We start from the raw sequence: 72089 nt of genomic DNA, 5'->3' as shown, positions 1-72089 counted from the left end.
GTACCACTGGTCACCACGCCAACTATATGCCCCGGTAGCGTGGGCCAGCTGCTCATTTTTGAGACGCACCGGCGGTGTAGGCTAGAGTTATTGTCGCAGAACACATGTCACGATGAGTGTCGACGTTAATGCGATTGGCAATGAAGCAGTGTAGCAATACACCGTATAGACACCGCAGAGATGCGTCATGTCTGAAGCATGTATGCAGCCTGGCTCCTCTCTCGCGCTTCGCTCTGGACACACTGCTCCATCTAGCGCCACCACAACGAATTTCTCGTGTGACGCACGTGGGCATTAAAATTGAGACAATATGTTCTAAATACTAGACACGAGTTTGACTCCACCCAAAAGTCAAATTTGTGACTTTTGTCGTTGAATGACAGCGTATATACGCAGTGGCATGGCAAATACTCAGTGAATCAAGTTGGCGTCACAGAAGTTCATTGAAGGTCGGCATATACCCAGTTACACATAGCTAGTGACCCAAGTCGGCGTAAAATACGTTCATTGAAGAGCGGAACGTACTCAGTAACCCAAGTTGGCCGTGAAAAACGGTTATTGAATAGCGACACATACCTTTTGGCGCATTCAGTGATATGCACCCAATTACCAAGTTTGCGGTTAAGAGGTTCATTGAACAGCGGCATGTACCCACTTGCACACACCCAATTACCCAAATTGCCATGAATGATGTTCACTGATGTGGGGCACATGGCTAGTTTCACGACCCCTGTAATCCAAGTTGAGGTGAACAAGGTTCATTGAAGAGCTGCACTTAAGTAGTAGCACATCCCCAATAACACAAATTGGCTGAAGCGGGCTAACTCATGAGCGGCAGATATAAAATCTCACATACCCATGACCCAAGTTGGCCCGCCTATTGCTTTCGAACGCGGTTCCCTCACCACAACGGCGCGATGCTCTAACCAGTAGACCATGAACTACCCAGTGACCCAATATGGCGGGAAAACGGTTAGATACGCAGTCACACAGGCAGCCAGATGTACAGACCGACAGATATCCCCGGCAAAATGCGTGAAATATCTTAATAATGCTGACCGCATTTAAAACCGCAGAACCCACCTCGCGATGACTATTGACGGTAATGGTTTCAGCATTGAATCAATACAGCAAAACAACATATTGCCACCGTCGTAACGAGTGGCACATACCAAGCTTACACAAGTTGGCTTCAAATACCGTTCATTGATGAGCGGCACGCACTTACTGGCACATACCTAGTGCTCTATGTTGGCGCCAAAGAGTTTCATTGAAAAGCAGTTCATACCCAGTCCCGCATCTACAGTGACCCATGTCGGCTGTAAAGCGGTTCATTGAAGAGCGGCGCATACATATATACAAGATTCCCACATGCTCATTGAGTCAAGTTTGTCAGACAGTTGGTTTAGAAACCAGTTCCCTAAGCATATCAGCCCGATGCTCTAATCATTCGGCCATGGATTACACAGTGACCCAGGTGTGCGAGAAAACCGTTAGATACAAACATACAAAGATACTTCTTGGTGTTCTAGCGCAGAACTTGCAAAGCAGCAGACAGAGACACGAACGGAACAGGCTGTTATGAGATGCACCAAGCTCCCATGGGCAGCATGACACGAAGGTCAAAGGTATGGGCAGAAGGAGATGCTGACAGTGAGGAGGCAAGAGGTAGGTCAAGGAATAATGCGTTTACTTCTTAACGAGGACGAAGTACGATGACGAAAAGGCACGGAACGCCAGAGGCGCCGGCCTTTTATGTACACCGGAGGAGGAGGTTGCAGCTCTGCACTACCGGGCGCGTGCAGTGTGTCCAAGAAGGGTGCCATCAAGGGAGAGAGCACTGCGCGTTCCGACATGGCCGCAGCTCGGCGGCGAAGCACCTTCTCAGGAAGCGGTGTTTGGAGTCTAGCGGTGAAGCATCACCGTGGAAGCCTTTGCGGCTGAGGGCCCCCGCGCGTTTACGACAAGGCACTAACTTCCAACTAACGCTTAATGCCAGATGTTCTGAATATATACTGAAAAATATACAAAAAAGAAAAGAACATAACGAATCAATTGATCATACCAACGCGTGTGCATTACTAAGCGCTTGTTACCAGCTGCCTTCAATAAAGGTTTATTTCGCAAATAACGAAAGAAGCGATGAGCTGACGCACTACTAATCCTCATTATTCATTACCGTAGCTTCAACATTCACGCGCGTGCAACCATCTTTTTCTCTGAACAAGACTGCAGTGTTGTCAAAAGACGGAGCACACCCACAATCACGGGAGTGTAACACCAATTTTCCTTGTCCTCCCTTTGTCGTGTTCCTGCCGTGCTCCTTTGATATTTTCCCAATCCGCCGTGGTTGCTCAGTAGCTATGGTGTTGGGCTGCTGAGCACGAGTTGGCGGGATGGAATTCCGGCCACGGCGGCCGCATTTCGATGGGGGCGAAATGCGAAAACACCGGTGTACTTATATTTAGCTCATCAACATCAGCATGGTTACGCCCACTGCAGGGCAAAGGCCTCTCCCACACTTCTTTAACTACCCCGGTCATGTACTAATTGTGGCCATGTTGTCCCTGCAAACGTCTTAATGTCATCCGCCCACCTAACTTTCTGCCGCCCCCTGCTACGCTTCCCTTCCCTTAGAATCCAGTCCGCAACCCTTAATGACCATCGGTTATCTTCCCTCCTCATTACATGTCCGGCCCATGCGCATTTCTTCAGTTCAGTTCAGTTTTATTCCTTAAAGGCCCCCATTTCAGGGGGTGTTACATAAGGGGTGGGATTACATTTGTAGTGAGGAAAACAAAACAGCGATGGTGATTTAACATTGAAGGTGATCTGTTACGCGTTCTTGAAAAGCAGGTGTTGAAGCGATGGCGACGATGTCATGGGGTAGGCCGTTCCAGTCCGTGGCTGCTCGAAGAAATAACGAAGCTGAAAACGTAGTAGTACGTGATAGTGGGCGGGCAACTTGAAGGGGATGACTGGTGCGATGAGATATGCGTGATGCGGCGGTGATATACGGTACTTGATTGAGAGGAGAATAAAAGAATTTGTGATAAAGGGTGAGGCTAGCAATGCGACGACGAAAAGAGAGGGGTGACAGTCCGGATGTAGCTTTCAAGGATGAAACACTGACGTCATATGAGTATGAGGAATGAATGAATCGGGCAGCACGATTCTGTACAGCTTCCAACGCGGTGATTAGATATGCTTGATGTGGGCTCCAGATGGGGGATGCATATTCTAATTTGGGTCTTATAAGTGATTTATACGCGAGCAATTTAACACGTGGTGGGGCAAGACGAAGGTGACGTTTTAGAAAACCGAGTGTTTTGTTTGATGCTGAAATGATGTTACCGATATGAACCTGCCATGATAGATTAGAAGAGAGGGTGACTCCTAGATATTTATATGATTGTACTTGCTCAATCTGTGTGTTAGAAATTAAATAATGAAAGAGATATGGATTGTGACGACGAGTGAAGGACATGAGTTTACATTTACTAGGATTGAGGGACATTAGCCAGTTATTACACCAATTTAGTACGTTGTTAAGCTCTGTCTGAAGAGTGTATTGATCGTGACAGTTATTAATGGCACGGTAAATAACACAATCATCTGCGAAAATTCGAATATTACAGGAAACATGCAGGGGCAAGTCGTTAATATATATTAAGAATAGGAGGGGACCCAGGACAGAACCTTGTGGGACGCCTGAAGTAACCGGGAGAGATGTAGACAGATGGCCGTTAAGATAGACTGACTGAGAACGGTTAGTTAGGAATTCTTCAATCCATTTGAGAATATTAGGGGGTAAGTTCAGCTTTGAGAGTTTTAGTAATAGCCGGCGGTGGGGAACCTTGTCAAAAGCTTTAGCGAAATCAAGAAAGATGGCGTCGGTCTGCATATTACGGTCTAGATTAGTGTGCAAGTCGTGAAGGAAAAGCGCTAGTTGGGTTTCGCAAGAGAGGCCCTTACGAAACCCATGTTGTGAAGGGTGAAAAAAATGGTTTTGGTCCAAGAAGTTTACGATTTGTGAGTTGATGACATGTTCCATGATTTTACAAGGCACACTAGTCAATGAAATGGGGCGGTAATTCAAGGGCGAGTCTCTGTTACCTGATTTGTAGACTGGAACGACCTTCCCCGTTTTCCAATCAAGAGGCAAAATTCCTGTGGAGAGTGGCTGTGAGAACATGAGACATAAATATGATGCACAAATTGATTCCACATTTTTCAATAGTTTTGAATTAATCAGGTCCATACCAGCTGATGATGAAAGTTTCATATTGTGAATTATGGATGAAATGCCTTCTTCGACGAATGTGACTGCCGGCATGGGGGTTTCTAAGTTAAAGGGTGGTAATTGTGAAGGTGCGTCGAGTTCGGTAGTGAACACAGATGTGAATGCATGGTTAAATATTTCTGCGCATTCATGGTCAGTCATCGCTTCATTTGAATGATTCGTCAGTTTAATATCGGGAGGATGTGATGGGTGTAAAACTTGCCAGAATTGCTTGGGGTTTCTTATAAGTAAGTTTGGTAAGTCATTGTGATAAAATGAGTATTTGGCGTTACGAACAGAAAGTAGGTATGATTTTTCGGCCTCGAAGTATTTTCCCCATGCGGCAGGCGTGTCGTTTCGTTTGGCGGTACGAAACAATCGTTTCTTTTTGTTTTCGAGTCGTTTTAAGTGCTGGGTAAACCATGGTTTATTGCGATTAGTATGAAAGGTAATCCTTGGTACGAACATATTAGTGAGATGATTTAATTTGTTCTTGAATATCAGCCAGTTTTCATGAATTGAGCGAGTGTGAAATGCGGATACGTATCCAGGAAAAAAGGTGTTAAGTTCTTCAGTTATTGCATTATAGTTACCCTTTTCGTAGAGTTGTATCTTTTTATCGGATGTCTGTTTTTGAGTCGAGGTAAATGAGAATAAAGCATGCATGACTTTGTGATCGCTGATTTCAGGAAGGTAATTGATGGATGATACATTCTCGGGGCTGCTTGTTAGTATCAGGTCGAGCGTGTTTGCTGATTCTCGTGAGACACGGGTTGGTTGGGAAATTAATTGAGTGAGGTTAAAATTTAAACAGACATCGATGAAGTTCTTCGCCTCTGCATGACACGTTATTGTGGAACTAGCTATGTTCTGCCAATCAATATCCGGGTAATTAAAATCACCAAAAAGAAGAATACGGGCATTTGGATATGTGAAAACAAGTTTATGAAGGATGTTGTTCAGATGACGTGGGAAGTCTGGATTAGTCTGGGGGGGCCTGTAGCAAACGCCAAGCAGAACTGTTACGGGGGGAGCGCGACAGATGAGCCATATGGCTTCAATGTCGGATGCGACGTCAACAACAGAGCATGATATGCCTCGATGAATGGCAACGAGAACACCGCCCCCCCGTTTGCCTTTTCGATCGTTTCGATACACTTCGAAGTTGGGTAAATCGGCCAAAACTTCCGTATCCGTTACATCACTATTTAGCCAAGTTTCTGTTAGTATTAGTATGTTGCTCCCGGATGACGACATGATGTTTGATATGAGTTCGCGCTTTGGAAGAAGACTACGGATGTTAGTGAATATTATCGAAAACGAGAGAACATTGTGCGGTGGAGCGGGTCGACGATTTGTTAAAGTTTTGTGACGGGGCAATTGCTATGCTATTTCCTTAACGGCTTGGGATGATGCGTCAAATACATAGCGTTTTGAGCCGATGTGCAGGGTTTTGAAGCGCAAGGAGTACTTGTTGGAATTGGCTTTGGCAAACACTAGTAACTGTTTACGCGCGTGCCGAACGGTGCGGGAGAAGTCCTCTCCAATACTGTAGTTTGTGTCTTTCAATTTACGGCCATTTGATAACAGTGCGTCTTTGGTTTTATGAGATAGGAATTTTACGATTACGGGACGAATTCGGTCGGCTGAATGATTTCCGAGGCGATGCGCTCTTTCAATGTCGTTAGGTTCCAAGGTTATATCAAGATTTTTGCGGCAAACATCAATGATTAGTTTTTCTGACTCAGCCCACGTTTCAGCGCTAGCAGGGTCAGCGATGCCATAGAAAATAAGGTTATTCCGACGTGATTGGTTTTCCGCGTCATCCAGGCGTGTTTCTAGTTCTTTAATCTTTTTAGCTTGGTCGATTGTGGTTGACTGCATTATTTCAATATCGTTTCTGAGGTGAAGAAGTGTTTGGTAATGCGTTTCGAGATCGGCCATTCGTTTGTCTAGGCTTGCTATAGTTTGGTCTGTTGTGTTCAGCTGTGTTTTGAGGCCCTGTATTTCTGTAATCAACAGGGTCTGTCCCGCGTTTAGCTTCTGTAGTTCAGCGAGTACAGCAGCGTTGCCCTCAGGACCAGGGTTAGTCTCAACGTCTCCTGATAGCATGAGCAAGGAATGAATTACGTGAGCACACTCAACGGCAATGGCAACACAGCAGTGCGGGCTCGGAAACTGCACCAAAATATAATTACTGGATTTTTTAGCGAAGAGGGCATATGATGTACTGACCTGCATCGCAAAGGTAAGCGGATTAGGCGGCTGCGCTGTGGTGCAGTCACCGAGCCCACGAAGTGGTGTCAGCGGGTGAAGCTCTTTTATACATGTTGGCATTGTTGCTGATGTCGATGTGGCCATCCATGGTACTGTGATTTCCGGTGTGTGCAGCTCCTCTGGCGGCACATCCAGTAGGGACGAGCACTCGCCGGGCGGTGGATGGCAGGAGCCAGGGTCATCTCCAGTGTACGGCAGTGCGCACACCGATGACGCCCCCGTAGACAGGCCTGCCAGGGACGGCAGCAGCAGGCTGGCAAATGCGAGGACGGTCGTCTGCATCGCAAAGGTAAGCGGATTAGGCGGCTGCGCTGTGGTGCAGTCACCGAGCCCACGAAGCGGTGTCAGCGGGTGAAGCTCTTTTATACATGTTGGCATTGTTGCTGATGTCGATGTGGCCATCCATGGTACTGTGATTTCCGGTGTGTGCAGCTTTTCTTGATTTCAACTAAGATGTCATTTACCCCTGTTTGTTCCCTCAACCAATCTGCTCTTTTCTTATCCCTTAACGTTACACCCATCATTCTCCTTTCCATAGCTCGTTGCGTCGTCCTCAATTTCAGCAGAATCCTTTTCGTAAGCCTCCAGGTTTCTGCCCCATACGTGAGTACTGGTACGACAAAGCTGCTATACACTTTTCTCTTCAGGGATAGCGGCAACCTGCTGTTCATGATTTGAGAATGCCTGCCAAATGCACCCCAGCCCATTTTGAGTCTTCTGGTTATTTCAGTCTCATAATCCGGATCCGTGCTCACTACCTGCCCTAAGTAGATGTATTCCCTTACCACTTCCAGTGCCTCGCTACCTATTGTAAACTGCTGTTCTCTTCCGAGACAGTTAAACATTACTTTAGTTTACTGCAGATTAATTTTCAGACCCACCCTTCTGCTTTGACTCTCCAGGTCAGTGAGCATGCATTGCAATCGGTCTCCTGAGTTACTAAGCAAGCCAATATCATCAGCGAATCTCAAGTTGCTAAGGTATTCTCCATCAACTTTTATCCCCAATTCTCCCCACTCAAGGTCTCTAAATACCTCCTGTAAACATGCTGTTAATAGCATTGGAGAGATCGTATCTCCCTGTCTGACGCCTTTCTTTATTGGGATTTTGTTGCTTTCTTTATGGAGGACAACGGTGGCTGTGGAGCCGCTATAGATATCTTCCAGTATTTTTACATATGGCTCATCTACGCCATGATTCCGTAATGCCTCCATGACTGCTGATGTTTCGACTGAATCAAACGCTTTTTCGTAATCAATGAAAGCTATATATAACGGTTGGTTATATTCCGCACATTTCTCTATCACCTGATTCATAGTGTGAATATGGTCTATTGTTGAGCAGCCTTTACGGAATCCTGCCTGGTCCTTTGGTTGACAGAAGTTGCTACTGATTCTATTTGCGATTACCTTAGTAAATACTTTGTAGGCAACGGACAGTGAGCTGATCGGTCTATAATTTTTCAAGTCTTTGGCGTCCCCTTTCTTATGGATTAGGATTATGTTAGCGTTCTTCCAAGATTCCGGTACGTTTGAGGTCATGAGGCATTGTGTATATAGGGTGGCCAGTCTTTCTTGGACAATGTTCCCACCATCCTTCAACAAATCTGCTGTTACCTGATCCTCCCAGCTGCCTTCCCCCTTTCCATAGCTCCCAAGGCGTTCTTTACTTCTTCCGGCGTTACTTGTGGGGTTTCAAGTTCCTCTAGACTATTCTCTCTCACATTATCGTCGTGGGTGTTACTGGTACTGTATAAATCTCTATAGAACTCCTCAGCCACTTGAACTATCTCATCCATATTAGTAACGATATTGCCGGCTTTATCTCTTAACGCATACATCTGATTCGTGCCTATTCCTAGTTTCTTGTTCCCTACTTTTAGGCTTCCTCCGTTCCTGAGAGCGTGTTCAATTCTATCCATATTATACTTTCTGATGTCAGCTGTCTTACGCTTGTTGATTAACTTAGAAAGTTCTGCCAGTTCTATTCTAGCTGTAGGGTTAGAGGTATCATACATTGGCGTTTCTTGATCAGATCTTTCGTCTCCTGCGATAGCTTACTGGTCTCCTGTCTAACGGAGTTACCACCGACTTCTATTGCGCACTCCTTAATGATGCCCATAAGATTGCCGTTCATTGCTTCAACACTAAGGTCCTCCTCCTTAGTTAAAGCCGAATACCTGTTCTGTATCTTGATCCGGAATTCCTCTAGTTTCCCTCTTACCAATAACTCATTGATTGGCTTATGTACCAGTTTCTTCTGTTCTCTCCTCAAGTCTAGGCTAATTCGAGTTCTTACCATCATATGGTCACTACAGCGCACCTTGCCGAGCACGTCTACATCTTGTATGATGCCAGGGTTAGCGCAGAGTATGAAATCGATTTCATTTCTAGTCTCACCATTCGGGCTCCTCCACGTCCACTTTAGGCTAACCGGCTTGCGGAAAAATGTATTCATTATGCGCATATTATTCTGTTCTGCAAACTCTACTAATAACTCTCCCCTGCTATTCCTAGAGCCTATGCCATATTCCCGCACTGCAGACTTGTCTCCAGCCTGCTTCTTGCCTACCCTGGCATGGAAGTCGCCCATCAGTATAGTGTATTTTGTTTTGACTTTACCCATCGTTGATTCCACGTCTTCATAAAAGCTTTCGACTTCCTGGTCATCATGACTGGATGTAGGGGCGTAGACCTGTACTACCTTCGATTTGTACCTCTTATTAAGTTTCACAACAAGACCTGCCACCCTCTCTATAATGCTGCAGAATTCCTGTATGTTATTAGCTATATCCTTATTAATCAGGAATCTGACTCCCAGTTCTCGTCTCTCCGCTAAGCCCCGGTAGCACAGTATGTGCCCGCTTTTTAGCACTGTATAAGCTTCTTTTGTCCTCCTAACCTCACGGAGCCCTATTATATCCCATTTACTACCCTCTAATTCCTCCAATAACACTGCTAGACTCGCCTCACTAGACAACGTTCTAACGTCAAACGTTGCCAGGTTCAGATTCCAATGGCGGCCTGTGCATGTTAAGGAACCCCAGGTGGTCCAACTTTCCGGAGTCCTCCACTATGGCGTGCCTCATAATCAGCAAGTGGTTTTGGCACGTAAAACACCACAATTTATTTTAAATATTTTCCCACATTTGTTATTTATTTCTTAAAACAGAAACTGCAGCGGCAATCGACCCAGTGAAATCTACCTCTTCAAATTTGTGTGCGTTTAGTATCTTCAAAATAACTGAGAACTTCACCATGCTTCGCATACACTCAAGGGCTAACTGGTTGAACCGGACCGGGTTTTCCCGGCCGGACAGGGCCTGAATATATTGGGCCCGGTAGAGATCCTAAAGGACGCTTCGCGCAGTACTCTTCGTTGCGATACAAGCAAGGTTTATATGCTTTCTGAATAAAATCCACCATTTTACAAAATCTTTCATTATTCTGACGAAATTCTGATTATAGTGAAGCAAAGTACAATATAATCTTACACGGTTGCACATGTCATGCGTCCAGCTAGCTCATTCTGTTCCTTTGAAGACTAACACGAAGCAAAAGGCGAAACGCATTGATATGTATTGCGGGATGATCTATTTTTTTTTTGTTCAAAGCCACTGGAGCGTTTACGAACACCATTTTTTTCAGCACGCCTCTCTACCTCTTCTCGCGTCTTCTCAGTAATAGACAGTGATTGAAAAAAAAACATCGTGTGCTTTCCGAATCAACGTAGACTTGCGCAGGGTGTGACCGTTTGTTTTTAGCCTCAATCCTTGAGTCGTACAGGTCAAGCTGTTGTCTTTCAATGCAGTTCAAGATTGGAATGCAGAAATTCTCCCGGGTCTTCAAAAGCGTAGACTACCGTGTTCCCTATAATTACCGTGGCAGAGGTAGTCACCTGTAGGTGAATACTAAAAGAGCCGATATTGAGTAAAAATTAAGAACTGTAATGAATTTAACAAGTCTACTCTAGTCTAATTGGCAAGTTTTCCGGTCTTGTAGACTCATTTAAAATAGACACTGCCTTTCAAGGACTACGTGCCCATTCCATTCAAACTACAGTGCGCAATCTCGGGCTCCCATTCCACTGCCATGCCACCTTGCCGACTGGTCCATCATTTCGCTTACATTCCATACCGATTGTTGGAAAATGTGTGGAATATTTCCAGAATCATTCCAACTCCGGCGTTCCACTTCCCCATGGCCTGGTGGTTGCCGAATCATGGAGTGAAGGGAGTTAGTTTATTCTACTACTTTTTGGGAGCTCATGCGTCGCGGAGCACGGAAGCCTGAAACCACGTCATTTTTTCACATTTTTGTTGCTACAGGGAAAGTGCTGCAAAAAATAATTACACAGGACATATCGGGCTGAAAAAGATTCAGTGAGAGCTGTGAATGACTTAACCAAAGCTTCCTCGTCGAAAGACATATTCTTAATTTAAAAATTATTATCTTCTTTATCTAACCTTCTCTGGCCCGCTAAGTAATTACATAACAATACTGACCCGGTGGCTCAAGAAGACTGAATACCGAACTCTGTGGGAGCTCATATTCTATACTGTAAACTCTGTTTTTAACAATTTGGCTAACGTTAGTTGGAACACCATGTATAGCATGGAAATTCGACTAACAAAGTATTACCATTAAACGCACTATTATTGTGTGTAAATAAAGAATAAATAATGTATATTACCTTCACATATCATTCTACTTATAGGTATCACAAATATCACTTAATGGAATAGTGCGGGAGATTTAGTGGCTTCTGTGAATTTCTTGTATTTGTCACACATGGCCTATCCTGTTTAGGGGCACTGGTTAAGTACCACTCTGACACAGAGACGTCAAAGCCCTTGGTGTATCTACACATGCCTATTAGATTTCTCTGCGTACACTTCTCCTTGCTCCTATTCCTTGAACAAACATCTAAAATCGCCTTGGTCCTCCTGACATCGTTGCGAATCATTTCGGGCAAAACTTCGATAATCTTCTAACGTCATGTGACTGCAGTTAGGCCTTCTTGCCTAGAAGAGACAGATAAATGTACAGTTCATTCTTCAAACTAAAGAATTTGAAATAACTATGGTTTCCTCTGCAGCATAATACGTTATGCGTACAGAAACACCCTTATTAGCCGCTTCAGACCCGCCCGAATACTCGAATAGTCCTACACGGTCCGATGGGGCTTTCAATCTGCTATACAAAATATTTTATTTCCTGCGTGTGCCGAATGTTACACATTTCATTTCATTTCATCTATTTATCCTTAAAGGCCTGAACGCATTACATAAGGGGGCATAAGGGCATAAAGATCATGTGAACTTCAATGATGTGAACAAAAATGCAAGAGTACACGCCAGAAATACAGTCAGTGAAGTGAAAAATACAATTGACAATACGTTGAGTAAATGAAGGTAAACAGTAGAAAAATATGAGAGCTGGTGCGTATCTATTAAGACGTGTTAAGTTTATTAGGATATTTATTAAGAGTTATTGATTCTCTTCGTGGCTCAGTCGCACAGAATCGCACAATTTCCTCTTCTTCCGGCAGGTTGCCCTGGCCCAGGGTTGCCGGCCGTAGAGCGGTTTAGGCTTGGGACGCAGCGCGATGTCGACCGGAGGCGCCCGTCAGCTGGTGCAGCATCGCGCTTGTGCCGGCCGTCATCTCGGCAGCACCGCGTCCCAGCTGTCCCTGCGGAACAGCAGCAGGTCCTCCGGGCGCTCGTGCTGCCTCCCATCCTGTATCGTCGGTAGCCGAGGAGCTGACGGTGCGCTCGCTGCTGTCACCGTGGCGGGCAACACCCGTCTCTTCACTGGACGCGTGGAGGCGGGTTGTACACCCCGCCACGCTGAGCTGCTGGTCTCGTCGGCCGAGGCTTGTCGAGCACGCTCGCGGCTACCGCTGCGAGCTAGTCTCGGCGCCGCCGAACTCGGGTCGATCGTGCAGCGAGGCGGGGGCGCCGCTCTCTTTCAGCGCCTGTGTTTCTTGTTTGTATATTTTTGGATTTTCGCAATTTATTCGTGTGAATGTTTTATTGTTCTGTGTGCTTGAAATAAACCTTATTGTAATTGAAGTGGCGTTCCTGCGAAATATTCCGCGATCCCGCTTTTAATGCGCGACGCTACGGGGCAAGAAAAAAAGGGGGGAAAATGTCACTTCCTTCTTACTGTTCCTCTCATTTTCAATACTATTCCTGGGAACACCAGCAACGAGAGCGCAATCATTTCAGAGGCTATAACGTGATGTGGACAACACCACGTAATCACATGCGTGCCAGGCCAGACGAAAGGTATGGTAAAACCATTCGGCTCTGGCCTACTCAAATGAAATCTTGTTCACACTAGGATAAAGTTCACTTGGAATTGCACTAAGGCCCATTGCACTTCTCGCTAAGAAGTCGTGTCAACCTTTCTTTCGGAAATTCTTTGGAATAAGTGCAGCAGGACACGGACACATCTTCGTATGCAGACAAGTGTGTTCACCTCTGCCATAGATGTAAGAGGCACCTGTGGTCTGCTCGTTATGGCGGGAACCTAGAATATTGACCGATTAGGGCCTGAATGTTATCTCAACAAAAAAGATCGAGTGCAGGTATGCACTGTAGTGTTCCTGGTCGCTGGCGCCGTTTTCTGTCACCCTACCATTACGGAGTGAACGAGGAGCAGTCAAGTGGTTTTTACTCAGTGGGAGCTGTTCTTGACACTTCTCGCGAATTTCACAGCCATGATTATGGTGCTCGCAGTAATTCCGCCATTATCGCCACAGTGTTTTGATAAGGAGAGGCATCGCAATGAGTCATTACGTGTATATGCCTCAAAACTTCCATCACCCGGCCCCGTAAGTATGGTCTACCACTCTGGAAACTTCCAGACCAATCAACTGGGCAATGCTAAGAACAACAATACCTTGCGATCAAAGCTGCCGCTTCGGAACGCGGCGAACGAGGGAGGCATAAGCCATCACTCAGAGCCAAGGAAGTTCAGCTAAACCGTTGCCATAAATGAAACTTTATCGTTGCTTTATACATACTGTCGTCAAACGTAGCTAGGTACAAAATAGGAGCGGTAATACGCAAACCAAACAATATCAAGTAATACACTTGGTGCAATACCAGTACAGTACAACGCCATAATACAGTGCTAGAAAATAATGGAATGCAGTACTAAAACAATCTAGTAGGATGGAAGACAGCTCCTCATGGTTTTTCTATATCCACAACGTTTGCTGGTAGCCTAGCTGTTACAGCTTTGTGCTTCATTTAAGGAAAACGATTACTGAAACCAGTTTGTGAACCATTTTTGCTCTACATGTGTATTATGTTTGTTTCGTGTAACACACAGTGTTGTCTCGCGCATGTACTGAATTTTTTTCATTTAACACATGGTCGCCCACTTTACTGTGAAAGAGAGTAACCCTGTTGTTATTTATTTTTGAATAAAGAACAACTGGGTTTGACTTTCGTGGTCGTAGCATTCCGGCTGCGGCGGAATGCTACGACCACGAAAGTCAAACCTGGGCCGTCCAGCAGGTCTCGGCGGCTCTTGAAAGACAAAGGCCGAGCGAAACCGACGGAACGTTGCCCCTCAGGACGACCGACCGCGGGAGTAACACGCGCTGGAGTTGAGTAGAGACCACCCGCTGAGAAGACGTCAGGGCCCGCGTCACGGCGCCATTTAGTCATGGTGTCGTTCTGCAGGCGACTACATGAAGTTTCTCTCTCTCTCTCTCTCTCTCTATTATTGAATCAGGAAAGGATAACTCTGGTAGCTGATAAAGTGAACATACTGAGTATTTTCTACTGTAAGAAGAGGAAATAAAACGCGCGCCGTTGAGCCTGTTCCAGTTGTGCGATAAACGTCTGTGTGTGTAGGTCCCAGGCCTCGCATGGGCATTCAGCTATCGCTCTTACCAATTCGTAGCATGCCAGCTTCATTTCTGGCGTAGTGTACTTAAGCATTCGTCTAATGTAGCCTAGTCTTTTGTTAGCTTTACGAACTATATGTATTGTCCAAACTGAATTTGGCGTTATGTGGACCCGAAGTGTTAGTATTCTGTTACTTTCTGCAGTTACTAAGGACGTTCCGAAAGTAGGTTTCGTCATTTTTTTTTGTAGGAGAAGATGGTACACCAGGTGAAACAAACAATCGTCATAAGAATTGATCCACGCCCGTCGCTGGTTCAACGACGGAAGGAGCTACAGCGGAGGAGGAATGACGCATGTGCAGAGCGCCGAAAAAGAGAAAGTAGCAGCAGACCGTCGTGCCCGGGGATGTTCGAGCATAGAGTTTCCTACAATATATCAGAGGGAACTCTAGCGCTGCAATCAATGAGCCACCATGGGAATGACGCGAAGTACATGGCTTTGTCTGATCTTCGTGCTTGTGGATTCAGACGTTCTTGTTGATTCGTTTTTCCGCTTTGTATGCCTTCATTGTAAATTTCACAGCAATCTAAACTTTTCTAAGTGCCAAAGTCGCCGCCAACAAGCAAAACCGCTGTTAATTGCAACGGTTAAGCTTGTCGAGGTGGCCAAATTGAAACGCGCCAAGCGTCTAAAGGCACTGGCTTCCCCGCGATCAATTCATAAGGGATTTATATGTTGTTTGACGATACATGCCTCCGTGGCGTAATGCTTTCAATATCGGGAGTCTGTGCTAGAGGTCCTGTGTTCGAATTCTGCCGCCGGATAATTTTAATAATGTGTACCTAATTATTTATTACCCAGCACTTTGTTGAAAACGACGAGTTTGCAAACTCACGAAGCCGTTTGAAGCCAGAAGGACGAAGCTTAGGCAAATCCATGTTCTTCCCATAATTCCTATGCTGGCTCAACCACTCCCATTGCAGCTCCCGAAGACACTAGCGCCAGAGTTCCCCTTCGTTATTATTCTATGAAACTGTATGTGTTCTAGTACACATCACGATGGCAGACAGACGTTTGCTGACAACGCGGTCGCCAGTGGGAATGCGTATTGTTAGCTGGTATGAATGGACACGTTGGACCAGTGTGTCCGTCATCCATGAACGCCTACAGATCGTGTATGGTGAAGAGGTCAGGTCTCAGGCCTTGCATCGCAGGGCACCAAGCTTTGCCAGAGTGTTTACTTCAAACTGATTGCACGCTACGACAAATGTCTATATGTCGATGTCAACTATATGCAAAAATAATGCAAGGTGCACGGTCCATGATTCCATGGCGTATTTTCTTTTGCCAAAAAAGATTACGCCTGAAAATTAATGACGAAACTTACTTTCGTAACGTCCCTCGTATGTCGAAGGATATCGTCATCGGCCTAAACCATAAAGTCCGCTTGTGGGCTACGTTTGAAAAATCATGGCACAAGGTGTTGGCGTGGATTACAGAGCATTATAGGGAATGAAGCGAAGGGAAACACTAAAGCTTGTGTCAATGTCCCCACTATTTGGTGCATGACGATGTTTCATGAAGGCTGCGGTGATAGGTAAACCAGCCATGACATGGCGATCGCAGTGTTCTCAGTTTATATTGTAACTAAGATTATATGGCCCAATATGATTATACAAAAAAAAACTGTTTTTTCAGGGCACACTTCAACTCGAAATTTCAACTTTAGGTCACTGCGTCTAAACGCCTCCTACTGACAGAGACACTCATCTCGCCATTGCTGTAAACGTCAGGAAATGAGAGGCGACAGTTGGGTCGTCTGCTTTGAAACAGTTCGAGACCACATCGGAGGTCTTGGTCCCCACGCTCTGGCGTCCAATGGCCCTGCAAAGAGGTCGCCGTCGAATTGTGCCCGCGATTCGATGCGCCGAAGTCACATGCCTTAGAGGAAGCTGATGGTGCACCCCGGTATATAACACTTTCTTGTAAAAAAAAAAAGTTATTGACGCAGGACATAGCTCTATGAAAGCGACTGAATGTGTTGTTTTAGGTTGTGGGGATTTGGGGAATTCGACGCACCATTGCGCAGGCGCATTTCGCCTGTTCTGCAATCCCTACGCCTCACTTCTTCACTCGCTCCGAACCAGTTTTCAGCGGTGGCGCTCCACTAGCGATGGTTCGCGGTGAGGGCGGAGCATGGGGTGGAGCTTCAACGTCACGAAACGGCCGCTGGCGGCTACTCTCGTGGCGTTAGCGTGCCTGTTCTCCCTCGGGACTGTACCGGGTACGTACATGCTTCCTCTCGTCCGCCGACACCTTTGTGACTAGGTCTGAGCTCACGCACGGTGCCTTTGCCCGTGCGGGGAGCGCGTACCTCGTGTTCATCCTGTCCGGACGCTAAGCCGAAGAACGGGTGCCTAGTGCTCGCGCGAGGTAGTACCACGCCGAGCCGCACTCATCGGAGGCCCAACTCGAAGGAGATTGCCTGAGTTCTCGCGAATTGGCCCATTGGTTATCGCGAGAGCAAGTAGCATAGCCGCCGGGACTTCTTCTAGCGCAGTGTCCCGGCTTCAGCCTGTGCTCCCGCAGCGACGTGCTATCGGCGTCCCTGGCTGCATCATCCGCCCTTGGTGCGGGACCCCTTTGGTTCCCCGCCGCCTTGAGACCGGGCGTTTGTGCAGTGTCTGGTGGCGCCAGATACAATAAACTGTATCAGTTAACTCAGGGCAATACCGTGTTCTTGCGTGCGTCGCCCGGTAGCCCTTGCGGCCTGAGCTCGCGCGCAGCGGCGCTCGAGGCGACGACTGACGCGGCCCTGTGGCTCGCTAAGCTCGAACCCGCGGGGGTCAGCACTCCTGTGAGACCCTAAGACCCCACAAGGTTTCCAGTGTGAAGCCAGGCACAGAATTCAAAAGGTAAAAACTTGTGTAAATTATCTTCTCTCTTTAGCCGGATATTTAGCCCAGAATAATTGCAGCTGGTAGAGGACCAATGATCGGACACTCTAAGGTCAAATAATTGTGCGTATTTTAAACCACTTAAAGGCTCAATTAAAGATCAATTCCACCGGTCTACCACACGTAATCTAGAACAAAAGAAACTCAACGAATGTCGTACTGATTACGTTGAAACGAGTGATACGTTTAGAATTCCAGTCTTGTTATACGAGTGACATAAATTTAGAATGTACCTCCCAGCAGCCGCGGTATTAAGCAAATATTGCCAGTAACTGAGTATAAGCTTTATCAATAGTTCTGTTCCTAGTAATTTCTATTCCTCATATGTCCTCACAGTACTTCTGCAACACATCGACCCTTTATTTTCCTTATTGATATGTCGCGAAGAGCGAATTTCATACTTGTATAATTAGATGTGTTTATAAGATGTGCCTAGTTGTGTATATGTTACATGTAAATTTACTCTAATGCAGGAGGTTATTTGTTAACCAAAGTGCTCTCTGTACGCTTATCAACTTGCTGCCACTGTATGCCAGTTTTCTCCGTGCCTGAATACCTTGGTAAGATTTTATAGTTAGACAAATTGATTGATTGATTGATATTTCTTAAAACTTGGCTAACGAAACCCCGGACACCGCATTTACGAATGCAAAAACAACGAGTAGATGGTGATAATCCTTAATTTTCTACAGTAAGTCCAAAGGAAATAATTATTCTTATGTCACAATTACCGTAATCACATTGATGTTAGCAGTTTGTTGGCAATTCGCGCCTGGTTCTTGTTTTCTTTTTTCTTCTTTTTTTTACGGAGGTACGTCACGCATTCGTGCAGTGGGCGATTGTCCACTAATTCAGAGCTTATGTGAATTGAATAAAGAAAAGTTAAGGGTAAAGAGAAAAAAAAGGATAAAGGCGATTTGGAAGTTGACACTTACGGCAAAAAATGTCATGCTGTGAAAAATGGAATTAAAAAGAAAGAATACAAAAATTTATAGAGAGATAATTAAGAAAACAAAATTTAGCAAGGTGAGATTATCCTGAATTGCTGCTAACTGTTTGATCTGCCTGGAAATCCCATTATCCCACATTTGGTCCGAATCGGAGCCGTAATACAACGGACTTCACGGTAAATAAAAGTGTTTATTGTCTCTATCTCTCTCTGCCTGGGATATCTTATTTTCCAGAGTCATTGCCATCGTCGAAGTGTTTTAAAGTGAGGACCGATGAGATATTGGAGACCAGTCGAAACACAAACCTCAAGATGGAGTAAAGGAAAAAGAAGAACGACACCGAGGTCGTGCCCTCGTGCGCTGGCGCGAGAGGCTCGTGTGGCACAGGAAAAGCCTGCTCGCACTTTCGAACGCGCCGGGGGCCGTGGTGGACGCATATCCGAGCATCTCTCCGAAGAACGGGCCTGGCTTAGCGTCAGCCATGGGAATCGATGTACCCAGCGGCATCCGAACTTATCGTCTCCTCCACGGCGGCGCATCCGCCTTCTCAGAAGCGCCGTCACCCCAGAAGATGCCTTCGTCCATATTGCACGACCTACTTCCAGAGAAAGCCAAGGCCGACGCGTCCTACACGTTCGGCTACTTGGCCATGGAGGACGTTCTCCCGAGGAGCTGCGACCCTGTGGTCAAGACTGTGAACATGGCTGAGGAGGAGGCTTGCAGCAGCAGCGCCGCACATCGGCGGAGACTGGTTCCGAGGGCCGAGTGCGACCGGTTCGTTGAGATGGACGTCAAGGACAACCTGTCTGAGTACAACTCCATGCAAGGACCGTGCACCGTGCAAGGAGCTGGTCACCAGGTGGAGGACGTATCGCAGGGCACCGGGCACCGAATGATATACAGGTAAAGATAATTGGGTCTTTTTTGCGCCATATCCAAGGGCCGTTACGAATATCCTCAGTTTGTGAAATGACATTTACTGTTTGCTATGTCCTGCTAACAAAACGTAATTGAGGTTATTTATTACTGTGCCCTATAAGGGAAGTATAGCTGTAGTAAGGTGTATCAGCCAGGGTGCATAAAATATATTGATTTGCGTATAGTAATGTGATTTATTGTCGTGCTTATACACCTCGCATTGCGCAAAGCCAGCAACAGTATTTCGTGTTGTTGCAATAAGTACGCTGTTGTCGCAGAGCGATGATAACGTAGTCACAGAAGTGAAACAAAAAGAAAACTCTAAATGCCCTCGCCGACCGTACACAATGCACCGTTTCGTTCACATTTTAGCACAGCCTGATCTTGAGACACCTGCGTGGTAGTTAGGTTCCTTCTTGATATGCCCCTTTAAACAGTCGCACGCATGATTAGCTGGCGCATCCTTGTTGGTGCTTTTACCATGCTCTGGCCTTGATGTGCGCTTGGGCGTCGACACTTTTCCGTTGGTCGCTTCACATTAGGCGGTGAAGGCAGATGAAGTCCTCAACCACTTTCGGGAGGATGTACAGCTGCCTCACGCTGCCTCACAAAGGCGTAACATCGCAATGGTGTAAACTGCACATTTCGAAACATATAACAAGAATAAAAGGGATCTATTATACACTGCGCTACATATACCACTAATGTGTGAGTAAGAAGCTTGAACAACCCTTGCAAATATTGCTTCAATTTCATGTTACCTTTGAACTCGCGTGTCACATTTGCCCGAAAGAGATGCTCTTACAGGCTTACAGAACAACGGTACTTTTTTTTTGTTGCAGAGTTAAGAATATTCATGCTTAATGCTTATATATATTTTTAACGTACCAATTTCTGCAAAACTAGTAAAAGCTCATACGCCCTAAACCGAAATTCTGCTTGCGTCGATCGGAATTTAGGCGCACATAAAAGAATCAACTTTCATGCAAATCGGTTGAGCTCTGTTGTCTAATCACCACATTTCTGCGTTTAGAGAAATAGGAGTTGGTACTGAGCTAAACCCTCCTCTTTAGTCGCCGAGCTCAAATTGCGGTACCGCACGGCGTTCCTTAAAGGGACCCTGAAACGCTTTTGACGATTTTCTACAAACGTACTGAGTCGTTAGAGTAGGTCCTTCTGATCATTAATTGACACATCTAAGTGCTCTGCGTAAAACGTGTAATTTATTATAAGGTTTTAAAAATGCACATCGCTGCCGATCGCAGCGCACTGCTCGGCGGAATTTTAAGCCGCCCCTACCCATATGACCGAAATCACCCATACGACGTCAGTGGGGCGAGCTATCCGATTGGCTGACCAGGGCGCGTGATCGATAATTTTTCCAACTTTATGGTAAACAAATGATCTTCGTAATAGTTGGAATGTTAGTTAATTTGTTTTTATGAAAAGAAAGTAGCATAAAGAGAATGCACAAGAACAATTTTTCAGTACACTTAAGCACTTCCGGCACACAGCAAGTGTCGTCTGCTTGTGTTACAACGTACTCCATTTTGACGAGAGCTCCGCGGTCACAGTTGGTCTCAGTCTTTTCGCGAGCACTATGATTCGACTTTGTTGCCTTGTGGACTGCAGACGTAGCGACTGGCAATATGTCAAGCTGCGACATCGTGTCCCTCTCCAAGGCAGCGTACGAGCGAACTGGCTGCTGCGCATCGGACTACCGCTATCCGATCGGCGCCAGGATTTGTGCGTTTGTGGCCGTCACTTTACACCGGCAGATTACTAACGCAACAGCGTTTCGCGAGTCCCGTATTAGGGCAAACGTAAGCTAAAGGGGACAGGGTCTGGCCGCTTGACTGTGCCGTAACGGGATGAGCCGAGATGAGCAGAAGGGCAAATGTGAATGGTCTGCACGGTGCAGCCACCTGGTGGCATAGAGCGCAACCATACACAGTAGCAGCAACGAAGCGTATTCTTCTTTGCTGCTGGTGCGTATTTTTCGCAGGAATGTAATCATCGACACGTTGTTTTTATAAATGTTTAAAATGTTTTACACTTGGTTAGAGCAATATATTAGCGCTTTCTTTGGCTGGTTAAGCGCTGCGCCAACAAGTGTCTGGACCGTGTAGACCGATCACGCCGCTCACGTACGTCTACGCCAAAGTTCCTTCATCAGCTTGAGTTTATGCCTCCATTGATTTGCCGAAATGACCAGCTTGCCTGTGGTTAACGGAATACCAGACACGTTCGGCGCTACGACAGAATGCTCGCAACGCACGCTGCTTCGATAGCTCTCGCTTGGGGTCGACAGCCAAGCGGCTAGCGGAGAGGTCTCGCGCGGGCGGGGGCGGGCTCCAAAACAACCGGAAGTGGACGATGTGACGTCGCATCGTGACGCAGGACCAGTGAAGGCGGTGCGTAGCCCCGCTCGCTCGGCGAACGAGTTGAGGAGGAAAAGCGTGGACGGGGAGGAGGGTAACTTCTAATCGCTTGTAGCTCCATTAATACGTAACGCTTCACTTAAATTGTGGTGCGAATGTTCTACTTAAGCTGTACCCTACGCGTCTACAAAATTTGTCCGAACCATTTCAGGGGCCCTTTAAGCCTTGCGCACGACGTCATTTTCTTTGCGGATGCAAATACGTTTCGCGAGAAATGTATACATTTTTCAGAGAAGTCAGAGGACAACAACTCCTGTTTCTTTTGTTTCTTTCATCTTGCAAGTAGTGCCACTTGCTTCGCTAGTTTTTCACTTTCGCGGTCAATCTCCTGCACCGGTCTCATGCGCCAAATGCACCCGGGACGTCGGCGCTATATTGCGGGCTTTTCACTTTAAGAGACGTAGATGGGGGATGACCTGAAGGCACAAACCTTTCGGTAGTCATAATCGGAGGAGATATTCTCGTGCGACCACTATCAGAGATAGTGTCACTTTCGCGAGATTTCGTGAGACTCAGTCCACGCGTGCCAACAAGGGATCCTTTCTCGCGTTTGGCCTGCCCACTATACCGCCGCCGCAAGTGATCGCCCGAGAATACATCTCCAGAACTGGGTTTGACAAAGGCTTCAGAGTCCACTTTTATTTTATTTATATATTTACACAAACGGTCAATCCCTCATGGCAGTAAAAGTTCTTCACAACTGACTGTAGTATTTTCCATAAATAGACGGGCAACAAATCAGACTGTATCGTGTAATGAAATTTCTTTTTACGGAAGCTACGAAAGAACGGAGCATTGAAGTCAGTACAATCGATCGAGCGGTAGAAACGCAAGGTGTGTGTATGCGGCACTGCAAGAAGTCTACATAGAAGGACAGGGCTGCAGTTCGCTCACAATGCAAGTAGCGCTCATCGGACGCACTAGTGAGATGACATGTCGCGTCTTGCGTACCGCCGACGACGCGCCCGCCGCTAATCACCGATTCTGGCGATCCACCTTGTCTGCGCGGAGGCACCATGGAGACACCCACATCAGTGGTAATGCACGCTCGTTTCTCGTGGGGAGCGCCGCGACCTGCGCTATATATGCACGAGAAATTTCGTAGAAAGAACAACCACGGGTCAGAAGAATCACGCGCTTGTCGAGCACGATTTATCCGCCCTCGAGTTGGGTACCTAGAAAGACGTCGTCGATCGGTTTACGCGAACACAGCGAGTATTGCGTACTTTCGTCATTCACTCTTTACTTGGCATTTACTTAGCAGACGAATATGAATGCACCCTTCAACTGCCAAAAGAGGGTTGCACAAAACTTCATCGGCGCGGTGTCACAAGAGAATGCTCTAGAAGCGAAGACGGGATATTGTTGTGGTGGAAAGAGATTCCATTCAGGCTCCTTCAATGATCGAGGCGCGCTTAACATTTTAACAAACGAAAAATCATGTGCGATATTGACGACTCCACTCGTATACACTTTGCAAAGCGAGAGAGAATTCCTGCAGATGCCGCCTAATGAATTCTAAACGCAGCCCGGCGAAAAAAGAGCAGCTCAGCTCCCCTCCACTGAATCTTGGAAGAAAGGCCGTAGCAGAAACAATTTCCTTTTCTTTTCCTTTCGAAAAAGCAAAATTTTGCATCCTATGACTCAAGAAGAAACTGTCCAGTGAACTGGCGGTATTCACATCGACCAGGAGTAATTTAAGAATAGGGCGAACAGTAGCTATTTGTCTTTCAGTGCTCTGGTAGACTTGGGTAAGCACTGGCAGCACAGCTCATCCGAAAACGCCATAACTATACAAAAAATGAAACGTTTTATTGAAACAGCTGCAGTCTTTGGCAAGTGCGTTTCAAACGCTGTGTTCAGTTACGGCCTGTGTTGACCACGCAGTTCGGAGAAGCCGATTACGCTTGGAGTGGAAGCTGCCGTGAGTGGCAATCACCCCGACAAGGATTGGAGCACAGTTGCTTGGCCCGATTACAGGTTCGAGGTCTTGGGCTGCAGACCACACATGCACCTGCGCGACACGCTGCCGCTTCGGTTGACGACGCTGAGCTCCTGCAAGGGCGAGTGCAACAGCGACATGGCCGGGATGGCTACGCCAAGCAGCAGCTGCCTTTGGAGGCTACCCACGAGGTGAGGCTAACTGGGGCCGTATCCTGAAACGATCCACTTCGGCGATACTATCGGCTCGGCCACGCCTTCACCATCTGCGCGCACTGATTGATTGTTTTAGCAAAAAAATTACCGACGATTACGTTACTTCCTAATGCGAAGTTTGAGCGCAGCAAATAAGCTGTTTCACCTTTTCGATAGATTGAGGCAAAGAAATCGAGCAACACATGTATGCGCTATCACAGAATTTTTTTTTTATTTTTCACACGTATTCCTTTAACAAAGACTCCACTAACAGTTCTTGACAGTCATGAAGGAAGCTTTGTGGTCGGAGAAATAGACTGATATATGTTCGACTTGGTACACCAATGCTTGATTCTCAAAGACGAGATGTATACAAGTGCCTCGCGAGGTTGTCACAGCCGTGGGACGCGTTACGAGCGAGAGGAACGGGATGTTCTCCCGCATAAGTGTTAGGAAATTGCTGTTTGTCTTTATGTCAAGCCGCCACCGATCTGGCTCTCTGATTGCCACCGCACAGGGCGAACGGCAGCGGCAATTTCGGCTCGGGCGGTGCACATATACAGATCCGCCGCCACCGATCTGGCGTTCTGATTGCCACCGCACAGGGGTTGCATTGGAGGAGGAGCGAAGAAAGGAATTAAGTTCGAGCCGGCGCTTTGACAACCGGAGACTCGCAGGAAGAGGGGGGAGGGGGGCGGCGTGTACACCCAGCGGCAAACGATGGGGGCAGAAGCGCGCGCAGCAAGCGGACAACACGATAAAGGGAGGAGGGAAGAGATAGCAGCGAGTGACTGATGCCGCTGACGCCGATAGTGAGTCAACCCCAGCTGCGGAGTTGGTTTCAGGGACAACGAATAACCGGCGCGTCGGCAACTGAAGAGCACCCTATCCGCCACACAAGAAAAGGGGGGGGGGACCCTTTCCTCCTCTTTCTGCATGGCGGCGACGGTGTTCTATGCAGTCACGTTATCTTGACTCTCTAGCGGCGTCAGCGGCATCCAGCGATATCAGTCGGTCGCTGCTAGCGCGGGGGGGATGAAAGGGGGGCGGAGCTGGTTACGAGGCCGATGACGACGACGACGACGACGCGAAACCCAGGAACGGACGCCAAAGAGCTGCGCTCTAAAACGTATCAGCTGCCTAATGCGATTTTGCTCAACCAGCCAATTAGCGCATACCTTACGGCAATACAATCGCCGAGGCGATAGTATCGATCATTATATTACGTTTTTTTATTAGTGAATCGTCGATTTATCCGCCCTCGAGTTGGGTACCTAGAAAGAAGTCGTCGATCGGTTTACGCGAACACAGCGAGTATTGCGTACTTTCGTCATTCACTCTTTACTTGGCATTTACTTAGCAGACGAATATGAATGCACCCTTCAACTGCCAAAAGAGGGTTGCACAAAACTTAGTCGGCGCGGTGTCACAAGAGAATGCTCTAGAAGCGAAGACGGGATATTGTTGTGGTGGAAAGAGATTCCATTCAGGCTCCTTCAATGATCGAGGCGCGCTTAACATTTTAACAAACGAAAAATCATGTGCGATATTGACGACTCCACTCGTATACACTTTGCAAAGCGAGAGAGAATTCCTGCAGATGCCGCCTAATGAATTCTAAACGCAGCCCGGCGAAAAATGAACAGCTCAGCTCCCCTCCACTGAATCTTGGAAGAAAGGCCGCAGCAGAAACAATTTCCTTTTCTTTTCCTTGCGAAAAAGCAAAATTTTGCATCCTATGACTCAAGAAGAAACTGTCCAGTGAACTGGCGGTATTCACATCGACCAGGAGTAATTTAAGAATAGGGCGAACAGTAGCTATTTGTCTTTCAGTGCTCTGGTAGACTTGGGTAAGCACTGGCAGCACAGCTCATCCGAAAACGCCATAACTATACAAAAAATGAAACGTTTTATTGAAACAGCTGCAGTCTTTGGCAAGTGCGTTTCAAACGCTGTGTTCAGTTACGGCCCGTGTTGACCACGCAGTTCTCCTTGCTCCTATTCCTGGAACAAACATCTACAATCACCTTGGTCCTCGTGACATCGTTGCGCATAATTTCAGGCAAAACTTCGATAATGTTCTAACGTCATGTGACTGCGGTTAGGCCTTCTTGCCTAGAAGAGACAGATAAATGTTCAGTTCATTCTTCAAACTAAAGAATTTGAAATAACTATGGTTTCCTCTGCAGCATAATAAATTATCCGTACAGAAACCCCCTTATTAGCCGCTTCAGACACGCCCGAATACTCGAATAGTCCTACACGGTCGGATGGGGCTTTCAATCTGCTATACAAAATATTTTATTTCCTGCGTGTGCCGAATGTTACACATTTCATTTCATTTCATCTATTTATCCTTAAAGGCCTGAACGCATTACATAAGGGGGCATAAGGGCATAAAGATCATGTGAACTTCAATGATCTGAACAAAAGTGCAAGAGTATAGGCCAGAAATACAGTCAGTGAAGTGAAAAATACAATTGACTATACGTTGAGTAAATAAAGGTAAACAGTAGAAAAATATGAGAGCTGGTGCGTATCTATTAAGATGTGTTAAGTTTATTAGGATATTTATTAAGAGTTATTGATCCTCTTCGTGGCTCAGTCGCACAGAATCGCACAATTTCCTCTTCTTCCGGCAGGTTGCCCTGGCCCAGGGTTGCCGGCCGCACGGTGGTGTAGGCGCGGGACGCAGCGCGATGTCGACCGGAGGCGCCCGTCTGTTGGTGCAGCATCGCGCTTGTGCCGGCCGTCATCTCGGCAGCGCCGCGTCCCAGCTGTCCCTGCGGAACAGCAGCAGGTCCTCCGGGCGCTCGTGCTGCCTCCCATCCTGTATCGCCAGCAGCCGAGGAGCAGACGGTGCGCTCGCTGCTGTCACCGTGGCGGGCAACACCCGTCTCTTTCCTAGACGCGTGGAGGCGGGTTCTACACCCCGCCACGCTGAGCTGCTGGTCTCGTCGGCCGAGGCTTGTCGAGCACGCTCGCGGCTACCGCTGCGAGCTGGTCTCGGCGCCGCCGAACTCGGGACGATGGTGCAGCGAAGCGGGGGCGCCGCTCTCTTTCAGCGCCTTTGTTTATCGTTTGATTTTTTTTTTATTTTCGCAATTTATTCGTGTGAATGTTTTATTGTTCTGTGTGCTTGAAATAAACGTTATTGTAATTGAAGTGGCGTTCCTAAGAAAGATTCCGCGATCCCGCTTTTAAAGCGCGACGCTACGGGGCAAGAAAAAAGGGGAGAAAATGTCACTTACTGTTCCTCTCATTTTCAATACTATTCCTGGGAACACCAGCAACGAGAGCGCAATCATTTCAGAGGCTACAACGTGATGTGGACAGCACCACGTAATCACTTGCGTGCCAGGCCAGACGAAAGGTATTGTAAAACCATTCGGCTCTGGCCTACTCGAATGAAATCTTGTTCACACTAGGATAAAGTTCACTTGGCATTGCACTAAGGACTATTGCACTTCTCGCTAAGAAGTCCTGTCAACCTTTATTTCGGAAATTCTTTGGAATAAGTGCAGCAGGACACGGACACATCTTCGTATGCGGAGAAGTGTGTTCACCTCTGCCATAGATATAAGAGGGACCTGTGGTCTGCTCGTCATGGCGGGAACCTAGAATATTGACCGATTAGGGCCTGAATGTTATCTCAACAAAAAAGATCGAGTGCAGGTATGCACTGTAGTGTTCCTGGTCGCTGGTGCCGTTTTCTGTCAGCCTACCATTACGGAGTGAACGAGGAGCAGTCAAGTGGTTTTTACTCAGTGGGAGCTGTTCTTGACACTTCTCGCGAATTTCACAGCCACGATTATGGTGCTCGCAGTAATTCCGCCATTATCGTCAGTGTTTTGATAAGGAGAGGCATCGCAATAAGTTATTACGTGTATATGCCTCAAAAGTTCCATCACCCGGCCCCGTAAGTACACTCTAAGAAAAAAGAGAGTAAAAAGTGAGTCACGGCAACTTGACTCTCTTTTTTCTTACGAAGACCCATTTTCGCGCGGGTAGAGTCACAAAACAAGAGTCAACATTTGTGTGTGGGTCGTTTGACTCTTAATAGCACGCGAAGAGTCGTCGTGCAAGATCGCGACTCCTCTGATATTCGAGATGAGTCTGGCGAGAGAAAGATTAAAATGCAGGAGAAGAAATACCGGATAACGTCTTATGTTTTAGGCAGGCCCTCGGTTTCCTGTCCTGGTTGTAATGCGGTGTATCATTCTTTCGTCAAGCTTGTCATGTTCTGCAATTACATCGAACTCTAAATATCGATTTTCCTTGAACATGTTTGTTAATATCTCACACGCTGGCATCCTATGCTAAGGAATACCCAGATTTGTCAAACTGGATTCTGACCATAAGTAAATCTAAAAAATATAGCATTGGCTACTACAGAGAGCACAGCAACGAGATAACAAGTTCAGTATAGGCGCACTCAACAGTGTCGATTGTAAATGTAATTGCACTACGTAAAGTTAAATTTTGAGGATTTAGGTTCCAAAATCAAGATCTTGTTTTGAGGCGCACGGTAATGGAAAACTGCAGATTTATTTTCAGCAGCTCGGGTTATTTAACGCGCACGGAATGCACAATATACGCGCGTTTTCGCATTCTGCCCTCATTGGAACGCGACTGCTGCGGGTGTGATTGTTCCCGTTACCTCGAGCTCAGCAGCGCAACACCAAAGCCACTGGGCTACCGGAGTGCGTTGCGTTCCGCGACCAGAAACAAACATTAACGAACGCAGCACTGCTTTTGAACCCCCTAGAAATTTAAAAAGAAAAATGTAGCAGTTTCCCCCCAATGCTGCATGAACCACTGCACGAACAACTGCACGAACCAAGGTTCGTAGTTTCATCACCTGAATAAACTGCAGTAAACAATCGCTTACTCCGTAAATTAGCAAGCACGGGGTCACACGCGCACGTGCAAACATGAACAGATTTCACTCAATGACCGCGAACACTCGCTGTCACAGCCTCGGCGTGATGAAGGGCGCGAACAGAGCGGACAGAACACTGCTGCTGCCTCATCCTTCGAAGCGCCTCCGAAACTTGAAATGGCGCAATAAAAGCGCCCTTCCCCTCACCCCCCCTCCCCTCGCCGCTTTGCACCCATCGGAAATTATCTCCAAGACAGAGCGAGAGTGGCGCCAGACCGGGCTAGAGCAACGGCCAGAGGAGAAGCGTGCTAAATAAGCGCCTCCTTTCCCCGGCTTGCGCGCGTTTTATCACGTGACCACCTATAGATACTTGGGGCACCCATCCAGACACTATACATCTCGGCTCGCCCTCGTACACTTCTTTTAACGCGCACAGCTAACGGCGCAGGATAGGATGTTATCGCACTTGACTTTATGCGTAAGGTCACGGCAACACCGACAGATATATTTCGACGGTTGTGTGCATATAATTGCTATCGCAAAATTCGCAATAAATAGAAAATTTCACTAAGGACCAACCCCGCTGCTTCTCCATGTCGTGATATAGCGGTGAACGATAGCTCTAGAAAATGTGTTGCTAAATCTCCGCCAAATGACTACGCTCCCGTTTGGTGATCGCGGCACACAGTCGCAAGAACTTGTGGAGGAAATACCGGAGTTCTGGCAGCTTCAGGTGCACTAGATCATTCAGTAACATGGGTGGCTTTGTAGTTCTACCTTACATCAGAGCAAACTGCACTCGACAGAAATCAAGGGCAGCCGCACCATTATAGCTAAGCAAATTAAGGACAATTACGCCGCGTCTTCACACTTCGAGCACGCTCCGACAGCCCAGCGATAGATATTTCAAACACAACCACACTCGGACGAGCAAATTTTGCTTCTGCCAAGTGAACGTAGCGGGTATTTCAAGACGCGTGTTAAATTCATGGCTGTTTCATTCGTGAACATTACTTAAGTAACGTAAAATTATCAGTGAGCAAAACAGTTTTTATTTCAACGCAAGGAAACAAAACCGAAACTAGCGCAACTGTTGTGCCCAGTTGTGCAGACACAAAATGATCCAAAGCCGAAGCCGTCAGTAGCATGACGCCATTTTACAGTTGCGCTGCATCACGCGCGGGTACGTTGTCGTTGAGTGGTTCTGAAATCGCCGCGTTAGGGGCGACTGCAACCAGGCGTTGCGGCAAGTAACGGTGGGAGCTTCTGTCCGTGCTGTGTGATTGCGACGAGGGGGACCGCCGCCAGTAGCAGCGTGTCGCCTATTTCGTCTTTGCCGACATCGCGCAAGTGCAGCTCGCCGGACCGTCACAAGCGCCCGAAGTGCTGCGGTTTGCACAGCATCTTTTATTGTGATATGGGAGATCGCAACGGACAGAGACGACCAGATGCATACGAACGACTACCAGCGGGGAGTGACCTGTGCCATATTTCTCTTAACGTCTCAGGTAAGCATATCAGCTTTTGTTCCGAGTTTACAAACGGCGCGTACTCGGCCCTTCCGGTATGGCTACATTTTTCGCCACGTTTCTCTTGGCAGTTCACAGACGTTTCTTAGGCATGCGTGCGCGTATGTATGCGAAAATACTACTGACCGACGGAAGCCTCAGGAGAGCATCTGAAATTATTGCAAAGCTGTACTGCCAGGAGAAACACCGTTCTTAAGGACTTTAGTGACGAGTGGCCTGTCGCATCGAAAAATACGTAGAATATCAAGTACTGCGTAACTTGAAGTGTAGATACAATACTAGCGCCAGTGTGACTTTCGCATGGCGAAGACAGGTAGTCGAAAAGGCAGCTTGTGTATTCTGAAGATTTACTAGCGCTTTAGGTATATTACCGCGAATAATAAAAGCGCTACAACGCTGTACGGCAGTGTCAGGCGATGTGGCAGCACAAAAATTTTAAGAGCGGTAAAGCGGCTGCATGCACAAGCGAACAGACACAGCGCTTTAAAAGCGCTGAAAGAGAACAAATTTTTTGTGCATTTGGCTGTAAGTAGAAAACACATTAGCTCACAATCTAAGCCTATATATAATGTATTATTTTTACTTACTCTTTCTTTTCACGGTTGTAAATATTTGAAAGCATGAATATGCTGCTACATTTATATAGTAAATCCTACTAGGCTTACAAAACCTGGCTGTGTTATGTGGTGAAATTGTAATATTGCTACTGGATTTTCTATTTTGAGTCCGGTGTTTTATGAAAAAGAGGGTCTTTTTATTTGTAGTCTTATGTTAGTGCAGATATTTGGCAAGCAGAAATGAGTTGATTGCAAAGTTGTATCTCCCGGTGAGCTGCATATGAACCCAAATTTATCCTGTCTTGGCTATTGCAATGTGCATATAACCAATTTTAAGTATATACAGCCGTAGTTGGCTTAGTCGCTGTAGCGTATTTTGTAAAAGTAGAAGGCTATGATTATTTTACTATTTTCATGCAGAAATACCTTTTTTTCTTGTACCAAGAAACGCTCACAGCATTGAATGAGATGAGGTGTGGTGTATTTTTCTACTAATTTAATAAAGGAAATTTCGTCTGCGGTGTATCAGAGATTAGTTTACTTTCTTTTACTAAACAATGCGTTGTCTCTTCTGCTACTGCTGTTGTTCTGTGTATTTTTGTAATTTTGAAATGTACTTTACTTTAGGTATTCAAGAAATGCCAACATCCAGAAGAAGACGCCATCTTATCCAGCACGTTATGGGTGAGACAGATCGTAGCAGGCACTTTTGCATATCTCATTAGCATATGATGCCATTTGTTGTAATTTTTGTGTCCACTTTCCTGTCTTTATGCATTTTACTATTATTGTGCAAAGGGTAACAGTTTTACATTTAGACAGAGTAATCGCCCAAAGGGGAGACATGGCTGGAAGAGACAACACACACAAGCCTCCTTTGTCCGTATCTCTACGTTGCGCAGTTACTCTGTTGTTATCTACCAACAAGCCCAAGTTCCTCATCAGCTACATTTACTAATGATCCGTTATTACAGTTTTATTGACATAACATTGAAAGTACAGAGGTGCACAGGAAGACAGAGACATGAACTGATGAAGAGCCGTTGAACAAGAATCGCTGGAGCCAATATTTCGACAGAGAAGATTTTTCTTCTCAAAACGTTGGCTCCAATAAATTTTCTTGTTCTATCACTATTTACAGTTAAAAGAAAGCATCATTGCTCTTGCTGAAGTATTATGCATTATGGCATAAAAATTAGCAGGGTGAAATATCAGGAATGTCAAAATTCTTGTATATTCCAGTGCTAGAGCGAAAACCAGGAAAACAAGATGTAGAGAATCACATTGTTATTTTTCACTGCCCAGTTTGGCCAGCTTCATTCCGAGCTTGCACTTTGTTGCATTAACGACCACTGGAATTCGTTAATTGAATTACCTTGGTGATTTACTTATATTAAAAGATTTTGAACTTGTATTAATGAAGCTTAACATAATGCATGTAAAAGAATTTACAATGACATTTTAAGGTGGCAGGCTTACAGTTGACTAGCAGGTCACTTGATGGTATGAGCTCAGGTTTAAACCGAGCTTCCATGCACAAACCAGTTACACATTTTTGTTTCATTGTTTGGATTTTCATAAACATAAGTACTGTTTCTTTTTGTCGGGCTTCTAGTTGTGTCGTAGGACCTAACTGTTTATCTTTATTTGTATTGGTAGCCATGTTACACAGACAGCTCAATTTTTATTGTAAATCGTGACATGGTAGGACTAAGAACATTTGTGCAAATTTGTTGCAGGTGCACTCTGGCGGCTCCTACCCCTGCGTCCTGCCACCACCCTGTCCTGACTACGTCCACTAGGTAGTTGGGAGCCTTTGGCGGCTTCTGTTACTGCATCCTGCCGCCACCATGTCCCGACTATGTCCACTAGGGAGTTGGCAGCCTTAGTGATGATGCCAGCAGGCTGACAGCCGACAGAAAAATTCAGGTAAATACCTGTAATTAAGGGGAGACACGGCTCTTTGGGACCGAAAATCGGTCAAAAAGCCCGATTTTCAATCTTTTCATTTTTGGATTCATGGCATAATTCTGCACCTTTGAGCAAATTTCCATTTAAATCTTATGCGTAATTGCGCCGTAATGTCGATTTAAAATAGTGTAGTTTCTAAAAGCGCCCTTTAAATTGTGGACAAACAGCGCTAGTTACGACCGCGCGCCGCGCAAAAACGAAAAGCCGCACCTATGCCATCTTGGTCTTGTTTGAAAGCTCGCGCGTCTGGCTTCCCTTCCTCTCTCGGCCAGCCACCATGTGCCAGCCGCAGTAAAATAAAACAAGCGCAAAGTTTTCTTCAACGCGCGTTCTTATTGGTCGGAAAAAGCACGTGACCCGAATGGCACCATCTGATAGGCTTACGCCGGTTGCCCTGGCATGAGCACTGCACATGCCGCCATTTTGAGCGAGTCCTCGGTACTGCACGGAACTATGCCAGGGGGACCGAAGAAGCACCATTCGGTGTATATGTTCGGCCGGAGACGAAGGAAAACGAAGAAGAAAGTAGGGGAATCGTCTTCTTTTCCGTCTGAAGCCAGCGACCGACGAGGAGCAAGTGCCGACGAGCAGCCGCATGATAGCCGCGGAGAAGCAAACAATGCATCGCTGGACGACGCATCGCTGAACCGTGCACCCATCACTTCTGCGGATCGTCAGCCGCCCGATTGTCGTGGAGAAGCAGAAAATGCTTCGCTGGACGATGCTTCGCTGGACAGTGCAGCCAACACGCCTGCGGACGCCAGACTCGCCGACCGACGCACGGACGGGCAACCGCCCTGCCGCGGAGAACCAAACAATGCCTCGCTGGAAGTTGCATCGGTGGACAGCGCACCCGACGCGTCTGAAGTGTCCGCCCGAGTGAGAATTGACTCTAAAACTGTCACCGACAGCGACGTAAGGGAGGCAAGCGCTCGTGAAAAGGCTACGCTCGAGCGGCTTGCGTTGACGGCAGCAACGACGCGAAAGATGGAGCCATTCACGGACCTCGGCGGCGCGGCAGCGTCGGTAACAGACGAACGTAAGGCAGCGTTTACTGCCGTCGACATGCGTGCGATAAACTCCCTCCTTGGCTTATTGCGCTGCCAGACTTGTCAAGGACGCGCGGAGATGGTGACAGGAGATCGCGAGTACGGCCTCGCAGTGAAACTGATGCTGATCTGCGAGAGGTGCGGTGAGGTAGCGACTGAGTGGAGTTCGCGACGGGTACAGGGTGAAAAGAAATGCAACCCGTTTGAAATTAATATCCTTGCCGGGCGTGCGATGCTCGCAACAGGTAACGGCCAGACAGCCATGAATGACATTTTCGCAACGATGGGCCTGTCTGGCCGAGGTCTCCACAACAAGACGTTTCAGCAGCATTTGAAAAAAACTCTGAACCCCGGTGCGACGCGTGCAGCTGAGGCTGTTATGGTGCAGTGCGCAGAAAAAGCGGTTGCACTTTACGAAAACTTGTGTTTTGGACACAAAGGCAACATTGCTGTGTGCTTTGATGGCACCTGGATGACGCGGGGCCATTCTTCGCATATAGGAGTAGGCGCAGTGGCGGAGCTATTTACCGGCTACATCCTGGACTACGTCGTGCTTTCAAACTTTTGTTTGGGCTGTGAAATTGGACCCACACCTGACTCTGAAGAGTATGCTGGGTGGAGGAAATCCCATCAGTGCCAGAAGAACACCGATTGTAAATCTGGCCAAATGGAAGTTGAGGCTGGATTAATCTTGTTCCAGCGTTCTTTAGAACGCAACAAAGTAAAGTACACAACCATGCTGTGCGACGGAGACAGCCGCACTTTTAATGCTATCAAGGATGCAAAGGTGTACGGCTTTGTAGATGTTCAGAAAGAAGACTGCATCAATCATGTACAAAAACGTATGGGTGCAGCGCTTCGAAACCTGCTCCAGAAGCACAAAAGTGAAGGCATGCGGGGACTTGGTGGCAAGGGGAGGCTCACAGCAGACCTCATCAACAGGCTGAGTGCCTATTATGGTCGAGCACTCAAGTCTCATTGTGGTGATGTTGACGCCATGCAGAGAGCGGTAATGGCAACGTACCACCATGTCACGTCAACTGACAGCTGCTCTAACCACAGCCTGTGCCCAAGTGGCAAGGATTCTTGGTGCCGTCATAATGCGGCAACAGCAAAAGGTGAGCCACAACCAAGGCACAAGTATAACTTGCCAGCGGACGTGGCAAAGGCCCTTTTGCCTGTGTATGAGCGCTTGGCAGATGTAAAGCTGCTGAATAGGTGCAAGCGAGGGAGAACCCAAAACTCCAATGAATCGTTCCACTCAGTCATCTGGAGTATGATTTCCAAAGAGCAGCATTTCTCCCTTTTTGCTGTGGAGGCAGCCGTTGCAGAAGCAGTGCTACGCTTCAATACTGGAAATGAATATGCAGCAACAGCCATTCTTCAAGAAATGAATATGAATGTGACAGACTCCGGCTCAAAAAGAGCCAAAGAAAAAGACTTGCGTCGCACCACTGCTTCCAGCAAAAAACGAGCATTGTCACTAGGCCTCCAGACGATGGCAAAAAAGAAGCACCAATCTAGGATGCACCCAGATTATTCCCCAGGTGCATTTTCGTAATTTGAGGTGCTTTCGTTCTCATAAAGGTGCTTGAAACCGTTTTTCTTCATTTTCTCAAAACTACAATTTTGACACACTAGCAGTTTTGGAGTGAACATATTTCTGTTTGTATTTGTGCTAGCACAGTAATTTTTTTTTCCCTGAAAACAGAAACTCTTACTCTCTGTAGTAAGGCTAATTTCACTGCGCATATTGGTCAGTAACATATTTTTTAAAGTTACTTTGTATAAAGCAGGTGAGGGAACTTTTACTGCAATGGGTTTGGCAACCCCTAGCGTTAGACCTAATTGGCCTAGGAGACTCATTCTTGTTTTACTACATTCCTTAGATGTTAAACATTAATTTGGTATGCTAAATTTTATCACTGCATCAATTGTTTGGGAAATTATCAAACTCCAAATGAAAAACATAATATTGTAAATATTTTGAAAACTGTTTGTTGTATGGAAAAAATAAATGCAGATTTAGAATCAGTGCATAAAACTTAATGAAACATGCAAGTTTCATTGCAATCAATCCACAAATAAAAAAAATTTTTCAAAGAGGGGTGTGCCCCCTTAAGCGGCGTCTTTTTGAGTGAAATGGCTTGTAGTCACTCAGCAATAACAGAAGTAACTTCGAAGCAGTTTAGACTCCCTGCTATCCGTGCAGGGATGCTCAAGTCCATGCATTTTGTCTTAGCCGCCAAGAGGCTATGTGTATTAGGCGAAATGCGATGCAAATTTTGAAACTACAAGAGACCACTTGTACAATTTTTTTCTTGCTTAACACAAAAACTACTTTGATAAAGCTTTACCAATTTAAAAACAATACAATGTACTCTCATACATGGTATTTGGCATAAATTTACTAGGGCTGCCTCAATGGTAAGTAGGCCGATAAACGTACGCCAAAACTGACTTCTTTTCCAAGTTCATCCTCCTCTCTCTGCACTGCTGCATAATGTATCTTTCTGATACCATTCTTGCACACAGGCCAAGTCCTAAACACATAGATTGCATAAATTTGCAGCTTTTGCTGTAGGTCACTTCTATGAAAATAAAGTTAATAAGCCATTTTGTCCATTTTTAATCAGCCATAATAAACTGAGTCGTGGCTAATAAGCAGTTAAGTTTTTGGTGTAAGGCCTCTCTTCATTGTCGTTAAAGATTCGGCCCTCTTAATGAAGGAACCATATTTTTGGCTATGCCATTTTATGATGCATTCTTTGGTGCGTTACAGAAAATTTGACATAATGTTTATGCCAGTAAAAATTTTTTTTGCTTTAAGTATTGCGTGAAATTGAGATTTGTTCTATATTGAAGGGCCCTCAGTGTTCGAAATAAAATTCCAAGTGGTCGTGTGCCAGGTTGGAACAGCTGGCATGGAATAGCCTACCTACACAAATAGGGAGGGTCATGTACACTTTATGTTAATATACTATTATTGATCCACAAAAGACAAAATGAAGGATTCCATCCTATAAGCAGCTCTTTGCATTCATTTCCACTTTTGCACATTTATATACCTTGAGTCTGGTGACTTGTGTCTGTTTTCGTCATCTGCTATGTGCAGAGGGTAAACTTCAGATTTGCCCTATGGTACAGAATATTTTGGGGCTAAATATATGGATCTGTGTTTTTCAGGTTGCCTCGAAATTTTACCCAAGCCATGCCGCACACTCGGGCCAGGCCTCGTGCAAACGACGTATAACCAGGTTCAACGCATCAGGGTCGAGGGAGTCCGGAGATCAAGGCAACCAGCGTGCAACCTTTGGTGACCCCTCTACATGTGCTACCTATTTGACAGCTGTGCCTCACTTTCATCTATCCAAACAGCATCACCGACTGTGATCACTTATCGAACCATGGATGAGTGTTGGGGTGGAGTGATTTGAACAGACATTCTATTTGTCTCTTCGAATTCTTTGCAAATATTTCTGTTATTATAATTCATATGTGTCTTTAGTATCTAGTTTTTAATAGTTCCTTTCTCTTAGAATTCTCACCATCAGCTCCTGCTATTCTAATGTATACCTGCCTTTAAGCCCCGTTTCTCGTAGTTCTTTTGTACTTGTGGATGTAATTGATAGGTTCTTAATTCTTGTTGTACAGAAGGCTAAAATGCGAACTTACTGCATTTTTTCTTCCTTTGATAATCTACAGCACTGCAATGTGTTCAAGAAATGTAACATAACACAGGCTCTGGTGCAGGATAAATTTGAGAGCAATATGGAGCACTTATTTCAAGCACCCTTTATTTTTGAAAAACTCAAGGATATAGGAGCACAAGAAAGAATATATTGAACTAGAGAAACATAAATTCCCCTCATGAGTCTGGTAATAATGTGACTTCCTTTCACTGCAAAGATACTGGTACTCGCATACAAGGTTTGAAACATGAAAGCTATGATACCCTTGGCATTTCTCAGTGCTTATTTGCCACACTGACGAATGTCAAAGGCAGCTGCATAGGTTTCATGCACACATTGGTTGTATTACACCTTTTGAGTATTGCATTTCTCAAAAACATGGGTTTGCAACAGTGCTTTAAATAGCAGATATATTTCCTAATTTTCAGAATTTGTTAGTGCAAGAGTAACGCTACAGATCATGTAAAAATAATTTTACAGACTATATTTCCATGGATGCATGCTTCTTCTGATGACGTAGCAGTGCCATGTGGTCGGGGAATGAATGTCTATTTCAGATTTAAATATTGGCTTCCAGGCCTGGGTTAGTCTCCTACACTTAGTATTCTAGGTCAGAGCCCAGTTAATATAGGAAAGTGAATTAAACTAGGAATTATAAACATCAAAAGATCTTGTTCGAGACACTAATGTAACAAACGGCAAGGTTCTTCGTGCATTCATTTCCACATTTGCGAGATTATATTTTGACTGGTTTCATTAATGCGAGAACAAATGTTTCTTTATTCTCATGCTAGAGTTGGCTGCCCCCATTCGCATACAACCCCTTTACAGCCTAAAGATTCAGTGTGTTAATAGGCTGTTTTATTGGGGTTTGCGCCGTCAGTGTTAAGGGATGCAAACGGTGACATACAACAGAACGCAGAAAAATGTCTGAGGAATGCAAGCAGGGCATGGGGCTTTTTAGGCAGATGCGTGTGTGTGCTATATATAAAACTCCCTATGGTATGCCTCAAGGTATTTTGTAACCCTTTGGTAGAAACACTGACACCCACTTAAGGGGAAATGCTCCTCGAAACAACTTTTTAAATTATTTGTGCTAGAAATTTGAATGTACGGCCATTCATAGGGAGTTTTATGTAGATTTGAATTGTCATTGGTTTTTGTGTAGCTGGTGTTCTTTAGTTATGTCCTACATAGTGGCAATATATTTTTATGGGCACTTGTTTATAAAAGTTTCACAAATAGTTTCATGCTGTATCTTATTTAGCTAGTTGTATACCGCAAAGTGGCGATACCTATCCAAACAGCTTGTACAATTTCTGGAACTATGCAAAAAATATTAGGCCACTTTAAATAATTTTTGCAGATTGCAATTTCAATTAGATATTGGTGTTCTGCTTATCTTGAAGAGTATGTACGCGAAATTTAATTTGTGTAGGACAATTATAAGTGCACAAGCTCATTCTCATGCTATTGTGTGAAAAAATTATTGAAGTATTCTCAATAATTTTTTTTCAGAGTACATGAGAGGTATGCAAGATTAGTATGCAGGCCTGCCTGCCTACTAATCTTGCATACTTCTAGTAACTTTACGTGCTGTTTGAATAGATATCGGCACCTTGCAGTCTACAGGGAGTTGAGTTAACTGCAGCACACTGCTTTTTGTGAAAATTTAATACACAAGAAAGTGCCTGCAAATATGACTATATTTTGCTGTTGTGTAGGACATAACTCAAGAAGCAGCTAAACAGAAGCTAATGGAATATATGAAATCTGCATGAAGCACTCTACAATTGGGTCTCTTTTCAAACCTCTAGTACAAATAATAAAAATATTTCGAGTAATATTCAATCAGCAAAACGTTCCCGTTGCTACAGTGACCTACAACATAGCGATGCAAAGCTTAAGGCAAGTCCTCTTGTCGAAGTGATTCTGGGCTGTCTTCCCAAGGGCTTCTGTTAAAGACGGTGAATTTTCCTGCATTTACCAGAAGTGCAATACTAAAATGTTTGTGAATGTGCGATTGGTATCGGCACACTAACAGAAAAAAAGACAGCTCTGTGAAATGTAGACTTGAGACGTGACCTTGTTGGACATTTATATTTTGACTCCATGTATTTATGTTGTGTTTTGTACTGAGTGTTTCAGCGGTGACTGCCACTAATTATTGAACATAGCTGCTTCATGAAAGTGCGACAATTTTCACTACCAGAAATTTATAGCAGTGGCAGGCATTAAAATTACAGTACTCCATAACGTCTACTTTGTAAGAACTCGGACTAGCACCAGTTCTGAGATACATATACCCAAAAAGTAATGATCAAATAGATTTCTCTTCCACACAGAATTGTCACACAAGGCTTACAGAAGGCTTTTTGGCAAAGTAATATCTGAAAGAGCAAAGCATGTTCCACCAAGTATGGTGACAAATATTTCAGAGCTGCCAGTCTGAGGACTCCTACAAGCTAACAATACCTTCAGCACTGACTAGCTTCAATAATGGGATGTCAGCGTTTTGCTGAAGTTAATGAAACTTCAAATATTGTGATCTTGTTTAAGAAGACATTTGAAATTAACGTGCAGTTCTAATCCCTGTCGCTCTTGTAAATATTTGCCAATTATTTTTTCAGGCTAGAATTTTTGATAATAATGGTATTCATTGCAGAAAGAGCTATTACATGGCATTTAATAAAAAAGGTACTGGTCGTTGTAGATTTTTGGTCTTCAGCATTTGTTCTGTTCCACAGCTGTTTCTTGAAATCTGAAATGATGTACCCATCTCTTTGTTAGCGATAAACAGGGAAATCTGTCAGTATGTCTTGTTTAAAATGGAGCTGATCAACCCAATAGTTAGGCTATTCGCTAATTATAAATTACAACGATAATAGTACAGGTCCATAAAAACAGACTGATGCTGAATAACAGCTGTGCCCAGCTACATCCATGCAGCTGTGCCACACAATGTGCATGTGTTCAGAAGAGCGAAATTCCCCAGAGAGAAAGCAGCAGTAACTCATTTTTCGTCATCTTGTACAAGCAGATTATGCGCTAGATGTAATTTATGCTCAGTAAATACATAAGTCAGTCATGTGAAGTGTCTCACTTTAGGTTGCAAGTTGGAACTTCTTGCAATCTTGCTTGTTTTTATTTTGTTTCCTTTGTGAGCATGAGTGACTTAGTTGCCTTGGCACATATTGTCAAAAGTGTTTCTTCATCAATGGGAATTACAAAATTTCAATTACACATAATATTCCCAGTTACTGATATGGTAGACTTCGAGCTTAATTCTCTTATTTTTCATATGTTTATCTACCACGTAGTTTTATCATTCATTGAAACATATCCATGCAATGCACAGTGGCAACCCAAATTATAAATATCTGTTGCTTTCTACCTTGCTCTACAACATTATGAAGATACAAAACAAAACTAAGTTTGCAATTGTCCCCCATAACCAGAGTTTCGCTTAGAATTTGAAAAACAATATTGACATCCTGCTATGGTGTGAGAGTTGCTTTGGGCACCAAGTGAACTGCGTAGCACCTGTGCTAGAGTGCACAACAAAGCAGAAAATCGCACCAGATTGGAATGGCAGTGGTAAGTTAAGAACAGATGTTTTATTTCACGCACCATTAATGTGGCTTATCATCTGCTCCTGTTTTGTTTTGTGGGAACGCATACATTGAGAAAACAATTTTTTGCACCAATCTTACCTTAGCGGGACACCAGAGAAAGGTAGAAATCAAGAACAGGTATTCACTCTTTGTTGCCCACAGTGTATTATCTGGATGTGTTTCACTCTACAAAAGACTACTGTGGTAGATAATCATAAAGACAAAAGAATTAAAAGAGGTATGTGTCAGTCATCCTTCCATGACTTCCAGTGTTTATAGAAACACTTCTTTCTGTATATGTGCCAAGCTGTAGGGAGGCTTTATGTTACTCAGTCATGCTTTCCAAGTTAAAAATCTGAATAAGGACAATCACAAAAACATTGTATGAGTGATTTGTAAATGTGGCACCTAATGTAACTTATTTACGTGTGTGCTGAGGGTAGATTACAGCCAGTGCATAATCTGCTCTTACAGGATAGCTTGTGATGAGTAAAAGAAGCCTTCCTCACATCTTCCTCTTTCTTTTGGACATTGGTGCACCATGTGTATTGCTACAGCTGCATGCATGCAGCTGGGTATAGTTTGTTTATGTGTTCTGCTTCCTCCCTTGTCCTCATTATTCATGTGCAATCTTTGCCGTAACAAAATACAGCTACCTGTGCTACATATTTTGTCAGCGTGTTTGCAATATGGCAGGTTTTGTATTAGTGGGTATTGCAAACTGTGAAATTGTCTGTGTCAGCTATTATACTTCGTCTTGCAAAAGTATGTTTGTCAACATAAATAAACAATTAGTATAAATTTTGCTGTATTTATTTTTGTAATATCTGTTGTGAAGCTTTTATACACTGTTGCACGTTGTATGACAGAATAAAAGTGATGCACAACTTTTTAATGTGGTATTTTTCAGATCAATTTTCAACTGCCACTAACACGCACAAGTTGTGGGGGAAAAGTGCCAACAAGAGTACCATAAGGTAAGACAGCTGTTCTTACTGTTAGATTGGATTATCAATTGCCGACCAGTTGTTTTCAGCAAGCATAGTGTAACGCATAGATTATGTAATCTAAGTTGGAATATTGTTTATTGCACTTGATTATCTGGGTCTCCTTTGTACATAAGTGCGGCCTTTTTTATTTGTTATGTGTAGCTTACTTGCTTAATATGTTAAATCGTAAGTTCTAAATAAAAACACGTCTCGAAGAACAGTGAAATAGGTTTGACTTATAAATGTTTTGACATTAGAGACTTGTGCAGTGCTTAATTGAACTTCTACGTGAGTTACCTAATATTTTGGGGTCTCATTATGGTTCTGAGTTGCATTGCAGTGTCATGCATATGCACCTGCAGGCTACATATTGGATGTTTATTTAAGGCTGTTTTGCTTGGTTGGCTATTGATTCCAGTTTAATAGTAATGAGAACTGTCTTGCTTTCATGGTGATTCTGTGCTGACTAATACATTTGAATTTTCCAGAAGACAACAAAGGGTGATGAAATGTTAACTTATTGTTGCTAACCTGCCACGTCCTTTTTGGCAAGTTTGCTATGGGTTCTTATACGTTGTCTTTTCACAGTAGTCATCTTGAGAACTAGCCGTAGTCGTGTGTACTTACAGCAAAAGTTGGTGACACATTTTGAAAAGCGGCTCGACACTGCCATCCGAGAGTCAAACGACTTACATGGATTAGTTATTTTACTCTATTTGCAAGAGTCCTGCACCACACACTAAGGGTAACTTGACACACACTGCTGGAGTCGTCAGACTCATCACGACTAGTTGCCCGAATCCTTGAGCAGTGGTCATGTGACCCTTTATCTTGACTCGTCTGACTCATGCAGAATAGTTAACGGGACTCCCTCAGCAGTAGTCGTGTAACCCTTTTGAGAAGGTTAGGAGACTACTACAAGAGAGTGTGCATGACTATTGTGTGCGGAGTCACGTAACCACCTTGTATCGAGCACAGATAGTCTCGGGACTCTCTGCCGAAAGAGAGTTCGGGTGTCTCCCACAAAGTGTGTCGTATACGTGGCGAGTCCAGACTCCGAAAAGAGTAAGCGGTACTCTTTTTTTTCTTAGTGTCTATGGTCTACCACACTGGAAACTTCCAGACCAATCAACTGGGCAATGCTAAGAACAACAATACCTTGCGATCAAAGCAGCCGCTTCGGAACGCGCCGAACTGGGAGGCATAAGCCATCGCTCAGAGCCAAGGAAGTTCAGCTAAACCGTTGCCGTAAATGAAACTCTATCGTTGCTTTACACATACTGTCGTCAAATCCAGCTAGGTACAAAATAGGAGCGGTAATACGCAAATCAAACAATATCAAGTAATACACTTGGTGCAATACCAGTACAGTACAACGCCATAATGCAGTGCTCGAATATAATAGAATGCAGTACTAAAACAATCGAGTATGGTGGAAGACAGCTCCTCATGGTTTTTCTATATTCACAACGTTTACTGGTAGCCTAGCTGTTACAGCTTCGTGCTTCTTTTAAGGAAAACGATTACTGAAACCAGTTTGTGAACCATTTTTGCTCTACATGGGTATTATGTTTGTTTCGTGTAACATACAGTGTTGTCTTGCGCATGTACCGAATTTTTTTCAATTAACACATGGTCGCCCACTTTACTGTGAAAGAGTGTAACCCTGTTGTTATTTATTCTTGAATCAGGAAAGGATAAGTTTGGTAGCTGATAAAGTGAACATACTGAGAATTTTCTACTGTAAGAAGAGGACATAAAACGCTCGCCGTTGAGCCTGTTCCAGATGTGCGATAAACGTCTGTGTGTGTACGTGCCAGGCCTCGCAGGGGCATTCAGCTGTCGCTCTTAGCAATTCGTAACATGCTAGCTTCGTTTCTGGCGTAGTGTATTTAAGCATTCGTCTGATGTAGCCTAGTCTTTTGTTAGCTTTACGAACTATATGTATTGTCCAGACTGAATTCGGCGTTACGTGGACCCGAAGTGTTAGTATTCTGTTACTTTCTGCATTTACTAAGGATGTTCTGAAAGTAGGTTTCGTCATTTTTTTTTTTGAAGGAGAAGATGGTACACCAGGTGAAACAAACAATCCTCATAAGAATTGATCCACGCCCGTCGCTGGTTCAACGACGGAAGGAGTGCCAGCGGAGGAGGAATGACGCATGTGCAGAGCGCCGAAAAAGAGAGAGTAGCAGCAAACCGGCGTGCCCTAGGTTGTTCGAGCATAGAGTTTCCTACAATATATCAGAGGGAACTCTAGCGCTGCAATCAATGAGCCACCATGGGAATGACGGAAAGTACATGAATTTGTCTGATCTTCGTGCTTGTGGATTCGACGTTCTTGTTGATTCGTTTTTGCGCTTTGTATGCCTTCATTGTAAATTTCACAGCAATTTAAACTTTTCTAAGTGCAAAAGTCGCCGCCAACAAGCAAAACCGCTGCTAATTGCAACGGTTAAGCTTGTCAAGGTGGCCAAATTGAAACGTGCCAAGCGTCTCAAGGCACTGGCTTCCCCGCAATAAATTCATACGGGATTTATATCTTGTTTGACGATACATGCGTCCATGGTGTAATGCTTTCAATATCGGGAGTCTGTGCTAGAGGTCCAGTGTTCGAATTCTGCCGCCGGATAATTTTAATAATGTTTACTTAATTATTTATTACCCAGCACTTTGTTGAAAACGACGAGTTTGCAAATTCACGAAGCCGAAGCTTAGGCAAATCCATGTTCTTCCCATAATTCCTATGCAGGCTCAACCGCTCCCATTGCAGCTCCCGAAGGCACTAGCTCCAGAGTTCCCTCTCGTTATTATTCTATGAAACTGTATCTGTTCGAGTACACATCATGATGGCAGACAGACGTTTGCTGACAACGTGGTTGCCAATGGGAATGCGTATTGTTAGCTGGTATGAATGGACACGTTGGACCAGTGTGTCCGTAATGCATGAACGCCTACAGATCGTGTATGGTGAAGAGGTCAGGTCCCAGGCCTTGCATCGCAGGGCACCAAGCTTTGCCAGAGTGTTTTCTTCAAACTGATTGCACGCTATGACAAATGTCTCAATGTCGATGTCAACTATATGCAAAAATAATGCAAGTTGCACAGTCCATGATTCCATGGTGTATTTTCTTTCGCCAAAAAAGTTTACGTCTGAAAATTAATGACGAAACTTACTTTCGTAACGTCCCTCGTATGTCGAAGGATGCCGTCATCGGCCTAAACCATAAAGTCCGCTTGTGGGCTACGTTTGAAAAATCATGGCACAAGGTGCGGCTCTACGCATTTGCAAGGTGTTGGCGTGGATTACAGAGCATTATAGGGAATGAAGCGAAGGGAAACACTAAAGCTTGTGACAATGTCCCCACCATTTGGTGCATGACGATGTTTCATGAAGGCGGCGGTGATAGGTAAACCAGCCATGACATGGCGATCGCAGTGTTGTCAGTTTATATTGTAACTAAGATTATATGGCCCAATATGATTATACAAAAAACTGGTCTTTCAGTGCACACTTCAACTCGAAATTTCAACTTTAGGTCACTGCCTCTAAACGCCTCCTACATACAGAGACACTCATCTCGCCATTGCTGTATAACGTCTGGAAATGAGAGGCGACAGTTGGGTCGTCTGCTTTGAAACAGTTCGAGACCACATCGGAGGTCTTGGCCCCCACGCTCTGGCGTCCAATGGCCCTGCAAAGAGGTCGCCGTCGAATTGTGCCCGCGATTCGATGCGCCGACGTCACATGCCTTAGAGGAAGCTGATGGTGCACCCCGGCATATAACACTTTCTTGTAAAAAAAAAAGTTATTGACGCAGGACATAGCTCTATGAAAGCGACTGAATGTGTTGTTTTAGGTCGTGGGGATTTGGGGAATTCAACGCAACATTGCGCAGGCGCATTTCGCCTGTTCTGCAATCCCTACGCCTCACTTCTTCACTCGCTCCGAACCAGTTGTCAGCGGTGGCGCTCCACTAGCGATGGTTCGCGGTGAGGGCGGAGCATGGGGTGGAGCTTCGACGTCACGAAACGGTCGCTGGCAGCTACTCTCATGGCGTTATCGTGCCTGTTCTCCCTCGGGACTGTACCGGGTACGTACATGCTTCCTCTCGTCCGCCGACACCTTTGTGACTAGGTCTGAGCTCACGCACGGTGCCTTTGCCCGTGCGGGGAGCGCGTACCTCGTGTTCATCCTGTCCGGACGCTAAGCCGAAGAACGGGTGCCTAGCGCTCGCGCGAGGTCGTACCACACCAAGCCGCACTCATCGGAGGCCCAATTCGAAGGAGATTGCCTGAGTTCTCGCGAATTGGCCCATTGGTTATCGCAAAAGCAAGTAGCATAGCCGCCGGGACTTTTCCTAGCGCCGTGTCCCAGCTTCAGCCTGTGCTCTCGCAGCGACGTGCTATCGGCGTCCCTTACTGCATTTTCCGCCCTTGGTGCGGGACCCCTTTGGTTCCCCGCCGCCTTGAGACCGGGCGTTTTTGCTGTGTCTGGTTGCGCCAGATACAATAAACTGTATCAGTTAACTCAGGGCAATACTGTGTTCTTGCGTGCGTCGCCCGGTAGCCCTTGCGGCCTGAGCTCGCGCGCAGCGGCGCTCGAGGCGACGACTGACGCGGCCCTGTGGCTCGCTAAGCTCGAACCCGCGGGGGTCAGCACTCCTGTGAGACCCTAAGACCCCACAAGGTTTCCGGTGTGAAGCCAGGCACAGAATTCAAAAGGTAAAAACTTGTTTAAATTATCTTCTCTCTTTAGTCGGATATTTATCCCAGAATAATTGCAGCTGGTAGAGGACCAATGATCGGACACTCTAAGGTCAAATAATTGTGCGTATTTTAAACCACTTAAAGGCTCAATTAAAGATCAATTCCACCGGTCTACCACACGTAATCTAGAACAAAAGAAACTCAACGAATGTCGTACTGATTACGTTAAAACGAGTGATGCGTTTAGAATTCCAGTCTTGTTATACGAGTGACATAAATTTAGAATGTACCTCCCAGCAGCCGCGGTATTAAGTAAATATTGCCAGTAACTGAGTATAAGCTTTATCAACAGTTCTGTTCCTAGTAATTTGTATTCCTCATATGTCCTCACAGTACTTCTGCAGCACATCGACCCTTTATTTTCCTTATTGATATGTTGCGAAGAGCGAATTTCATACTTGTATAATTAGATGTGTTTATAATATGTGCCTAGTTGTGTATATGTTACATGTAAATTTACTCTAATGCAGGAGGTTATTTATTAACCAAAGTGCTCTCTGTACGCTTATCAACTTGCTGCCACTGTGTGCCAGTTTTCTCCGTGCCTGAATACCTTGGTAAGATTTTATAGTTAGATAAATTGATTGATTGATTGATATTTCTTAAAACGTGGCTAACGCCACCCAGGACACCCCATTTACGAATGCAAAAACAACGAGTAGATGGTGATAATCCTTAATTTTCTACAGCAAGTCCAAAGGAAATAATTATTCTTATGTCACAATTACCGTAATCACATTCATGTTAGCAGTTTGTTGGCAATTCACGCATGGTTCTTGTTTTCATTTTTCTTCTTTTTTTTACGGAGGTACGTCCACTAATTCAGAGCTTGTCCACTAATTCAGAGCTTATGTGAATTGAATAAAGAAAAGTTAAGGGTAAAGAGAAAAAAAGGATAAAGGCGATTTGGAAGTTGACACTTACGGCAAAAAATGTCATGCTGTGAAAAATGGAATTAAAAGAAAGAATACAAAAATTTACAGAGAGATAATTTAGAAAACAAAATTTAGCAAGGTGAGATTATCCTGAATTCCTGCTAACTGTTTGATCTGCCTGGAAATCCCATTATCCCACATTTGGTCCGAATCGGAGCCGTAATACAACGGACTACACGGTAAATAAAAGTGTTTATTGTCTCTATCTCTCTCTCCCTGGGATATTTTATTTTCCAGAGTCATTGCCATCGTCAAAATGTTTTAAAGTGAGGACCGATGAGATATTGGAGACCAGTCGAAACACAAACCTCAAGATGGAGTAAAGGAAAAAGAAGAACGACACCGAGGTCGTGCCCTCGTGCGCTGGCGCGAGAGGCTCGTGTGGCACAGGAAAAGCCTGCTCGCACTTTCGAACGCGCCGGGGGCTGTGGCGCGCGCATATCCGAGCATCTCTCCGAAGAACGGGCCTGGCTTAGCGTCAGCCATGGGAATCGATGTACCGAGCGGCATCCGAACTTATCGTCTCCTCCACGGCGGTGCATCCGCCTTCTCAGAAGCGCCGTCACCCCAGAAGATGCCTTCGTCCATATTGCACGACCTACTTCCAGAGAAAGCCAAGGCCGACGCGTCCTACACGTTCGGCTACTTGGCCATGGAGGACGTCCTCCCGAGGAGCTGCGACCCTGCGGTCAAGACTGGGAACATGGCTGAGGAGGAGGCTTGCAGCAGCAGTGCCGCACATCGGCGGAGACTGCTTCCGAGGGCCGAGTGCGACCGGTTCGTTGAGGCGGACGTCAAGGACAACCTGCCTGAGTACAACTCCATGCAAGCACCGTGCACCGTGCAAGGAGCTGGACTCCAGGTGGAGGACGTATCGCAGGGCACCGGGCACCGAATGATATTCAGGTAAAGATAATTGGGTCTTTTTTGCGCCATATCCAAGGGCCGTTACGTATATCCTCAGTTTGTGAAATGACATTTACTATTTGCTATGTCCTGCTAACAAAACGTAATTGAGGTTATTTATTACTGTGCCCTATAAGGCAAGTATAGCTGTAGTAAAGTGTATCAGCCAGGGTGCATAAAACATATTGATTTGCGTATAGTAATGCGATTTATTGCCGTGCTTATACACCTCGCATTGCGCTAAGCCAGCAACAGTATTTCGTGTTGTTGCAATGAGTACGCTGTTGTCGCAGAGCGATGATAATGTAGTCACAGAAGTGAAACAAAAAGAAAGCTCTAAATGCCCTCGCCGACCGTACACAATGCACCGTTTCGTTCACATTTTAGCACAGCGTGATCTTGAGACACCTGCGTGGTAGTTAGGTTCCTCCTTGATATGCCCCTTTAAACAGTCGCACGCATGATTAGCTGGCGCATCCATGTTGCTGCTTTTACCATGCTCTGACCTTGATGTGCGCTTGGGCGTCGACACTTTTCCGTTGGTCGCTTCACATTAGGCGGTGAAGGCAGATGAAGTCTTCAATCACTTTCCGGAGGATGTACAGCTGCCTCACGCTGCCTCACGCTGCCTCACGCTGCCTCACAAAGGCGTAACATCGCAATGGTGCAAACTGCACACTTAAAAACATATAACAAGAATAAAAGTGATCAATTAAACACTGCGCTAAGTATACCACTAATGTGTGAGTAAGTAGCTTAAACAACCCTTGCAAATATTGCATCAATTTCATGTAACCTTTGAACTCGCGTGTCACATTTGCCCGTAAGAGATGCTCTAACAGGTTTACAGAACAACGGTACTTTTTTTTTTTGTTGCAGAGTTAAGAATCTTCATGCTTAGTGCTTATATATATATCTTTAACGTACCAATTTCTGCAAAACTAGTAAAAGCTCATACGCCCTAAACCGAAATTCTGCTTGCGCCTATCGGAATGTAAGCGCACATAAAAGAATCAACTCTCATGCAAATCGGTTGAGCTCTGTTGTCTAATCACAACATTTCTGCGTTTAGAGAAATAGGAGTTGGTACTGAGCTAAACCCTCCTCTTTAGTCGCCGAGCTCAAATTGCGGTACCGCACGACGTCATTTTCTTTGCGGATGCAAATACGGTTCGCGAGAAATGTATACATTTTTCAGAGAAGTCAGAGGACAACCACTCCTGTTTCTTTTGTTTCTTTCATCTTGCAAGTAGTGCCACTTGCTTCGCTAGTTTTGCACTTTCGCGGTCAATCTCCTGCACCGGTCTCATGCGCCAAATGCACCCGGGACGTCGGCACTATATTGCGGGCTTTGCACTTTAAGAGATGTACATGGGCGATGACCTGCAGGCACAAACCTTTCGGTAGTCATAATCGGAGGAGATATTCTCGTGCGACCACTATCAGAGATAGTGCCACTTTCGCGAGATTTCGTGAGACTCAGTCCACGTGCGCCAACGAGGAATCCTTTCTCGCGTTTGGCCTGCCCACTATACCGCCGCCGCAAGTGATCGCCCGAGAATACATCTCCAGAACTGGGTTTGACAAAGGCTTCAGAGTCCACTTTTATTTTATTTATATATTTACACATACGGCCAATCCCTCATGGCAGTAAAACTTCTTCACAACTGACTGTAGTATTTTCCATAAATAGACGCGCAACAAATCAGACTGTATCGTGTAATGAAATTTCATTTTACGGAAGCTACGAAAGAACGGAGCATTGAAGTCAGTACAATCGATCGAGCGGTAGAAACGCAAGGTGTGTGTATGCGGCACTGCAAGAAGTCTACATAGAAGGACAGGGCTGCAGTTCGCTCACAATGCAAGTAGCGCTCATCGGACGCACTAGTGAGATGACATGTCGCGTCTTGGTTACCGCCGACGACGTGCCCGCCGCTAATCACCGATTCTGGCGATCCACCTTGTCTGCGCGGAAGCACGATGGAGGCACCCACATCAGTGGTAATGCACGCTCGTTTCTCGTGGGGAGCGCCGCGACCTGCGCCATATATGCACGAGAAATTTCGTAGAAAGAACAACCACGGGTCAGGGGAATCACGCACCTGTCGGGCACGATTTATCCGCCCTCGAGTTTGGTACCTAGAAAGAAGTCGTCGATCGGTTTACGCGAACACAGCAAGTATTGCTTACTTTCGTCATTCACTCTTTACTTGGCATCTACTTAGCAGATGAATATGAATGCACCCTTTAACTGCCAAAAGAGGGTTGCACAAAACTTAGTCGGCGCGGTGTCACAAGAGAATGCTCTAGAAGCGAAGACGGGATATTGTTCTGGTGGAAAGAGATTCCATTCAGGCTCCTTCAATGATCGAGGCGCGCTTAACATTTTAACAAACGAAAAAACTGCACTCGTATACACTTTGCAAAGCGAGAGAATTCCTGCAGATGCCGCCTAATGAATTCTAAACGCAGCTCGGCGAAAAATGAACAGCTGAGCTGCCCTCCACTGAATCTTGGAAGAAAGGCCGCAGCAGAAACAATTTCCTTTTCTTTTCCTTGGGAAAAAGCAAATTTTGCGTCCTATGCCTCAAGAAGAAACTGTCCAGTAAACTGGCGGCATTCACATCGACCAGGAGGAGACTTGGGTGAGCACTGGCAGCATAACTCATCCGAAAACGCCATAACTATACAAAAAAGGAAACGTTTTATTGAAACAGCTGCAGTCTTTGGCAAGTGCGTTTCAAACGCTGTGTTCAGTTACGGCCTGTGTTGTCAACGCATTTCGGAGAAGCAGATTACGCGTGGAGTTGAAGCTGCCGTGAGTGGGAATCACCCGGACAAGGATTGAAGCGCAGTTGCTTGGCCCGATTACAGGTTCGAGGTCTTGGGCTGCAGACCACACATGCACCTGCGCGACACGCTGCCGCTTCGGTTGTCGACGCTGAACTCCTGCAAGGCCGAGTGCAACAGCGACATGGCCGGGATGGCTACGCCAAGAAGCAGCTGCCTTTGGAGGCTACCCACGAGGTGAGGCTAACTGGGGCCGTATCCTGAAACAATCCACTTCGGCGATACTATCGGCTCGGCCACGCCTTCACCATCTGCGCGCACTGATTGATTGTTTTAGCAAAAACGTATCAGCTGCCTAATGCGATTTTGCTCAACCAGCCAATTAGCGCATACCTTACGGCAATACTATCGCCGAGGCGATAGTATCGATCATTATATTACGTTTTTTTATTAGTGAATCGTGAGCTAAGTAATTCTTTTTTACCTCGGTTGCACTTACGGTTGTAGTATGTAAACTGCTACGGTTCTATACATGTCATATGTTCTATGTATTGTCTATGTGCTGCCCCCCTTACTGAATGCCTTACTTTGAGACCTGCAAGGTATTTTTATATAAATAATAAATATATACTCCCTTAGGATCCCATGTATACTTATGGAGGGCATCGTGTCATGCGTTCAGACAGACGGACGGACGTCTGTCCCGGGGAAGCACCCATATAGTGCTTAGTCATTAATACTAGCTGGGGAACCTGGTTGCTGCTAATTGGACACGCTCAGTTTACTGTCATCTGTGTATCGGACCAAGCCAATGTCCCCTGACCTGGGCGGGCCCCGTCGCTTCACCAAGTGGGGGCCTTTGAAAATAGCAGTGTGGCACCAGTGTTTGTATCGGGATCTCATGAAGGTAGACGCCAGATGGCGTCGTACGGCAACGTGCGCAGGGCAAGGAGTTTGGTCGCTTGGTACTCCGCCCAGTTGGGGAAAACACTGTAGTTTTCGCGAGCTCTAGCCCCTACCTAGGGTACCAGTCTGCGCACTGCCTATATATTTAGGTTGTGCAGGATTTCTCGTTGGCGGCGCGTGATCGTGCGGCAGCTGACGGGCCTTCGACGCGTTTCACCCAGGTGGTGCGGTCGTCTTTGTGTTTGTAGAGCTGCGCTCGAATTGGTCCAAGGACTGGATGTAATGGCATGGTGCCGAGAGTGGGGGCGCTCGATTCTATTCCTACTCCATTCCGCAGAGTTGTGGTTTATGTGATTCCCCTCCTTTTAACTCGTCGGAATTCTGACAATTGGACCATTCCCACTCCTCGAGTGGTTGAACTAATCTATTCCAATCCTCCAATTACAGTAAGTAAAACGCTATTGGTACAATTCCTTACTACTTGCGCCACCTTCCCCCCCTCCCCCGTCTCTCTTGCGGGCCTATTAACTAACACATATTTTTGACCTGTTCACAACGTTACAAGTAATGTCACGTACTATTTTTCCCACGAGAACAAACACGCTATGGGGCCTGTTGTCCTTGCAGTGCATTGTTGCCGGTAATCTCTTTAACATATGTACACTGCTCTTAACCAGGGCTGTTTCAGCAGTAATCTTAGCCGTTCGGGCTGAAATCGCAAATAAATGACGTGATCGAAAAATATGTTCTGTTGTTGCACTTTTAATACAAATGTCTCCAAGACATGTCAAATTCGTTATAGTTGGCCGTATGACAGGCTGCAAGCCTGTGATTTGTTTGGTCATCTCTTCCGAAACACCTCCCACATAAAAAAGGCCAAAAGACAAAGCAAAGGCTTAGACACTGTCTAGGTATCTCCAAACAAAAGCTAAAAAAATATAAAATAGAAATTGTCGAAAAAATAGAATTCTATGCAGCAGTTCTACTTTTGTAGACTCTAATCTATAATATGTCTATCAGTAAATGTCTATAGGCTATCAATAGACATTTGTCTATAGACATTCCATAGACTTCAGTCTACAAAAATAGAACTCTATACAGCAGCTCTACTTTTGTAGACTCAAATCTATAAAATGTCTATAAGCAAATGTCTTTATACTATCTATAGACATCTGTCTATAGACATTACACAAACTTCAGTCTACAAAAATGGAGCTATATACAGTTTTCCTTTTGCAGACTGAAGTCCGTAACATGTCTATAAGCAAATGTCTATAGGCTATCTATAGACATTTGTCAGTAGGCATTCTATAGACTTAGCATAATAGTCTACAAAAGTAGAACTGTATAGTCCTATACACTTTTCTCTATAGACATTCTGCAGACATTTGTCTACAAACATGAATTTTCATTAATCTATAAACAGTTTATAGAGTGTCTATAGACTCGCACATTTTTTAGACTAGCTACAAAAGGGTAAGGTCATAAGTTCATAGACTGTCTGTAGAAAATTCCTGCAGATCGGTCTATAGCTAATCCATAGACTTTAGCTTTACACTATTTGTCGATTGTTGTAGATACAGGTTGTCCGAGCTAACATAAATTCAGTGAAGCTGTTCAGCGAAGAATAATGCAAAAAAAGACAGTGCAGTAAGGTCAGAATTTAGGACTTATGGTGTGCAGCCGTAAGAGACATGGCTTGTAGGTCTTTTTATGCTAGTATATCTGGCACCGGGTTCTTTTAAATATTTTATTTTCGTTGCCCAGATTGGCTAAAATAGCCGGGATCGACAACCTACGTACTAGCTATATAAATCATACATTTTGCCAACTATGTTTCGATTATATATAAACACTCGCTGCTGGGGTTGCTAATAAGCAGTTTATTGGAAATCTCTCTAAATATGTACTGCATCCAGCATGGATATGGGAACATACCCAGGGAACTGTACATAGAAAATCATGCATGCGGATGGAAGCGGTCGAAATATCTCAAAGGCATGTAGCCGTGAATCTCTATGGAAGACTGCATGAGTATTTGTGCACGAGAACATTTAAGAAATATTGCAGTTGCATGCAATGGAACCGCTTAATCGAACGATATCTGTTAGTTATCTGTTATCTACAAGTTAGTTAACATTTTCGTTTACATATGGCGCCACAAAAAAATTTTGATTGTGTATTATGTACGTTGACGTGTTGCTTCTCATCTGTACTTATGCATTAATATCGATAGCTTAATAATTCTCCTGAACCCGCTGCACTCTCATATGTTGCATAAACAGAAAAAAAATTTGCCCTGGTCCGCGACGAATTTTTCTTCAACTGCGAGGTTTTTCTTTCGAGGAACCCGTATGGGTTTCGTTTATAGCAATTGCTACGAACGGGTGGATGTTGGATTTTCCCTTTATTAATTATGTTACAGTATGAACGGTATGTTTTGTTTCAAGACAGGATCATGTGACACATAGCGTATTTATCCAAATAATAAACAAATGCGAGAATCCCAAACAATTCCTATAATAATAATTGCTGAAACAAAGATACCCGGCTGGAATGTGCACATTTTTCGGGTGTTAATGCAATATGCCCGTGCCGAACGAACATGCTGCGAATAGTGACAGCAGTTTTGAACAATGACGTCATGAATTGCATTTTATTTCCGCTTAGAACAGTCTGCATGGGCTCTTTTCTCATACTCCGAGATGAATACATTTGCCACACTTTCAGTAGAATGCTCATGAATGGGGGGGGGAGGGTATTGATAAGGTTGCTTATCTGCTAAAACATGTTGCGGTCTCTTAGGTCTGTTGATAAGGATAGAACAAGTACAATGTACGCTAAATTATTTTAATAATATGTGCCTTATCTACTAAGAAAAGTCCACCAAATGAATAATCTGGCTTGTTTTTTTTTCTTTTCTGCAGCGCATGTAGTATACAGTCTGTAGAAGACGGCACTGAACGCAACATTAATGAAAACAGGAACACTTATTACGCACGACAAGGGCTTCATACCATGCACGATTGGCGAAATGCGACTCTGCGTCAGCAGCTACCTAGTGATTAACAGCACGTCAACGGCACAACGCCGAAGCATGGAAAGGCGCTTAACGCTTTTCAAATAGCCCGAAAAATAACTTCTGCTGCTAAGCTGTTCATAAAACAGACAAAAAAAATGAAATCTTCCAACTATCGTCAAACGCGATGCCGTCAGTTTGAAACCTGTAATGGTGCTTCCCCGAGCAACTAATTTATTGTTCTCTAATTCTTCCGGATAAGTTACGGAGTAGCGAGTGACTGAGCTTATCGCAGGCTTCATGCTGTTTTCTACTTCATCTCACACCTTACCACAATCGGTATACGGGCAGTTCGCTCAAGTTAACATGGCCTTTGGTGACGTCCCACCCCATGGCCTTCATCGGCTGTGATATAGAAAACCGTGGAGAACAATTCGAATTGTAAAGAAGTATACGGGGATTTTCACTTAAGTTGAGCCAGACTTTGCAATATGGAAATGCTAGGTAGTTGGAGAGAACCAAGACAATGTGGTTTGTCGTCGCTTGGAGATTTTTTGCATTCCCACTGATTAGATAGTTAGTGTTGTTATAATTTCTCAATTACTATAATTAGATAAAATACTCAATGGGAAAATTGTAGAGCAACATGAGAAACTCCCGATACAGCTTTCTGTTGCTCAAGACGCGCTCCATAGAAGCGTTTTGCCCTATAGCATGAAGACGTCCGCGATTACAGGCAATGTCCCTCGAGCGGCGTGTGTGTGAGTGTGAGTGTGAGTGTGTGTGTGAGTGTGTGTGTGTGTGTGTGTGTGTGTGTGTGTGTGTGTGTGTGTGTGTGCGTGCGCGTGTGCGTGTGTGTGTGTGTGTGTGTGTGTGTGTGTGTGTGTGTGTGTCTGTGTGTGTGTGTGTGTGTGTGTGTGTGCGTGTGTGTGTGTAGGCTGGAATAGACAAAAAGAAATGTACACATCATCACCATCATCAGCAGCAGCAGCCTGTTTTATGTCCAGTGCACGACGAAGGCCTCTCCCTGCGATCTTGAATTAACCTTGTCCTCCGCCAACCGATTCCAACTAGCGCCCGCGAATTTCCCAATTTCATCCCTCCACCTAGCCTTCTGTCGTCCTCGATTGCGTTTCCCTAATCTTGGTACCCATTCTGTAACCCCAATGGTCCAACGGTTATCTAACCTACGCATTACATGACCTGCCTAGCTGCATTTCTTTCTCTGGATGTCAATTAGAATATCGTCTATACCTGTTAGCTCTCGGATCCAAACCACTCTCTTTCTGTCTCTTAACCTTATGCCTAGCAATCTTCGTTCCATCGCTCTTCGCGCTGTCCTTGTTCTCAAGATTCTTTGTCTGTCCCCAAGTCTGTGCCCCATATGTCAGCACTGGTAAAATGCCCTGATTGTGGACTTTCCTTTTCAATGATAATGGTCAGCTTCCAGTCAGGAGCTGGCAATGTCTGCAGTATGCGATCCAACCAATTTTTATTCTTCTGTGAATTTCCTTCTGATGATAAGGGTTCCCTGTTATTGACCTAGGTAAACGTAATCCTTCACAAACTCCAGAGGCCGACTGGCGATCCTGAACTCTTGTTCCTTTGTCCGGCTATTTATCATTATCTTTGTCCTCTGCATATTAATATTCAATCATACTCTTACACTCTCTCTGTTAAGGTACAAAATCATTTGTTGTAACTCGTCTGCATTGTTGCTGAATAGAACAATGTCATCGGCAAACCGAAGGTTGCTGAGATATTCGCCGTCGATCTTTACTCCTAAGCCTTCCCAGTTTAATAGCTTGAATGTTTCTTCCAAGCACGCAGTGAATAGCATTGGAGAGATTGTGTCTCCCTGTCTGACCCCTTTCTTTATAGGTATCTTCCTGATTTTCTTGTGTAGAATTAAGGTAGCCGTAGAACATCTGTAGATATTTTCCAAGGTATTTACGTAAGCGTTTTGTACTCCTTCATTACATAATGCCGCTATGGCTGTTTGTATCTCTGCTGAATCAAGTGCCTTTTCGTAATCCATGAAAGGCATATTTGGGGGGAGGACTTACGGAGTCGTCATCTCTCGGAAGCGCCGTCCTTGCGTAGTATGAGGGATCACGCTTCGCGCTCCTCATAGGTTTGGCTTACGGTGCTTAATAAAAACACTACGTGGCAGCTGTCCTGCACATTTCTGTAAGTACTCTCAAAACGAGGGAACCGTATTGCTGTCGTTATAATAGTCTTGGGCAAACTGAAAGCGCAGCATTATTTATAGACGCCATCTCTTTACCGAATACGTACAATGAAAACCACTGCGCGCGGTCGCCGCGATGGAGTTTCCTGAACCGGCTTGCGTGAAAGGTCGGCAGTCGCTGAGCGCAAACTATGTGAAATATGTTCTTACAGAGGGTTGTCCGTATAACCAAATGGCGCATAACAGAACGAAGCCTCAATGCATGCAGCGATCCCACGTGTTCGCAGCGACCGACTGCGCATCTGCATGCATGTCCGCGCACAATGTTTTGCTTTCGCTGTGAGCGCGTTTTCGCACCATGCCGTGAGATTTAGCCCGCAGAATATGAGCACTTGACAGTCCACAAGTAACCAATGTTGCGTGGACGTTATCAGAGCTGTTCAAAAACAATTTCGTTTTAACAAGAGACTTCGACGCCTACGGCACTTGTGATGTACCGTCGCGACGATTCAGTATTATTTTTCTTCTAATTTCTTGGACGTTTCAATATTATTTCTAAAGTTGCGTCCCACTGTATGCACTCAGCGGGCAATTTCGCGCTGCTTTTTCGTAATCCAGTGCGTTAATTCATAACACAAACATGACCATATGACATGCCTTTCTTTAATGTGTTGCTTACCACTCCCTTTCCATTTCCGTAAACTTCCCAGTGTCTAGAATCAACAAGTTCATAGGCCAAACCGCCGTGGCATTAGTCGGGCAGCGAGCGCGGGCGAACGTCTCAGTGCGCGTTTTCTGCTACTCACCGAACATCGCACTCCCGGCGCCGTAGAAGAAATATTTCTCGCGTCTGTGCTTGCTGCATACACGAGTTGTAGCTGATGGCTGTTTGCCGGTCCTAAGTTTCGCGAGCCAAGCTTCACGCAGCTTCTTGTCCTGCGGCTACGTGTGAATAAGGCTGTCACCGGGGCTCCGTTGCGCACGTCTGGCCCTGTGGCACCGAGCAGTAGCCTACCATGCTGCACGCCTCCAAAGGCAGCCACTACCTATTATAGTGATTTCAAATGTTGTCAAGGAGACACCCAATGCGTGAAAGCCTCAACGCTTAATTAGAATCGCAGCGCAAGTGGGACTTTAAACTTTCGTTTTCAGCTCGCTTCGGCGCTTCCGAAGCAGCCGACGCGGTCGCTGTTTCCACGTGATCCCTCATAAATGTCACGCTGACGGTGGCGCCTGCTTTTCCAGTGGTGGAGCCCGCCCCCAATCGAGAGGCTGATTGTACTCAGCGGATTTCTCCATTACCTGATTAATGACAGGGATGTGGTCCATTGTAGAGTATCCCTTCCTGAAGCTAGCCTGTTCCCTTGGTTGACTACAGTCCAGTGTTGGCTTTAATCTATTGGAGATTATTTTGGTAAATATTTTATATAATACTGGGAGTAAGCTAATGGGCCTATAATTTTTTCAATTCCTTAACGTCTCCCTTTTTGTGAATCAGTATAATGTTTGCATTCTTCCAGTTTTCTGGGACCCTTGCAGTCGATAGACATTTCTTATTAAGAGCCGCCAGTTTTCCAAATATTATGTCTCATCCATCTTTGAATAAATCGACCGTTATTCCACCTTCTCCTGCCGCACTTCCTCGTTTCGTGTCTTGCAAGGCCCTTCCGACTTCATCGCTAGTTATAGGAGGAATTTCTGCATCCTGTTCATTACTGTTTCTAATTGAGGTTGCCGACTGCTCTGGTTACTGCACAGGCCAGTATAGAATTCTTCTATATCTTAGAGATTGCTGATGATATTACCCTGCAATGCCGCCTCCCCACCCGGCACTCAGTCGGGAAAAGGCCGTAATCCTAAGGCAATTACAGACTGCGTCACTCCTCGCCCCCGCAATGCTGCACGTGCTTCACCCGGAGCTCAATCCGAGTGGCCTGTGCGGTGTTTGTGCAGCTGGTCCGGTGGACCAATGGCACATCATGTGGGACTGTGCCAGGTTCCCGACAGCAGCTACCTCCAGGACTTTCCCGCCCGGACTGCAAGGTGCACTGCAGTCTGCAGACAAGGACACACAACTATAGGCCGTCCAGCAGGTCCGGGGTGCGCTCGAAAAGCACAAGCCTCATGACCCACTACAAACGGGCCCAACTGGGGTAGTGCGCAGTAGGGCATAATCCCCGGTCGACGCTTGGCGAGCGTCACCACGCGTTAAACCGTCGTTTGCCGGCACTTTATTAATGTTATCCCTATCCTATTACCCTGCTTACCTTTTAGTGCATACATCTTGGTTTGTCCTATGCCAAGTTTCTTTCACACTTATTTCCGGTTGCGTCCATTTTTTACGGCTTCTTCAGCCTTTCTCACGTTATAGTTTCCAATATCGCTTATTTTCGCCTTGTTGATCAGTTTTTGCAGTTCCGCGAATTCTATCTTATCTCTTTAGTTGAACACACTCATTTTTCGTCGTTTCTTTATTAGGTCCTTTGTTACTTGGAAGAGTTTTACTACTGGTTGCCTTGGTGCCTTGCCTCCCACTTCAATTGCTGCCTCTGAAGCCAACCTAGTTACGGTTTCATTCATTAGCTCTATATCATCATCTCTCTTCTAAGGCTGCATATTTGTTTGCAAGTACCAGCCTGAATTTGTATGCTTTTACCCTCACTGCCTCTAGGTTGACCTGTTTCTTCTTGACCAATTTTGTTCTTTCTGTCTTCAAATTGAGGTGAATCCTAGCCCTCACTAACCTATGATCACTTCACTTTACCCTACCTATCACTTCTAAATCCTGCACTATGATGGGATCAGCAGAAAATATGAAGTTAATTTCATTTCTTGTTTCACCGTTAGGGCTTTTCAAGGTCCATTTTCTCTTGCTACGCTTCCTGAAAAAGGGGTTCATTATTCGAAGCTTATTCATTTCGGCGAATTCTACCAGCATCGCTCCTCCAGCGTTCCTAGAATCAACGCCGTAGTTGCCAAATGCTAGTTCACCAGCCTGCTTTTCCCCCACTTTTGCATTGAAGTCGCCCATTACTACATTATACTGAGTTTGCACTTTTCTCATCGCTAATTCAACATCGTCATAAAACTGATCTACTTCCTCATCACCGAGACTGGATGTTGGAGCGTAGCCTTGTACCACCTTTAATTTACACCTCTTATTGGAGCTACCCTCTCATTAATGCTGTGGAATTTGTCAATGTTGCCCGCTATGTCCTTATGGATTCTTGCTTCTTATCTAGGAGACGTCTATAGCAGAGGACATGTCCGTTATTCCGCAATGTATAAGCTTCACCAGTTCTCCTAATCTCACTAAGGCCGATGATATCCCGAACAATGTCTGATAGTTTCTCAAAGAGTCCTGCTAAGTTACCCTCACTCGAGAGGGTTCGGGTGCTAAACGTTGCAAGGGTCAGTTTCCATTGGCGGCCTGTCCGGACCCAGAGATTCTTAGCACACTCTGCTGCGTCACAGGCCTGACCGTCGTCTTGGTCAAGAGCTCCACAACTGCTGGGTACTGAAGGTCATTAGGTAATTGACTGAGCCATGTTGGAGGGGGTCGCCGAATGCTGCACCAGGGAGGCCAATTCCTGTTCTGGTGAGGGAGTGTCGTGTTGAAGCTTAGTGGGCCTTCCTAATTTGGTTGCACCTGGATTAGTATAGCCCCACTCGCTTTCAGCATCTTTTGCCGGTGACTGGCGTCACTCCAAGCATGCAAATGCTGTGTACTGGAGGATGCGAATTTCAAGCTCACCATCACAGAAAAAAAAAACCTTATCCTTATCAACTTTTGTCTACAGACAATCTATAAACCGGTAGTAGACAAAAGTAATCAATGCCTTACCGACTCTCGTCTATAGGCAGTCTATATACAGTCTATAGACAAAGAACCAATAAGGATAAATGGAGACTGCATCGAATTTTGTCTACAGGTAATCTATAGGGCGAAAGTAGACAAAATGAAACAAATATCTTATCGACTTCTATCTACAGACAGTCTATAGAATTCGAGTACACAAAAAAGAATAGAAACTTTATCGACTCTCATCTATAGATGGTCTATAGGTATAGAATGGACAAAAGTAAATAGAAGCTGTATTGAGTTTCGTCTACAGCCACACTATAGAGCGGACATAGATAAAAAGAAACAAACGTCTTAGCGACTTTTTTTCTATAGACGGTCTATAGAATGCCCGCAGACAAAAATAAATAGAAATCTCATCGACTTTCGCCTATAGACAGTCTATAGGCAAATAATGTACAAAATTAAGCAGACTTTATTGACTTTCGTCTATAGACAGTCTATAGAGGAGACATAGACAAAAAGAAATAGTAACCTTATGGACTTTCGTCTATGAACTTTGTATCAACAAAAGACCAAATCTATAGAAAGGCAAGGTCGTCGAGAAAAAGTATATAGACTTTCTATAGACAGTCCAACCTCATTTTTGTAAGGGGCAGGCCACGACACGGCAGCGGTGCACTGCATAGATTACTGCACATTAACGGTACTCTTTGATCACTGAAAAAATCGTACCATTGGTCACCACGCCAACTATATGCCCCGGTAGCGTGGGCCAGCTGCTCATTTTTCAGACGCACCGGCGGTGTAGGCTAGAGTTATTGTGGCAGAACACATCTCACGATGAGTGTTGACGTTAATGCGATTGGCAATGAAGCAGTGTAGCAATACACCGTATAGACACCGCAGAGATGCGTCATGTCTGAAGCATGTATGCAGCCTGGCTCCTCTCTCGCGCTTCGCTCTGGACACACTGCTCCATCTAGCGCCACCACAACGAATTTCTCGTGTGACGCACGTGTGCATTAAAATTGAGACAATATGTTCTAAATACTTATAACACGAGTTTGACTCCACCCAAAAGTCAAATTTGTGACTTTTGTCGTTGAATGACAGAGTATATACGCAGTGGCATGGCAAATACTCAGTGAATCAAGTTGGCGTCACAGAGGTTCATTGAAGGTCGGCATATACCCAGTTACACATACCTAGTGACCCAAGTCGGCGTAAAATACGTTCATTGAAGAGCGGAACGTACTCAGTAACCCAAGTTGGCCGTGAAAAACGGTTATTGAATAGCGACACATACCTTTTGGCGCATTCAGTGATATGCACCCAATTACCAAGTTTGCGGTTTAGAGGTTCATTGAACAGCGGCATGTACCCACTTGCAGACACCCAATTACCCAAATTGCCATCAATGATGTTCACGGATGTGTGGCACATGGCTAGATTCACGACCCCTGTAATCCAAGTTGAGGGGAACAAGGTTCATTGAAGAGCTGCACTTAAGTAGTAGCACATCCCCAATAACACAAATTGGCTGAAGCGGGCTAACTCATGAGCGGCAGATATAAAATCGCATATACCCATGACCCAAGTTGGCCCGACTATTGCTTTCGAACATGGTTCCCTCACCACAACGGCGCGATGCTCTAAACAGTAGACCATGAACTACCCAGTGACCCAATATGGCGGGAAAACGGTTAGATACGCAGTCACACAGGCAGCCAGATATACAGACCGACAGATATCCCCGGCAAAATGCGTGAAATATCTTAATAATGCTAACCGCATTTAAAACCGCTGAACCCACCTCGCGATGACTATCGACGGTAATGGTTTCAGCATTGAATCAATACAGCAAAACAACATATTGCCACCGTCGTAACGAGTGGCACATACCAAACTTACACAAGTTGGCTTCAAATACCGTTCATTGATGAGCGGCACGCACTTACTGGCACATACCTAGTGCTCTATGTTGGCGCCAAAGAGTTTCATTGAAAAGCAGTTCATACCCAGTCCCGCATCTACAGTTTCCCATATCGGCTGTAAAGCGGTTCATTGAAGAGCGGCACATACATATATACAAGATTCCAACATGCTCAATGAGTCAAGATTGTCAGACAGTTGGTTTGGAAACCAGTTCCCTAAGCATATCAGCCCGATGCTCTAATCATTCGGCCATGGATTACACAGTGACCCAGGTGTGCGAGAAAACCGTTAGATACAAACATACCAAGATACTTCTTGGTGTTCTAGCGCAGAACTTGCCAAGCAGCAGACAGAGACACGAACGAAACAGGCTGTTATGAGATGCACCAAGCTCCCATGGGCAGCATGACACGAAGGTCAAAGGTATGGGCAGAAGGAGATGCTGACAGTGACGAGGCAAGAGGTAGGTCAAGGAATAATGCGTTTACTTCTTAACGAGGACGATGTACGATGACGAAAAGGCACGGAACGCCATAGGCGCCGGCCTTTTATGTACACCGGAGGAGGAGGTTGCAGCTATGCACTACCGGGCGCGTGCAGTGTGTCCAAGAAGGGTGCCATCAAGGGAGAGAGCACTGCGCGTTCCGACATGGCCGCAGCTCGGCGGCGAAGCACCTTCTCAGGAAGCGGTGTTTGGAGTCTAGCGGTGAAGCATCACCGTGGAAGCCTTTGCGGCTGAGGACCGCCGCGCGTTTACGACAAGGCGCTAACTTCCAACTAACGCTTAATGCCAGATGTTCTGTATATATACTGAAAGATATACAAAAAAGAAAAGAACATAACGAATCATTTGATCATACCAACGCGTGTGCATTACTAAGCGCTTGTTACCACCTGCCTTCAATAAAGGATTATTTCGCAAATAACAGAAGAAGCGATGAGCTGACGCACTACTAACCCTCACTATTCATTACCGTAGCTTCAACATTCACGCGCGTGCAACCATCTTTGTCTCTGAACAAGACTGCAGTGTTGTCAAAAGACGGAGCACACCCACAATCACGGGAGTGTAACACCAATTTTCCTTGTCCTCCCTTTGTCGTGTTCCTGCCGTGCTCCTTTGATATTTTCCCAATCCGCCGTGGTTGCTCAGTGGCTATGGTGTTGGGCTGCTGAGCACGAGTTGGCGGGATCGAATTCCGGCCACGGCGGCCGCATTTCGATGGGGGCGAAATGCGAAAACACCGGTGTATTTATATTTAGCTCATCAACATCAGCATGGTTAAGCCCACTGCAGGGCAAAGGCCTCTCCCACACTTCTTTAACTACCCCGGTCATGTACTAATTGTGGCCATGTTGTCCCTGCAAACGTCTTAATGTCATCCGCCCACCTAACATTCTGCCGCCCCCTGCTTCGCTTCCCTTCCCTTAGAATCCAGTCCGCAACCCTTAATGACCATCGGTTATCTTCCCTCCTGATTACATGTCCGGCCCATGCCCATTTCTTTTTCTTGATTTCAATTAAGATGTCATTTACCCCTGTTTGTTCCCTCAACCAATCTGCTCTTTTCTTATCCCTTAACCTTACACCCATCATTCTCCTTTCCATAGCTCGTTGCGTCGTCCTCAATTTCAGCAGAATCCTTTTCGTAAGCCTCCAGGTTTCTGCCCCATACGTGAGTACTGGTACGACACAGCTGCTATACACTTTTCTCTTCAGGGATAGCGGCAACCTGCTGTTCATGATTTGGGAATGCCTGCCAAATGCACCCCAGCCCATTTTGAGTCTTCTGGTTATTTCAGTCTCATGATCCGGATCCGTGGTCACTACCTGCCCTAAGTAGATGTATTCCCTTACCACTTCCAGTGCCTCGCTACCTATTGTAAACTGCTGTTCTCTTCCGAGACAGTTAAACATTACTTTAGTTTACTGCAGATTAATTTTCAGACCCACCCTTCTGCTTTGACTCTCCAGGTCAGTGAGTATGCATTGCAATCGGTCTCCTGAGTTACTAAGCAAGCCAATATCATCAGCGAATCTCGAGTTGCTAAGGTATTCTCCATCAACTTTTATCCCCAATTCTCCCCACTCAAGGTCTCTAAATACCTCCTGTAAACATGCTGTTAATAGCATTGGAGAGATCGTATTTCCCTGTCTGACGCCTTTCTTTATTGGGATTTTGTTGCTTTCTTTATGGAGGACAACGGTGGCTGTGGAGCCACTATAGATATCTTCCAGTATTGTTACATACGACTCATCTACGCCATGATTCCGTAATGCCTCCATGACTGCTGATGTTTCGACTGAATCAAACGCTTTTTCGTAATCAATGAAAGCTATATATAACGGTTGGTTATATTCCGCACATTTCTCTATCACCTGATTCATAGTGTGAATATGGTCTATTGTTGAGCAGCCTTTACGGAATCCTGCCTGGTCCTTTGGTTGACAGAAGTTGTTACTGATTCTATTTGCGATTACCTTACTAAATACTTTGTAGGCAACTGACAGTGAGCTGATCGGTCTATAATTTTTCAAGTCTTTGGCGTCCCGTTTCTGATGGATTAAGATTATGTTAGCGTTCTTCCAAGGTTCCGGTACGTTTGAGGTCATGAGGCATTGCGTATATAGGGTGGCCAGTCTTTCTTGGACAATGTTACCACCATCCTTCAACAAATCTGCTGTTACCTGATCCTCCCAGCTGCCTTCCCCCTTTCCATAGCTCCCAAGGCGTTCTTTACTTCTTCCGGCGTTACTTGTGGGGTTTCAAGTTCCTCTAGACTATTCTCTCTCACATTATCGTCGTAGGTGTTACTGGTACTGTATAAATCTCTATAGAACTCCTCAGCCACTTGAACTATCTCATCCATATTAGTAACGTTATTGCCGGCTTTGTCTCTTAACGCATACATCTGATTCGTGCGTATTCCTAGTTTCTTCTTCCCTCCTTTTAGGCTTCCTCCGTTCCTGAGAGCGTGTTCAATTCTATCCATATTATACTTCCTTATGTCAGCTGTCTTACGCTTGTTGAATAACTTAGAAAGTTCTGCCAGTTCTATTCTAGCTGTAGGGTTAGAGATATCATACATTGGCGTTTCTTGATCAGATCTTTCGTCTCCTGCGATAGCTTACTGGTCTCCTGTCTAACGGAGTTACCACCGACTTCTATTGCGCACTCCTTAATGATGCCCATAAGATTGCCGTTCATTGCTTCAACACTAAGGTCCTCCTCCTTAGTTAAAGCCGAATACCTGTTCTGTAGCTTGATCCGGAATTCCTCTAGTTTCCCTCTTACCAATAACTCATTGATTGGCTTATGTACCAGTTTCTTCTGTTCCCTCCTCAAGTCTAGGCTAATTCGAGTTCTTACCATCATATGGTCACTGCAGCGCACCTTGCCGAGCACGTCTACATCTTGTATGATGCCAGGGTTAGCGCAGAGTATGAAATCGATTTCATTTCTAGTCTCACCATTCGGGCTCCTCCATGTCCACTTTAGGCTAACCGGCTTGCGGAAAAAGGTATTCATTATGCGCATATTATTCTGTTCTGCAAACTCTACTAATAACTCTCCCCTGCTATTCCTAGAGCCTATGCCATATTCCAGCACTGACTTGTCTCCAGCCTGCTTCTTGCCTACCCTGGCATTGAAGTCGCCCATTAGTATAGTGTATTTTGTTTTGACTTTACCCATCGTCGATTCCACGTCTTCATAAAAGCTTTCGACTTCCTGGTCATCATGACTGGATGTAGGGGCGTAGACCTGTACTACCTTCAATTTGTACCTCTTATTAAGTTTCACAACAAGGCCTCCCACCCTCTCGTTAATGCTATAGGATTCCTGTATGTTACCAGCTATATCCTTATTAATCAGGAATCCGACTCCCAGTTCTCGTCTCTCCGCTAAGCCCCGGTAGCACAGTACGTGCCCGCTTTTTAGCACTGTATATGCTTCTTTTGTCCTCCTAACCTCACGGAGCCCTATTATATCCCATTTACTACCCTCTAATTCCTCCAATAACACTGCTAGACTCGCTTCACTAGACAACGTTCTAACGTCAAACGTTGCCAGGTTCAGATTCCAATGGCGGCCTGTGCACGTTAAGGAACCCCAGGTGGTCCAACTTTCCGGAGGCCTCCACTATGGCGTGCCTCATAATCAGCAAGTGGTTTTGGCACGTAATACCCCAAAATTTATTTTAAATATATTCCCACATTTGTTATTTATTTCTTAAAACGGAAACTCCAGCGGCAAGCGACCCAGTGAAATCTACCTCTTCAAATTTGTGTGCGTTTAGTATCTTCAAAATAACTGAGAACTTCACCATGCTTCGCATACACTCAAGGGCTAACTGGTTGAACCGAACCGGGTTTACCCGGCCGGACAGGGCCTGAATATATTGGGCCCGGTAGGGATCCTAAAGGACGCCCCGCGCAGTGCTCTTCGTTGCAATACAAGCAAGGTTTATATGATTTCTGAATAAAATCCACCATTTCACAAAATCTTTCATTATTCTGACGAAATTCTGATTATAGTGAAGCAAAGTACAATATAATCTTACACGGTTGCACATGTCATGCGTCCAGCTAGCTCATTCTGTTCCTTTGAAGACTAACACGAAGCAAAAGGTGAAACGCATTGATATGTATTGCGGGATGATCTATTTTTTTTTTTGTTCACAGCCACTGGAGCGTTTACGAACACCATTTTTTTCAGCACGCCTCTCTACCTCTTCTCGCGTCTTCTCGGTAATAGACAGTGACTGAAAAAAAACATCGTGTGCTTTCCGAATCAACGTAGACTTGCGCAGGGTGTGACCGTTTGTTTTTAGCCTCAATCCTTGAGTCGTACAGGTCAAGCTGTTGTCTTTCAATGCAGTTCAAGATTGGAATGCAGAAATTCTTCCGGGTCTTCAAAAGCGTAGACTACCGTGTTCCCTATAATTACCGTGGCAGAGGTAGTCACCTGTAGGTGAATACTAAAAGAGCCGATATTGAGTAAAAATTGATAACTGTAATGAATTTAACAAGTCTACTCTAGTCTAATTGGCAAGTTTTCCGGTCTTGTGGACTCATTTAAAATAGACACTGCCTTTCAAGGACTACGTGCCCATTCCATTCAAACTACAGTGCGCAATCTCGGGCTCCCATTCCACTACCATGCCACCTTGCCGACTGGTCCATCATTTCGCTTACATTCCATACCGATTGTTGGAAAATGTGTGGAATATTTCCAGAATCATTCCAACTCCGCTGTTCCACTTCGCCATGGCCTGGTGGTTGCCGAATCATGGAGTGAGGGGATTTAGTTTATTCTACTACTTTTTGGGAGCTCATGCGTCGCGGAGCACGGAAGCCTGAAACCATGGCATTTTTTCATATTTTTGTTGCTACAGGGAAAGTGCTGAAAAAAATAATTACACAGGACATATCGGGCTGAAATAGATTAAGTGAGAGCTGTGAATGACTTAACCAAAGCTTCCTCGTCGAAAGACATATTCTTAATTTAAAAATTATTATCTTCTTTATCTAACCTTCTCTGGCCCGCTAAGTAATTACATAACAATACTGACCCGGTGGCTGAAGAAGACTGAATACCGAACTCTGTGGGAGCTCATATTCTATATTGTAAACTCTCTTTTTAACAATTTGGCTAACGTTAGTTGGAACACCATGTATAGCATGGAAATTCGACCAACAAAGTATTACCATTAAACGCACTATTATTGAGTGTAAATAAAGAATAAATATTGTATATTACCTTCACATATCTTTCTACTTATAGGTATCACAAATATCACTTAATGGAATAGCGCGGGACATTTAGTGGCTTCTGTGAATTTCTTGCATTTGTCACATATGGCCTATCCTGTTATAGGGGCACTGGTTAGGTACCACTCAGACACAGAGACGTCAAAGCCCTTGGTGTATCTACACATGCGTATTAGATTTCTCTGCATACACTTTCCTTGCTCCTATTCCTCGAACAAACATCTACAATCACCTTGGTCCTAGTGACATCGTTGCGCATAATTTCGGGCAAAACTTCGATAATGTTCTAACGTCATGTGACTACGGTTAGGCCTTCTTGCCTAGAAGAGACAGATAAATGTTCAGTTCATTCTTCAAACTAAAGAATTTGAAATAACTATGGTTTCCTCTGCAGCATAATAAATTATCCGTACAGAAACCCCTTTATTAGCCGCTTCAGACACGCCCGAATACTCGAATAGTCCTACACGGTCCGATGGGGCTTTCAATCTGCTATACAAAATATTTTATTTCCTGCGTGTGCCGCATGTTACACATTTCACTTCATTTCATCTATTTATCCTTAAAGGCCTGAACGCATTACATAAGGGGGCATAAGGGCATAAAGATCATGTGAACTTCAATGATCTGAACAAAAATGCAAGAGTATACGCCAGAAATACAGTAAGTGAAGTGAAAAATACAATTGACAATACGTTGAGTAAATAAAGGTAAACAGTAGAAAAATATGAGAGCTGGTGCGTATCTATTAAGACGTGTTAAGTTTATTAGGATATTTATTAAGAGTTATTGATTCTCTTCGTGGCTCAGTCGCACAGACTCGCACAATTTCCTCTTCTTCCGGCAGGTTGCCCCGGCCCAGGGTTGCCGGCCGTACGGCGGTGTAGGCTCGGGGCGCAGCGCGATGTCGACCGGAGGCGCCCGTCAGCTGGTGCAGCATCGCGCTTGTGCCGGCCGCCATCTCGGCAGCACCGCGTCCCAGCTGTCCCTGCGGAACAGCAGCAGGTCCTCCGGGCGCTCGTGCTGCCTCCCATCCTGTATCGTCGGTAGCCGAGGAGCAGACGGTGCGCTCGCTGCTGTCACCGTGGCGGGCAACACCCGTCTCTTCACTGGACGCGTGGAGGCGGGTTGTACACCCCGCCACGCTGAGCTGCTGGTCTCGTCGGCCGAGGCTTGTCGAGCACGCTCGCGGCTACCGCTGCGAGCTAGTCTCGGCGCCGCCGAACTCCGGACGATGGTGTAGCGAAGCGGGTGCGCCGCTCTGTTTCAGCGCCTGTGTTTATCGTTTGTATTTTTTTGGATTTTCGTAATTTATTCGTGTGAATGTTTTATTGTTCTGTGTGCTTGAAATAAACCTTATTGTAATTGAAGTGGCGTTCCTGTGAAAGATTCCGCGATACCGCTTTTAATGCGCGACGCTACGGGGCAAGAAAAAAAGGGGGGAAAATGTCACTTCCTTCTTACTGTTCCTCTCATTTTAATACTATTCCTGGGAACACCAGCAACGAGAGCGCAATCATTTCAGAGGCTATAACGTGATGTGGACAACACCACGTAATCACATGCGTGCCAGGCCAGACGAAAGGTATTGTAAAACCATTCGGCTCTGGCCCACTCAAATGAAATCTTGTTCACACTAGGATAAAGTTCACTTGGAATTGCACTAAGGCCCATTGCACTTCTCGCTAAGAAGTCGTGTCAACCTTTCTTTCGGAAATTCCTTGGAATAAGTGCAGCAGCACACGGACACATCTTCGTATGCAGACAAGTGTGTTCACCTCTGCCATAGATGTAAGAGGCACCTGTGGTCTGCTCGTTATGGCGGGAACCTAGAATATTGACCGATTAGGGCCTGAATGTTATCTCAACAAAAAAGATCGAGTGCAGGTATTTACTGTAGTGTTCCTGGTCGCTGGCGCCGTTCTCTGTCACCCTACCATTACGGAGTGAACGAGGTGCAGTCAAGTGGTCTTTACTCAGTGGGAGCTGTTCTTGACCCTTCTCGCGAATTTCAACGCCACGATTACGGTGCTTGCAGTAATTCCGCCATTATCGTCAGTGTTTTGATAAGGAGAGGCATCGCAATGAGTCATTACGTGTATACGCCTCAAAACTTCCATCACCCGGCCCCGTAAGTATGGTCTACCACTCTGGAAACTTCCAGACCAATCAACTGGGCAATGCTAAGAACAACAATACCTTGCGATCAAAGCTGCCGCTTCGGAACGCGGCGAACGAGGGAGGCATAAGCCATCACTCAGAGCCAAGGAAGTTCAGCTAAACCGTTGCCATAAATGAAACTTTATCGTTGCTTTATACATACTGTAGTCAAACGTAGCTAGGTACAAAATAGGAGCGGTAATACGCAAACCAAACAATATCAAGTAATACACTTGGTGCAATTCCAGTACAGTACAACGCCATAATACAGTGCTAGAAAATAATGGAATGCAGTACTAAAACAATCGAGTAGGATGGAAGACAGCTCCTCATGGTTTTTCTATATCCACAACGTTTGCTGGTAGCCTAGCTGTTACAGCTTCGTGCTTCTTTTAAGGAAAACGATTACTGAAACTAGTTTGTGAACCATTTTTGCTCTACATGTGTATTATATTTCTTTCGTGTAACATACAGTGTTGTCTCGCGCATGTACCGAATTTTTTTCATTTAACACATGGTCGCCCACTTTACTGTGAAAGAGAGTAACCCTGTTGTTATTTATTCTTGAATCAGGAAAGGATAAGTTTGGTAGCTCATAAAGTGAACATACTGAGTATTTTCTACTGTAAGAAGAGGAAATAAAACGCGCGCCGTTGAGCCTGTTGCAGTTGTGCGATAAACGTCTGTGTGTGTAGGTCCCAGGCCTCGCAGGGGCATTCCGCTATCGCTCTTACCAATTCGTAACATGCCAGCTTCGTTTCTGGCGTAGTGTATTTAAGCATTCGTCT

At 45.2% G+C, this 72089-nt stretch overlaps 2 protein-coding genes across 4 annotated transcripts; one reads left to right on the top strand and one right to left on the bottom strand.

Annotated features, from left to right (window-relative positions):
• Positions 1-4956: 4956 nt before the first annotated feature.
• LOC142576179 (uncharacterized) lies at positions 4957-6984 on the bottom strand. The gene has a single exon (XM_075686181.1). It carries the CDS (start codon positions 6959-6961, stop codon positions 5666-5668), a length of 1296 nt encoding a protein of 431 aa, XP_075542296.1. The 5' UTR covers positions 6962-6984; the 3' UTR covers positions 4957-5665.
• An 11586-nt stretch (positions 6985-18570) lies between these two features.
• LOC142576146 (uncharacterized) lies at positions 18571-70511 on the top strand. 3 transcript variants are annotated; one of them, XM_075686126.1, is made up of 3 exons: positions 18571-19233; positions 23670-23822; positions 69989-70511. In XM_075686126.1, exons 1-3 carry the CDS (start codon positions 18812-18814, stop codon positions 70026-70028), a joined length of 615 nt encoding a protein of 204 aa, XP_075542241.1. In that variant the 5' UTR covers positions 18571-18811; the 3' UTR covers positions 70029-70511. The 3 variants fall into 3 exon arrangements, with proteins under 3 accessions (XP_075542241.1, XP_075542225.1, XP_075542232.1); XM_075686110.1 differs by lacking the exon at positions 69989-70511 and adding an exon at positions 26468-26983 and having other exon boundaries at positions 18588-19233; positions 23577-23822; XM_075686117.1 differs by lacking the exons at positions 18571-19233; positions 23670-23822 and adding exons at positions 47883-48719; positions 51597-51749.
• Positions 70512-72089: the final 1578 nt, after the last annotated feature.

The sequence above is a fragment of the Dermacentor variabilis genome, chromosome 1 (assembly GCF_050947875.1).
Source record: "Dermacentor variabilis isolate Ectoservices chromosome 1, ASM5094787v1, whole genome shotgun sequence".
Lineage (NCBI taxonomy): Eukaryota > Metazoa > Arthropoda > Arachnida > Ixodida > Ixodidae > Dermacentor > Dermacentor variabilis.
This window is presented reverse-complemented; position numbering and strand designations above follow the sequence as displayed.

Excerpts from the sequence above, each read along its gene's own strand:
- LOC142576179 (XM_075686181.1), bottom strand. The coding sequence starts at position 6,961 with ATGGCCACATCGACATCAGCAACAATGCCAACATGTATAAAAGAGCTT.
- LOC142576146 (XM_075686110.1), top strand. The coding sequence starts at position 18,812 with ATGGGAATCGATGTACCCAGCGGCATCCGAACTTATCGTCTCCTCCAC. Across the intron at positions 19,234-23,576 it reads GGGCACCGAATGATATACAG|TTCGGAGAAGCCGATTACGC; the intron begins GTAAAGATAATT and ends TTGACCACGCAG. Across the intron at positions 23,823-26,467 it reads CTTTGGAGGCTACCCACGAG|GTTGCCCTGGCCCAGGGTTG; the intron begins GTGAGGCTAACT and ends TTCTTCCGGCAG.